Raw genomic sequence first — 72,089 nt, forward strand, 5'->3', positions numbered from 1 at the left:
CATTACATTATACACATGTCATAAAAACATATGTGGATTTAGAAACTCAATCTGAGCATGCGCAAATTCAATCAGCTACTCCACATTGCACACATACAAATTTTCACAACAGCACACCTGGACCTTGTTAATTTTGCAAACCGTTACATTATTAAAGGGAAACTGAACCCAAATTTTTTCTTTTGTAATTCAGAAAGAGCATGCAATTTTAAGCAACTTTCTAATTTACTCCTATTATCAATTTTTCTTCGTTCTCTTGCTATCATTATTTGAAAAAGAAGGCATCTAAGCTTTTTTTTGGTTTCAGTACTCTCTACAGCACTTTTTTATTGGTGGATGAATTTATCCACCAATCAGCAAGGACAACCCAGGTTGTTCACCAAAAATGGGCCTGCATCTAAACTTGGTGTGTTGGGTTAATAAACTATGCGCTGTGGGGGTAAAAGCTAGGGAGTCTCGAAGAAGTAATCTCACAAACTTCAAAGTGGGGGTAAAATCTGGATTGGATGAGACTCTTAAGCGCTTGTGCTTAATTACCCAATAAGGAAAGATAGTCTTACTATGTAGTTGGATTCAATGAGATCTATTTATTTTTAGAATTATAAATACATACAATAAAATTTAAAACAATAGAAATTGATTCTTAAAACAAATCTAACTGGTTGGCCAACCATACAGTGTGAATAAAATGATATAATATGTTTTCCAATCCCTGTTACTTAGTGTGTTATACAAACATATCTGTATATTTGAATTTTTGAATTTTGGTTTAATTGCAGATATTTTTTATGGATTTGATATAGTGGACTTGTGAAGAAGTATGGTATCCACAAAGAATATTCGCAATATTAATTCTTAATTACCATATTTTAAGCACAAGCGCTTAAGAGTCTCATCCAATCCAGATTCTGCATCTAAACTTACATTCTTGCATTTCAAATAAAGATACCAAGAGAATGAAGACAATTTGATAATAGGAGTAAATTAGAAAGTTGCTTAAAATTTCATGCTCAATCTGAATCACGAAAGAAAAATTTTGGGTACAGTGTCCCTTTAAGCATTTACATAGGGTATATAAGCACGCTCTATTGACCGTATTGCTTTATCGAGACAGGTACAGGTCTAGGCATTGGAGGTTAGAGATAGTCAGAGATAGAAAGAGATACAGAGAGAGATAGTGAGATATAGTGAGAGAGATAGGGGCCTATCTATCAAGCTCTGAAAGGAGCTTGACGGCCCGTGTTTCTGGCGAGTCTTCAGACTTTCCCTTGTCAACTCCCTGAAAGGACTGTGATGCACTGTCACATTGCCAGATGGCTCCAAAGGGGCTATGCTGGCCTTTGTTTTCCCTTGTCAATTCCCTCCAGGGACTATGATGCACTATGTCACCTAGTCAGATGGCTCCAAAGGGGATATATTGGCCTTTGTTTTCCCTTGTCAACTCCCTGAAAGGACTGTGATGCACATCTCAAGTGCATTATTAAATGTGACCAACATAGAGTACTTTTAGACACATGCTCATGGATTGACTTATGAGAGTCCACTAATTGGATATGTGAGTGCGTCATATGAGAAAATATAAATGGCCACTCCACATAGGCTTTGAAACAAGGTAATTACTGATGACTAAATAGATTAAGATGATTTCCTTGGTAATGTTAATATAATTATTTTAAGCTTGATGGTTCAATCAATTATTATTCCAAACATTTACACAGTAGACAGTACCTTTCTTATTAACTAATAACAATAGAATGCTATTTGACATTACATTTCCATAGTTTTTTTTTTTAATAGTAAATGAATTTGTTTAACATGTTTTTAATATATCTTTTACATTCAGATTAAATGTATGTCATCCCAATATTAATAGACACGTTCAGACTTGAATATTTTAGGTTATAAAAATATTAATGTTTGTCTTAGTGAAATGGACAGTCTACACATAAATCATGTTAAAAACCCTTTACTGATCATACATCATGAAATTAAATCAATGAATTTCAACATGATTATGTTTTATGTATACTTAGAAATGGCTGATAAGCTCAGAATAATGATGACAAAATGAGCTGGTCTGCATCTAGACACTCATATGAATAGCAATGACTCTCTGTACAATTATAAGATGATTATTTTGTGATTGGATATAATATGCATGTTATGTTACACAATTTGTACATATGATTTAAAAATACATATGTTGCATGAATAAAAACCTATTGTAAACAAGTCTAAATAATATCTACCAAAATGTGAAGACTAGACCACTAATATGAAAATTAAATCTATTAGTTCATCAAGGTGATTGGATAGAAAATTATGTCTTGCACAGATGTACTATTTCTTCAAATATTAGAGATCAGATTCTTATCATATTCATCTATGGAACATTTCAAAAGATCGATTGGTCCCTGTGAGGAGACCAATCTCGCCACTGTGCATTGGAGGAGCCTGGTTGCCCGCCTGCTTTCTTTAGACTATGGCCCCCTGTTGAAACGCTTGATTTTCCCCTGCAGGGAAACCAAGGCTGGGTTGTTCGGTGCTTGCCCTATTTGAACAGTAATACCCCAGATAGCTATGCCATGGAGCCCATTTGTATAATGAAAGACTATGTGAAAGAATTTGGCTCCATGGCAATTGAACTGTATGTGTGTGACCTGAGCACCATTCAGTAATAATGTGCGCTCAGATCTAGGTTAGCTGGGGATTTGTTGAATGTACCTGTTTTATGCAATAGCTGCACAGTTATATATTTTTATGTATATTATTGTCTTTTGCTACCATGTGTTCAATGGAGTTTTGCCTCTGTCATTGGAGATATGTATTACTTCCCAATTATCTCCAGGATAGAAGACTCTGTAGAACTGGTTTTGGGCAGAAAAGCCATGCTTCATTTGGTCACAAAGGGAACTGTAATTCTCTGCCTGTGATAATTACATCAACCATTGTGTAAGGTAATTGTATCAACCATTGTGTAAGGTAACTGCATCAACCATTGTGTAGGTAATTGTATCAGGCAGAGGGGATGATTTTGTGTGGGAGTGTCTGAGAGTATTGCATGTGTTTATTGGTTGTTTTACAAAACCCTGTGGGTGGTACTAATGTGTAAGAATGTGTATATAAGAACAATAAACCCACAGCTCTTGCTGATATCTGTTTGACCCTCAACATGGAGCTTTGACTCATGCTTGGGGGGAGGGAGAGGGGAAATTTACTGTATGCTGTGCCTCTGAAAGGGAAGATCTACTAACCGGCGGTTTAACCCTTTTTATCCTTGGGGGTGCCATAACAATTGGTGGCAGCGGTGGGATCGTTCCCACAGCCAGAAGGACAGCTACAGGAGACACCATTCCATGGATTAACAAGTTGGGGGCAACGCACGTCCCAGTACAGCGACCCTAAAAGCAACAGAATGGAACCAGCAGTGTTATATGAGGAGGAGGACCTGGATGGCCGGGATGCATTAAGGAAAGGCATCTGGTACCAGTCCCTGGATAATGTACAATACCAGCAGGGTAAGAGTCTCCCCAGTGTAGAGCAGCGGTTGCAGAAGCAAGTGGCCCTGCGGATGCCCTTCCTGGGAGAGCAGACCCTAGAGGAATGGGTGAAGGAACTAGAGCACCGGGTAGGGCAGGAGCTATGGCTGGAGGATGCCTACCAGGCGCTCTGGTGGTATATGGCACAGTATATACCCTGGACAGCTGAGCATGACAAAAAAGAGGGAGAGGAGTTTGATGGTCCTGGCTTGTTATGGGAGTCCTTTTCAGAGCCTGACTTTGGGAGCCCTGTGCAGACCAGACTTCAGGACATTTTCTCTGAGAGGGAGGCTAGGCATGACTGGGCTGACCCCCATGAGGTAGAGCAAGACCTGGCTCACTTAGCAGCCCTGGAGTGGGAACTGGAGCAGGACTACCGAGATCTCTTCCACTCCATTGGGAAGGCTCAGCAGGACAGCAAGGTGAAAGACCCAGATCCAGACACTTTAAGCTGAGAAGATATTATGGAGATTTACTGGGAAGGACCCCAGGTGGCCGGTGGAGATGGGACCTAGGTCTCTCCACCGGTCCTGCAGGGAATTAGGAGCCCAGACTCCATCCCCCAGTGGCAGGCTGAGTTACAGGTGGCAGAGACAGTTGGTCCTGTCCCCCAGCAGCAGAGGAATATGCAGGGAATTGGGAGCCCAGACTCCATTCCCCAGTGGCAGGCTGAGTTACAGGGGGCAGAGACAGTTGGTCCTGTCCCCCAGCAGCAGAGTGATATGCAGGGAATTGGGAGCCCAGACTCCATTCTCCAGCGGCAGGCTGAGTTACAGGGGACAGAGAAAGTTGGTTCTGCCCCCCATCAGCAGAGTGAGATGCAGGGAATTGGGAGCCCAGTCTCCATTCCCCAGTGGCTGGAAGTACGTATGGGAGAGGAGCTTGTTACCCCCTCTCTCCAGCGGCAGCTTAACGCACCAGGGGGAGACAGTAAGCCCCACAACCGTGCATATGGGACCGTGGTCTCTGCACTTACAGCCCAGGGGGTAGGGACAGTCAGTCCTGTCCCCCAGCAACAGGGCTGTTTAGCCAGAGAGTTGGTCTCCCCCTACAGCAGCATGGTGCTTTGTCCAAAGGGGAGACAGTCGGTCTCCCCCCACAGCAGCATGGTGCTTTGTCCAAAGGGGAGATGGTCGGTCTCCCCCTCCAGCAGCCAGGCTCCCACCAGGCTACTTCCGTGGTAGTGCTGGCACCAGGGCAGAGTACAGCTGGTCTCTGCCCACCTCACAACCCACCAATTCAGCATACCAGTCCCCCACACAGCCGTGGTGAGGCACCTGGACATGGACAAGTTTCTACTCTACCCAGGTGTAGTGACCATTTATTGTGGGTGGGCTGTACTGCTGATTGTGTTTTGTGGGTGGGTTGCTGGACTAACCAGGGCACTGACCGGCAGGAGGTCAGATACCCTGTTAGTCTGTTTGGAAAAGGGGAGAGATGTGACGAGACCAATCTCGCCACTGTGCATTGGAGGAGCCTGGTTGCCCGCCTGATGCCTTTAGACTATGGCCCCCTGTTGAAACGCCTGATTTTCCCCTGCAGGGAAATGAAGGCCGGGTCATTCGGTGCTTGCCCTATTTGAACAGTAATACCCCAGATAGCTATGCCATGGAGCCCATTCGTATAACGAAAGACTATGTGAAAGACTTTGGCTCCATGGCAATTGAACTGTATGTGTGTGACCTGAGTGCCATTCACTAATAATGTGCGCTCAGATCTAGGCTATCTGGGGATTTGTTGAATGTACCTGTTTTATGCAATAGCTGCACAGTTATATATTTTTATATATATTATTGTCTTTTGCTACCATGTGTTCAATGGAGTTTTGCCTCTGTCCTTGGAGATAATTGTATTACTTCCCAATTATCTCCAGGATAGAAGACTCTGTGGAACTGGTTTTGGGCAGAAAAGCAATGCTTCATTTGGTCACAAAGGGAACTGTAATTCTCTGCCTGTGATAATTACGTCAACCATTGTGTAAGGTAATTGTATCAACCATTGTGTAAGGTAACTGCATCGATCATTGTGTAAGGTAATTGTATCAACCATTGTGTAAGGTAACTGCATCAACCATTGTGTAGGTAATTGCATCAGGCAGAGGGGATGATTTTGTGTGGGAGTGTCTGAGAGTATTGTATGTGTTTATTGGTTGTTTTACAAAACCCTGTGGGTGGTACTAAAGTGTAAGAATGTGTATATAAGAACAATAAACCCACAGCTCTTGCTGATATCTGTTTGACCCTCACCATGGAGCTTTGACTCATGCTTGGGGGGAGGGAGAGGGGAAATTTACTGTATGCTGTGCCTCTGAAAGGGAAGATCTACTAAACGGCGGTTTAACCCTTTTATGCTTGGGGGTGCCGTAACAGTCCCTGTTTCAAAATCAATCCAGACAGACAATTAACATTTTGAATAACAACTGGTGACAACTATAGGATAATACATGTGGGGCATATAGATAACTTTGTGCAATGTACAGTAATGTTATTGCTGACACAACACATATTGATCATAATGCAAGACATAAGATATATTTAAAACTATGTCATCATGGCGCTTTTAGAATATGCTTATATATAAAGGTAATCCTAGAGGGAAATATGTTTTTTTAAATCACAGTATTGTTTCATCAAAACAGTGTAATGGGTAAGAAAGGTATTTGTATCTTGATATCTTGATATAAATACAATATAAATATTTGAGACTGTCCCGCTAAAGCAATTGTCTATTCCATATGTTAATGTAATGAATTGGGTAGAGCATGAAATTTCAATCAAATATATAATTTCCTACTATCATCATGAATATTGAATTCTCTTTATATCTTAATTAGAAGACTAAAAAATGTAAGCATATGAGATGTGTCTTTTTATATTCAGCACCTGTGTACCCATTTCTGATTGTAGTTTAAATGTAGCCAACAACTGTCAAGCACTACCCAGGTGCTGAATACAAAATGGCCCAACCCCTAAAATTACATTCAACTAAAGATAGCAAGATTATGAAGAATATCTTAGAATACTAATAAATTCTGATTTTTATTACAATGTTATTCTATATCAGAATCATGATTTTTCCTTTTAAATACACTTTACATGTAATTAGAGGATCCATCTTCATATAGATCAATGTGAATGTATTAGGCAATGTTATGTACAAATTTGTAAGCCAAAAGTGAAGTATAATGAGACATACCAGAATGGGACAAACCAGAGGTTGAGGGTCCAGCACCAACATCCATATCTGTAAAATATTCAATCAAGATTGGATATCATTATTAAAAATCATAACCTAGACACAAACAATCATACATTTTTAAATATTTTGACAAGCGAGATCATTGTTTTGTAAACATTTATGTATAAATATCAGGAATTGTAACATAATCCTAGGTAGTCTCACGTGTTATTTTATTAGAATTTGAAGTGTGCCTTTTATGTTAAAGGGACAGTTTATTCAGAATCCAAAGTTCATTAATTACATAGGGAATGCAAGTTCACTTGTAACATCAAATTGCGTTTGATCTCTTGTTATTCTTTGTTGAAAGATAAAAAAATGCTGATAATATGCTTTTATTAATCTTGATATGGAAATATTCTTTCAATTCATTTTGCCCTTTTCAATGGCTAGAGGACGAAAGTTAAGGTGTGCCATTCAGATAACATTGTGACCACGCCCATGGATTCACAAGGTAGAGGGCACTGATTGGCTAAAAATAAGCCGGTACAAAATAAATAATTAAGGGGTCAGTCTGCAATGGCTAATCACAGATTTAAAAAATATTTTCTAAAAAATGAAATGTTATCAATAAAACAGTATTTAGAAATAAAAGGGATCATGTATGTTTTTAAATATTATTTTTTTGTTGGTGACTGTCCCTTTGAGTCATTTTTTATATTCTTGCATTGATATCAATGGATAGACATTTATCTGTGATTATTTATTTTTCGATTCCTAGTATAGATCATTTCTTTTTGAATCTTGATACTCATGATACTGTATTTGTAACATTTATCAAAATGAATGTATACATATGAACAACATGTCTAAAGTAATGCCACTGTAACAACAAACTCATGTTTATGTCTGCGCATTTATTTTATCGATGAGCATTGTGTAATAATTAAAAGCGTAATTGCGCATCCGTGACTATGAATTTATTGGGATCTAGTAGTGTGTTGAGTATATTTTCTAACTTTTTAAAATATATTAACCATTTTGTGTATTACGATACTCAAATATAATGATTGTAAATATTTAATCATGCAAATTAATATTTCAAAGTTATGTATGAATCGATATTCAATGGATAAAATGGCGTTGGATTGAGAGTTCACGGATGCGCACATCCGTTTTACCTCTGTGAAGCATAATCGTTATTGCACAATAAAGATCATTATTCCTATATGATGTTTGACAATTCTAAATTAAAATGTATACCACCCAACTTAACTTCTGTTGTGAATTCTATATATGTTGAAAACATGACTGTATACACATTGCTTAAATATATACTAAAATATTAAAATATTATATTAAGTCTGATCTTTACCTTGTTCAGCCTCTGTCCCACTTTCTCCCAGGTCACCAATTGGAGGTACACTGGCCTCCGGGTCATGATTTTCATGGCCATCACCTGGGGGCTGGGAGGGGGGAAAGGACTTGGTGGCTGCAAATGCGCAGGGGAATCCGAGATTGAGGAGCACGCATAACATCTCTTCATGAAGTTTGAAGACAAGTTTGCGTGGGGGTGGGCCCGTATCCTTACCTGTCCGACGGGCACGAGTCCACTCCCTCATGAGGCAAACTTTATTCCACAGACGCAACCTCATATCCCCAAATCTCCTGCACATTTGGAAGTGTGTCCTCTGGATGTCTGCTACCCCATTAACTGTGATAGCGACAGATGCCCAGATGGCTCTTTTTACCGGCCCAGTCATCAACCTCCTCCGAGCCCCATAGAGCTGTGAATAAAACTCCATGACCGCGCACACCAGTGCAGCACTTTCCTCCCTAGTGAACCAGGGAGTAGACATCCTGACCAACAAACAGGCATTAGAGAACTGACAAAAATGGCAACGTGGAATGGACTTTTATATGGGGAAGTAAACATGAGATACACCATGGGACATAGTATCTGTACATCTGATTGGATAAAATAATGTAATATTGTTAGCATGTCTGTGAGGCCATATTGGCCTCTATTAATCAAGCCGTCAACCACAAATACGCTGGAATTCCGCAGTGTATTTGTGACAAGGCTGATTCGCCATAGTTATCAACCCCTACTGCTCGGCAAAAGTAGAATATAGGGACGTAAGCTTTGATCCGCTGAACTCAGTCTGACACAGATCGATTATTACGTCACGGCACAATCTGACTACTTTTGGTAGTTATCAAACTACTACCAGGTACGCTTGCCGCTATTCCGGGCCAGTGTACCTGGTTTTCTATCCGCCGCCCTGGAGGCGGCAGATCCCATAGGAATCAATGGGAGTGTGACCACAGCGAAAGTTCATGTTCGCTGCAGCCTGATATCCCATTGATTCCTATGGGAAACGTCTGCAGCTAACACCCTAACATGTACCCCGAGTCTAAACACCCCTAATCTGTCCCCCCCCTACACCGCCGCAACTAAATAAATGTATTACCCCCTAAACCGCAGCTCCTGAACCCCGCCGCCACCTACATTATACATATTAAACCCTAATCTGCCACCGCCTATACCGCCGCCACCTACATAAACTTATTAACCCCTATCCTGCGGATCCCGGACCCCGCCGCAACTAAATACATTTTTTAACCCCTAAACCTCCGCTCCCGGACCCCGCCGCCACCTATATTAAACTTATTAACCCCTAAACCTAAGTCTAACACTAACAACCCCCTAACTTTAATATTATTTTAATAAATCTAAATAAAACTTACTCGTATTAACTAAATTAAAACGAAATACTTACCTGTAAAATAAACCCTAAGATAGCTACAATATAATTAATAATTACATTGTAGCTATTTTAGGGTTTATATTTATTTATAGGCAACTTTGAATTTATTTTAACTAGGTACAATAGCTATTAAATAGTTAATAACTATTTAATAGCTACCTAGTTAAAAGAATTACAAAATTACCTGTAAAATAAATCCAAACCTAAGTTACAATTAAACCTAACACTACACTATCATTAAATAAATTAAATAAATTACCTACAATTACCTAAAATTAAATTAAATTAAAGAAAGTAAACTATAGTACAAAAAAAACAACACTAAATTACAGAAAATAAAAAAGAATTACAAGAAGTTTAAACTAATTACACTAATCTAAGCCCCCTAATAAAATAATAAAGCCCCCCAAAATAAAAAAATGCCCTACCCTATTCTAAATTACCAAGTAACCAGCTCTTTTACCAGCCCTTAAAAGGGCTTTTTGCGGGTCATTGCCAAAAGTAATCAGCTCTTTTACCTGAAAAATAAAATACAACCTCCCCCCAACATTAAAACCCACCACCCACATACCCCTACTCTAACCCACCCAATCCCCCCTTAAAAAACCTAACACTAACCCCCTGAAGATCTCCCTACCTTGAGCCGTCTTCACCTAGCCGAGCCAAATTCTTCATCCAATCTGGGCGATGTGGTCCTCCATCCGGTAGAAGTCTTCATCCAAGCGGCAAAGAAAAGGTCCTCCATCCGGGCGATGTCTTCCTCCAAGCGGCATCTTCTATCTTCTTTCTTCCGGCTCCATCTTCAGACCACCGACGCGGAACATCCACCTTCCCCGACGGACTAACAACGAATGACAGTTCCTTTAAGGGATGTCATCCAAGATGGCGTCCCTTGAATTCCGATTGGCTGATAGGATTCTATCAGCCAATCGGAATTAAGGTAGGAAAAATCTGATTGGCTGATTCAATCAGCCAATCAGATTGAAGTTCAATCCGATTGGCTGATCCAATCAGCCAATCGGATTGAGTTTGCATTCTATCGGCTGATCTATTGAGTCAATAGTTTTTTAGTTTAGTTTTTTTATTTTTTTATTTTTTGTTTTAGTTTTCTTGGGCCTAGATTTAGAGTTGGGCGGTAGCCGTGAAAACCAGCGTTAGAGGCTCCTAACGCTGGTTTTTACCGCCCTCTGGTATTTGGAGTCAGTCAGGAAAGGGTCTAACGCTCACTTTCAAGCCGCGACTTTTCCATACCGCAGATCCCCTTACGTCATTTGCGTATCCTATCTTTTCAATGGGATCTTTCTAACGCCAGTATTTAGAGTCGTGGCTGAAGTGAGCGTTAGAAATCTGACGACAAAACTCCAGCCGCAGAAAAAAGTCAGTAGTTAAGAGCTTTCTGGGCTAACGCCGGTTTATAAAGCTCTTAACTACTGTGCTCTAAAGTACACTGACACCCATAAACTACCTATGTACCCCTCAACCGAGGTCCCCCCCACATCGCCGCCACTCGATTAAATTTTTTTAATGTTATACTTATGTACCCCTAATCTGTTGCCCCTAACACCGCCGACCCCTATATTATATTTATTAACCCCTAACCTGCCCCCCACAACGTCGCCGCCAGCTACCTACAATAATTAACCCCTAATCTGCCGACCGCAAAGCGCCGCCACCTACGTTATCCTTATGTACCCCTAATCTGCTGCCCCTAACAACGCCGACCCCTATATTATATTTATTAACCCCTAATCTGCCCCCCTCAACGTCGCCTCCACTTGCCTACACTTATTAACCCCTAATCTGCTGAGCGGACCGCACCGCTACTATAATAAAGTTATTAACCCCTAATCTGCCCTCCCTAACATCGCCGACACCTAACTTCAATTATTAACCCCAAATCTGCCGACCGAATTTTGCCGCTACTGTAATAAATGGATTAACCCCTAAAGCTAAGTCTAACCCTAACACTAACACCCCCCTAAGTTAAATATAATTTAAATCTAACTAAATAAATTAACTCTTATTAAATAAATTATTCCTATTTAAAGCTAAATACTTACCTGTAAAATAAACCCTAATATAGCTACAATATAAATTATAATTATATTATAGCTATTTTAGGATTTATATTTATTTTACAGGTAACTTTGCACTTATTTTAACCAGGTACAATAGCTATTAAATAGTTAAGAACTATTTAATAGCTAAAATAGTTAAAATAATTACAAAATTACCTGTAAAATAAATCCTAAGCTAAGTTACAATTAAACCTAACACTACACTATCAATAAATTAATTAAATAAAATACCTACAATTATCTACAATTAAACCTAACACTACACTATCAATAAATTAATTAAATACAATATCTACAAATAAATACAATGAAATAAACTAACTAAAGTACAAAAAATAAAAAAGAACTAAGTTACAAAAAATAAAAAAATATTTACAAACATTAAAAAAATATTACAACAATTTTAAACTAATTACACCTACTCTAAGCCCCCTAATAAAATAACAAAGCCCAGCAAAATATAAAAATGCCCTACCCTATTCTAAATTAAAAAAGTTCAAAGCTCTTTTACCTTACCAGCCCTGAACAGGGCCCTTTGCGGGGCATGCCCCAAAGAATTCTGCTCTTTTGCCTTTAAAAAAACCACATACAATACCCCCCCCCCCAACATTACAACCCACCACCCACATACCCCTAATCTAACCCAAACCCCCCTTAAATAAACCTAACACTAAGCCCCTGAAGATCATCCTACCTTATCTTCACCATGCCAGGTTCACCGATCCGTCCTCGTAAGTCTTGATCCAAGCCTCGGAAGTGTTGATCTAAGCCCAAGCGGGGGGCTGAAGAGTGACGTCCATCCTCGGGCTGAAGTCTGGATCCAAGCTGCAGGCTGAAGAAATCCATCATCGGGCTGTAGTCGGAAGTCCATCATCGGGATGAAGTCTTCTATCAAGCAGCATCTTCAATCTTCTTTCTTCCGGAGCTGAGCCATCTTCTTCCCAGCTGACACATATCCATCCTCTTCTAACGACGCCTACTAGCCAAATGACGGTTCCTTTAATTGACGTCATCCAAGATGGATCAGCCAATCGGATTGAACTTGAATCTGATTGGCTGATTCCATCAGCCTATCAGAATTTTCCTACCTTAATTCCGATTGGCTGATAGAATCCTATCAGCCAATCGGAATTCGACGGACGCCATCTTGGATGACATCATTTAAAGGAACCATCATTCGGCTAGTAGGCGTCGTTAGAAGAGGATGGATCCGCGTCGGCTGGGAAGAAGATGGCTCCGCTCCGGAAGAAAGAAGATTGAAGATGCTGCTTGATAGAAGACTTCATCCCGATGATGGACTTCCGACTTCAGCCCGATGATGGATTTCTTCAGCCGCCGCTTGGATCCAGACTTCAGCCTGAGGATGGATGTCACTCTTCAGCCCCCCACTTGGGCTTGGATCAACACTTCCGAGGCTTGGATCAAGACTTCCGAGGACCGATCGGTGAACCTGGCATGGTGAAGATAAGGTAGGAAGATCTTCAGAGGCTTAGTGTTAGGTTTTTTTAAGGGGGGTTTGGGTTAGATTAGGGGTATGTGGGTTGTGGGTTGTAATGTTGGGGGGGGGGGTGTATTGTATGTGTTTTTTTTACAGGAAAAAGAGCTGAATTATTTGGGGCATGCCCCGCAAAGGGCCCTGTTCAGGGCTGGTAAGGTAAAAGAGCTTTGAACTTTTTTAATTTAGAATAGGGTAGGGCATTTTTTTATTTTGGGGGTCTTTGTTATTTTATTAGGGGGCTTAGAGTAGGTGTAATTAGCTTAACATTGTTGTAATATTTTTCTAATGTTTGTAAATATTTTTTTATTTTTTGTAACTTCGTTCTTTTTTATTTTTTGTACTTTAGTTAGTTTATTTCATTGTATTTATTTGTAGATATTGTATTTAATTTATTTATTGATAGTGTAGTATTAGGTTTAATTGTAGATAATTGTAGGTATTTTATTTAATTAATTTATTGATCGTGTAGTGTTAGGTTTAATTGTAACTTAGGTTAGGATTTATTTTACAGGTAATTTTGTAATTATTTTAACTATTTTAGCTATTAAATAGTTCTTAACTATTTAATAGCTATTGTACCTGGTTAAAATAAATACAAAGTTACCTGTAAAATAAATATAAATCCTAAAATAGCTATAATATAATTATAATTTATATTGTAGCTATATTAGGGTTTATTTTACAGGTAAGTATTTAGCTTTAAATAGGAATAATTTATTTAATAAGAGTTAATTTATTTCGTTAGATTTAAATTATATTTAATTTAGGGGGGTGTTAGTGTTAGGATTAGACTTAGCTTTAGGGGTTAATCCATTTATTACAGTAGCGGCGAGATTCGGTCGGCATATTAGGGGTTAATAATTGAAGTTAGGTGTCGGCGATGTTAGGGAGGGCAGATTAGGGGTTAATACTATTTATTATAGGGTTATTGAGGCGGGAGTGAGGCGGATTAGGGGTTAATAACTTTATTATAGTAGCGGTGCGGTCCGCTCGGCAGATTAGGGGTTAATAAGTGTAGGCAGGTGGAGGCGACGTTGAGGGGGGCAGATTAGGGGTTAATAAATATAATATAGGGGTCGGCGGTGTTAGGCGCAGCAGATTAGGGGTACATAGCTATAATGTAGGTGGCAGCGGTGTACGGAGTGGCAGATTAGGGGTTAATAATAATATGCAGGGGTCAGCGATAGCGGGGGCGGCAGATTAGGGGTTAATAAGTGTAAGGTTAGGGGTGTTTAGACTCGGGGTTCATGTTAGGGTGCTTTTTTGCAGGTGTTAGGTTTTTATCAGCTCAAACAGCCCCATTGTTTTCTATGGGGGAATCGTGCACGAGCACGTTTTTGAAGCTGGCCGCGTCCGTAAGCACCGCTGGTATTGAGAGTTGAAGTTGCGGTAAATATGCTATACGCTCCTTTTTTGGAGCCTAACGCAGCCATTCTGTGAACTCTAAATACCAGCGGTATTTAAAAGGTGCGGCCAGGAAAAAGCACGCGTAGCTATCGCACCCCTTTGGCTGCAAAACTCTAAATCTAGGCGTTAGTTTTTTATTTTTATTTACCTTTACCTAAAAGATTTCAGTTTTTTTTTTAATTAAGTTGTACAGTTTATAGGTCACATTAATGGTGGAAAAAGTTCTGAAATTATTTATCTTTGTCTCATTTTTTTACATCACAGAAACCTGACATTTTAACAGGGGTGTGTAGACTTTTTATATCCACTTGTATATATATTTTTTAAATGTTATTAAAGATGAATTTATTGTACAGTGTTTGCATGAGTTTAAGTGTACTTTGCATAATATTTTTGAAGTGCTTAGTGAAGGATTTTGGTTGCAATATATCAATAACTAATGGTCTTGGATAGCGTTATGGATTTGTGCGTAGATGGGGATCTTTGTTGCGTTATGGAAATTGATGCGTTATGGGCCATAACGCTACAATTTGAATCATAATGTACCCCTCGCAATCTAGCTGAAAGTGTTTAAATGTTTATTTACTGTAAATATTTCACATTGCATTTAAAGTTCCTGTAAAATATCTCTTAGATTTCGGACCTGATTTTAAAAACATGTAATGTTTAGCAGCACTTTAAGAAATTGCAGATGTTATTAATAGAAATAAATAAATAAAGGGACATTAAACACGTTGCGTTTGTGAAATAAAATGTTATTTCTGCCTAATAATAATAATATATATATATATATATATATATATATATATATATTTATATTTATCTTTGCAATATATTTTCATTATTTAATTTGCCCTATTTTTCTATAATTTAACACTTAAAATAATTAACCCTGCTATATATGTTGTTAGCTTTCCCCAGCAGCTGTGATGAGATAAAGAACTGCAAACCAATGTGAGTTTTGATATCAAAATGACCGTGGCCAGCTGTGTCTACTTCAGTAACAAAACCTGACTGGCTCCCACAAATATGGCCAGTAAAACTGGAAAAATATACAGAGGGCGACTCCTAGTGCAAATCAGTTGATACAGTTGTAAGCCCCAAATGATCCCTTTAGAGAGATACTCACATATTATGGAGCACACTATAGTGCTAATGAGGCAAGCTGGGTATATTATGGTGGCCCAGCGCACATAACACTCTGGCAAGCAGTGGATCAATGTAGCAAATAAAAGATAGGAGACTCCAGAAGTATATCAAAAATGAGTTTTATAAAAATAAATAAATGAACATAAAAACAATCAGTAAAACATGCTACGCGTTTCTCAGAGCTCACCACTCTGTTTCCTCAGAACTTGCCTGAGAAAACAGAGTGGTGAGCTCTGAGAAACGCGTAGCATGTTTTACTGATTGTTTTTATGTTCATTTATTTATTTTTATAAAACTCATTTTTGATATACTTCTGGAGTCTCCTATCTTTTATTTGCTACATTGATCCACTGCTTGCCAGAGTGTTATGTGCGCTGGGCCACCATAATATACCCAGCTTGCCTCATTAGCACTATAGTGTGCTCCATAATATGTGAGTATCTCTCTAAAGGGATCATTTGGGGCTTACAACTGTATCAACTGATTTGCACTAGGAGTCGCCCTCTGTATATTTTTCCAGTTTTCCAGATCTTTTCCATTCAAGAGGAGCAGCCCTTCTCATGGTGCACAGTCAACTGGGACACTGATAAGTTTCCAGACCATCTACCTAGGCATTATCGTTGCCTTCACTACATGTGAGTACAAAATCTGCTAATATATATTATCTACTTACAAAAATTGGCTACACTAGGAGGCGCCCTTTCTTTTTTTGTTTCAAATATGGCCAGTAGTAGGAGAAGATTGACCATTACAAAACAAATGAAGCACACATGGGGGCTGATTTATCAAAGCTTCAACTGATAATGCACTGGTGGTGCACTAGTAGATATAGGGATAAAAATGTAATGAGAGACAAAGATGTAACATAATCCATGAGTAGTAATGTATTTATTTCAAAACATGGGGACAATATTATTGCTCCAAATTTGTTGCAAAGTATTTTTCCAAATTTAAAGAAGTGAAGAAAAAGGAGAGGCGTTTGTGTGTACCAGTATAGAACAGGTTAATCAACCTAAAGTCCCCAAATCAGGGTACTCACATTTTTGTGGAGCACTAAGACAGTGCTATCAGGTGCAGGCTGGGTATTTAGCAGCAACCCAGCTTACTGAGACCCCCACTTCAAGAGCAAGAACACTGGAACAGGAAAGCTGGAACACTGGAGATCTAGAGCCCCAAGGGCTGGGAGTAGGGGATAATCCACAGCTGACAGCTCCCAATGGGAATGATTGGTAAGTGGTGAATAGTAGGTAAACAGCAAATGGTTCAAGTATATAAAAAGATTTATTTAAAATCATACACAGATAAAAAAAGGAACCATAAGGTAGGGTATGTAAATAGCCCTCCTTATATATGCAACGCGTTTCTCAGCGCTTCACAACGCTGTTTCATCAGGCATAAAATACAAACTATTCATAGCCTTTAAATACCCCTAACTTACCAATCAATCATGTGGAAAAATACTTACACCTGGGGACCGCCCCCTCAGGGGTAGGTTCCCAACAGCTTAACCCTTAGTTTAAAGTGTGTATTTCATTACCCTAAAAATTTAAATTCTAAACCTTATATATAACTATATGATCTATAATCTGGTTTAGAGCTCTGTATATAATTAATTAAAGTGTATATATGTTTATTAAAGATATTTAAAGGCCATTGGTAGTTTATTGTAGGCTAGGGTTTTTTTTATTTTCAGGGGGCTTTTTTATTTTCATAGGGCTATTAGATTAGGTGTAAAAAAATAAATATTTTTGATAATTTGATTTGTTATTTTTCGTAATTTAGTGTTTGTTTTTTTTGTAACTTAGTGTTTTTTTTTTTTGTAACTTAGTGTTTGTTTTTTTCTGTAATTTAGTACTTTTAATAAGGTTTAATTGTATATTTAAATAATTTTAGTAGGGTTAGGTTTTTATAATATGTAATTTAGTTTACTTAATTGATAGTTTAATTTAATTTTAGTATAATAGTTAGGGTAGGTTAATTAATAGTTTAAATTAGTTTATTTTAATTCTACAGGTAAGTTTTAATTTATATTAAGATAGGGATCTTGTCATTTTAATTTAAAGTTAAGGGGTTGTTAGGTTTAGGGGTTAATATCTTAATTTAGTTTTTGGCGATGTGGGGGGTTTAGGGGTTAATGGGTTTAGTTAGTGGTGGTGATGTGTGAGGCCAGAGGTTTAGGGGTTAAGTTTATTTAATGGCGGCGGTGTCGGGGAGTGGCGGAATATGGGTTAATACAGTTTATTTAGGTGTCGGCGATGTCGGGGGCGGCAGATTAGGGGTGTTTAGACTCAGGTTTATATTAGGGTGTTAGGTGTAAATGTAACTTGTTTTCTACCATAGAAATCAACGGGGTATATTTCATTGTCTTGCAGCATTGAACTACTGTGGAACTGTTTGTAAAAATCCAAACGATCTAGTCCAAATTTGAAATTATTGGAGACAAACACATATAAGGCGATTTAGCCCTGGGGAATTATATGTAAACGCTCCTTGGACTGAATTATAACAGTTATTATAAGCGCTTGACTACTATTATAATCGTTTTACTTATGCTGGTTATTAACCCATTCATTTCATTATCATCTAAGTGATTTATACAGCTGAAAGTCTGGCGGAAAGAAACCCGCATTCATTTTATAGTTTTTTATATTATAACAGAGTTTTTACAACAATACTAGAGACTGAATAGAGATTTAAATTTATAAAATTATTATAACTATCAAGATAGACACCGGTGTCTTTATATGAGTTGGTTTTAGACAGAATTTATTTGTAAACTGCATTTAGACAGAATTTATTTGTAAACTGCATTGAACATTTTATGATTAAGGATTTTTTTAGACTGTGTTAATAAACTATTAATTCAATTGTAATACACACTTGGCACAAGTTATTTTTCTTCATGAGAATCTGTTACTAATTGAGTACATAATTATAACCTCAGACTGCCGTAGGCACCACCTCCGCCCTGTTTTTTTCAGTATTGAACATAAGCTTTCGGTGCTTTCAGACTCCCATTGATTTCTATGGCATCCGCAGTACGATTCTTCGGAATAGCTGCAAGCATACCTGTTAACTATTTGATAAATGGGGAAAAGTGTCAAATAGAGCCGAATGTGTATTCGGAACATCTGCAATGACGTAAGCATCGATCTGCGTCAGATTGAGATCGCGGGATCGTATGTTACGTCACAAATTTCAACATTTGGCAGTCTTGAGGCTTTGATAACTAGGTCGGATCAATTATGATGCAGAATTCCGGTGAATTTTCGGTTGACACTTTGATATATAGGCCCCAATGGCTTAAATACCTCCCCCACTTCCATCATCCCCCAGTCATTCTGCCAAGAGAACAAGGAACAGTAGGAGAAATATCAGGGTGAAAAAGGTGCCAGAAGAATAAAAAGAAGAAATAAACGGCCGCCCCATATAAAAATGTGGGCAGGGAGCTGTGGACTCTCCCCGTCAGATGAAAAGAAAATTATCAGGTAAGCATAAATTAAGTTTTTCTTCTTAATTGGGGAGAGTCCACAGCTGCATTTATTACTTTTGGGAAAACAAAACCCAAGCTATAGAGGACACTGAATGCAAAAAAAGGACGGGTAGATGAGGCGGCCCATTCAGAGGGCACCACAGCCTGAAATTACCCAAACACCTGACAAAAACAACTGCTTAACTAGAAAACAGAAGGATAAAACCTGAAAGGACCAGGTAACTGCCCATCAGTTAAAAACAACAAGGCCCTAGTTAGAGACCATTCAGAATCAGTAGATTCCACCAAGCACAAAGCCCCTGAAGAGACAAGCCCCTTAGGCTCCAAGCCCATACTTAAACTTACCCCGACCCAAGGGAAGGGGACCTCCACATACCCCTTGAAGGGAAGAGGAAAAAGAAGAGGAACTCAACAAAGATCTAAAGACCAACAAGCTAGGGTAAAAGGAACCTTAGCCAATCTCCAAGCGCAAACAAAGGTTGCAACAGGACAAAAACGCATAGAGGATGAACTCCAACGACCGAACAAAGAGAAGGGAGAAAAAAAAAACCACCCCTATCTGAACAGAAGTCCAAGGGACCATCATGTAACATACCAACCCTGGAGACCTAGAGAGACAATGTAGACCCCATCCCTCACACAGCATGCAATCCGAACTATGAAAGAGCGACCAAGTGATAAAAACTACCCCCTGGAACAGCCTAAAAATATCATCATGTTCCAGATGAAGTCACAGGCTTCCCTATGCAAGTCTAGTAGACTCCAGTCGTTAACAATAGCCCACCAAGCTAGGAACTGCACCAGGACTCCCAAAGAGGAAAAATTCCGAATGAGTGCAGAAACCCACTCCCTCCCAGGAAAAACAAGGAAGTAGGAGAGCATCCAAAACCAGCAGAGAAAGCCCCCTGCTGAGGAAGGAAACACTGCAAAGCCTCCCAGTTAAGGAAGGATCACAATATCTAAGTAAGATACGCAGTCCAGGCTCAATCAAGCAGACAGACCTCTGACCCCCTCTCCGAGGCAACGGACTCAGCACCAAAGCGACTAGTAATATCCAAAAGGAGTTCCCCAGACCACCCAGATCCTCAGTAAGGAAAAAGGAGGGGAACTAAATTGAACGGTACTAATGGGAAGAGCATACTCCACCATTTGCTAACAAGACTGGCATGCTAACTAACTAAGCTATAACAGAACATAGAGTGAGCTTGGGTTCCAGGACCCAGACACAGATCCTTACCCTACAAGAAGGGACACTCCCAGGCAAAAAAAGAGACTACACTGAACCAACAGTGACGGAACAATACCAGAATCCAACCCTTCATGACATCCTGCATGCAAAGCAGAGGTGAACCCAACTGAATAAAGGAAGACCTCCAGGGCACTAGGTGGATACTGTGGTATGCCCCAATCTCCCTAAGGGGAGGAGAAAGCCAAATATAACTGCTCAGCGTCCACAGGCATGGAGTGTGTGGCAGCAGACAGACAGCAAAGGAAATACTGATTGTAAAGGAACCATCTGGCTGCAACAGCCGACCCAATAGAAAAACAAACAGCCATCAAGCACACCTTTAAGGTACAAATAGCTGCAACAGATTGTGACTGCAATCTCCCGCTTGCTAGGCAGCTAAACTACCCAGGCTATTTACAAGTCTTTGAAAAGAGAAAAACCAAACCCCCTGAAAGGGCAAGTAGAAGTCTCAGAACCAGAAGGACTGAACCACCGAAGACCCATCTAAGAGATGCGGTCAGATATCCAAGACAAGAACATGTCCAGAAAACCGGACATCCGGAAACCGGAGCCGGCTACAAGGTAGTAACCCCTGAGGAACCATAGGTATACCTCATACGGAGAACCTGTACCCAAGGAGAAGCAACCACAGCCACATCCAAAGGTCCTTGGACACTGGACGTACACTAAGCATCCCAGAGACAGATAGCATATCTCCTAAAGGCTCTAGGAACAACACCCCAAAGTTAGAGCTTAAAACTAGATAATCCAGCTTGAGAAAATAAAACAGTCTCCAAAAATCCCTTCAGTTTCAACCTCCCGGAAACTCCCACAGCTCAAGGAATTAATGATGGATGAGCCTCACAATTCCTGGTAAATAAAACTGAGACATCTTAAGTAAGGGCAGCTCCAGGAAAAAAACTGAGACAAATGCATTCCCCAGAGCCCCAAAAACATAGGAGCAGACAAGAAACAGTAGGAGGAAGAAGAAGGCCATAAATACCCAAACACCCCAAACAGATGACCCCCCAACCAGCCCCAAGAAGGGAAAAAAAGAAGCCTAAGACATATCGACCCCTTAAGAAAGAGTTACCATCATCAAGGCCTCAAAAAATACATCCAATAAGAATATCATAGAGGAGATAAAAATCCCCCCAAACTGGTACCCGAGGAGTCATCTAAACCTCCAGTCCCATTGGGAATGGAGAACACTAGCTCCAAGGTCAAAGGACCTCCGGAACCCCCAGAGTAATCTCTAGCATGATCCGCTTCTGGAACCCTGCCAACAATCAGGAACAGGACAATGAGGACTGAGTACAATCCCTCTGATGCCCCACCCAAAAGAAGAAACAAGAACCAGCCTGATGTCTAAGAACAAAAGGCCTCCTCTACCATGTTTTAGCCCTGCAAGGGGCAGAGCCTCAACCAAAAATCCTTGAAACTCATGGATGTTCCTCTCCACGAAAATCTTTAGTAAAGGTGAAAGCTTTTTTCGAGCTGAAGAGAAACCTGAGTATAACAAACTCCTAATCCGAGGAGCAACTTACCACTCAACCAGGACAGCCGGATATACCGGCCCCACGTGGATGATATAGACCTTAAGGAACAGAAAATACCACTAAGCACTGTCCCAGGCCATAGAAAAATCAAAACCCCAATGGGAATCGACAAAAGGAACTATAGACATAACAATGTACTAACACCTTAACATGCAACTTCCGCGGAAGTGCCCAAGCGACAACAAAATCGCTAGTATCAAATTCCAGAAAAGAAATGTTTCCTGATGAAAAAAATACAACAGACATAGCTTCTCAAAAAGAAATAAATACATCCTACCGGATCAAAGGAAAAGAGGGCAGCACCCAAAAGTGAACGGCCAAGAAGAATGGGCACACTAACAGTACCAGCCAATTAGATACCCAATTCTCCCGAAGCTCAGGACTGGAATAAGATACCCCAAAAAGAAAGTCAATTGGAGACGACAAGGAGATTAACTTCATCCCCCCACGTCTAACCCAGCTTGCCGTCTGGAACAGAACACAGAGGATCCCTCAACCCATTAGGATTGTGATCCTCCAGCACCGCCAAAACATGCCACAGTAGGACACAAAGGCACACCAGTCTATAATGAAAAGCAAGACTTAACTCTGCCGGGGCAACTGATGACCCCGAACCCGAGGGCTGGGCCACTGAAGCTTCAGAGGAAACCATTTCCCCAGATGGCTGATCTGACCCAGACGATCCCACACTTGAAGAGCCCTGGTTAACAGAACATGGACAGTATCTCATCAACACCTCCCTCTCAGGAAGATGTAAATGCACCAACGCCATAGATATGGCATTGTGGAACTGTGCCGTAACCTCTGGAGGAAACAAGCCGCCTTCCGGACAAGGGGTAACGGCATTAGGGACACCTGCCTTCATAGCTAGGGAAGGTTCTAGTGCACACACCTCATGGGATGTGGGATCCCCAGGGGCGGATGGCTCGGCGGACTCTAAGTTCCCTGTTGCGGGAGAAGAGAGCACTCTAAGGTGGCATTCGGAACATAACTGATGGGCATGGATTATCCGGGCCATCTCATACTCTTCGCAAGAAGTAGAATCTGAATCAGAGACATCTGTCTCCAAAAAATCAGAATCCTCCATAACTTGGATAGAAATTATGGATAGAAGAAAACAAATACAAAGGCACCTTACACCCCCAATGGCTGGGGCACTCACCACCTCCTGAGACCCAGACAACTAGCGAAACAGACTCTCTCCATCGCCACGCGGTCAGGAATACGGAAATAGATGCAGAACATGACCACGCCTAGTTACAAGGTACACCGTATGAGCTGCACAGCCTGCCAAAAAAAGGTTGTTATGTTCCGATATAGCCATGTGCCCAAGCGTCACTACACATTAGCAGATAGAATCACATAACAAACATGATTGTTAAATAACTCCCCTCAAGAAATATTAACCCTTGATTCCATAAAGATGTCCTACTGAGACCCTGACTTTTTCGTTTACATTACATTCACCCATCGAAGTAAAATGAAACGATCTTACCGGAATCTATGCCGTGGAACAGAAACACGGCCCTTCAAGTGTGACAGGTTAGTAGCATCGCTTCTGACATGGACTTGAGTGAAGAAAGCAGGCAGCAAAACTCGTCAACGCTGATTGCTAAGGAGCTGTTAACATGAGTCGGGATGGTTTTGCAGAAAGACTCTCCCTGCATCTCCGGAATCTAACTTTCATTTATGCTCTCACTGAGAGGCTGACAAGATTACTGAAAACTCCAGTCCCATTTTGAAGAGTACTACCCTCCATAAGAGACTATCTTTAATCTTCCGACACTTCTCTGCCAACCTCCTGTGACGAAAGGCAAAGAATGACTGGGGGATGAGGGAAGTGGGGGAGGTATTTAAGCCATTGGCTGGGGTATCTTTGCCTCCTCCTGGTGGCCAGGTTCTGAATTCCCAAAAGTAATGATTGCAGCTGTGGACTCTCCCCGTTTAAGAAGAAAATTTGCAATCATTTCTGCTCAGAATAATAATACATTTACACTATATACTGTACATATAGTGGTATAAATAAACACAGAGATATGAAAGACAACATTGTTTAGAACAAAAAAAGGATTTTAGGGACATGTAAATATGTTTGCAAAAGATTTCTGACATAACACACACATATATATATATATACAGTATATATATATATATATATATATATATATATATATATATATATATATATATATGTATGTGCAAAGATATATGTACAAATTCTAGCATTAATAATCATTTTAAAAAGCAAAAAAAACATGAGATAGGCATATCACGATTTCTAGAAATATAAATATACATTAATTTATGTAAAAATATCATATAACAGATTTGTTTTGTATAACAAATAAATATAAAAATAATTTTTTTAGATATTGTTTGTTCAGTTATAAATCTAGCAATTTCTTGGACATTAACAGATAAAAAATAAAAGATTAGCTTTAGCGAAATGTGCTTGTTCATGGACAGTAATGAAATCGTATAAATAAATTTGGAAAAAAAAGAATATCAGCGACATCGATGACTTATTTATCAACAGTCCGATGCTCATTGATCCGTACTTGACGCACGTTTTTTGACATACTTTTTAATAAATAAGGCCGTCGTATGTAGATTTGCAGCAGCGATCTCTGTCAATGTCTGGCGAGCATATTGACTCCAGCAAATGCGTCGAGATTGATTGATAAATAGGCCCCATGGTGTTCATGTATTCAGAATGTTTTCACACTCAGTCAACATGTTTGTTTATTACAGAACTACAGAAACGCCCAATAATTACAAAGTGTTGTGTGTCTCTTATCAATCACATTTGACATCATCATCGATACTGAAATCATTTACATTTGTATACCTTTGCTTTGTCCGCATGAAGATCCTTTTGAGACACTTTTTTCATATAGTTTTCTGCATTTTTAAAAGATTTTCTGGTTACATAATTTACTAATACAAAAGGGGGTAACACAAATGGCAATGAAATGCTGCTTGTCAGCATGGAGCAAATGTAAGGGCGTGACCCCTGCAGATATTACAAGGTGAATATTTGCTGTGTGGTTACAATGGTGCATTGTGGTGGCAGGTTTCTAACTCGCCTGTACTTAAGAGTCGGCAGCCATCTTAAAGTCCTCTTTCTTCCTTTGCTGCCTGCTGCTTTGCTGGGTCTCAGGATAAAACGTTCCCCACGATCAACTGTGGTTCCTCCTCGTTGCAGATCTGATATGGAGGAAAACAAGTATTGAGGAGATGGAGGAGTCTGTTCACCCTACTCCCCCTCTGTATTTTATCCCTCCTTTGCCTAGCCTTTCTCTGTCTGTACCTGTCCTTTATCACCTTTTGTGTTCATCCCTGTTCCTCTGTCCCCTCAAGTTTGCATGCTTAGTCAGGTTGTAGATTCCAGGGTTTCTGCAGGGACTTTTAGAAGCTCAGGCCTACAGAGGCCTCCTCTCTTTCTTTCTTCACCCTTTAATCATCTTTTACTTGGGATTGGAGGTTAATGCCCATGAGGCTCCCCCTCACACAGTTGTGACTTATGGTGCGGCCTTAACTTACGGCGTGGATGTAACTTTTGCCAAGGCCTTTCTGGCTGGTCTTCCTTCAGAAGTAGCTGTTCACTGTCTACACATTGGTGCGGGTGTTGTCAGCGGGGACTGTTGGTTCCCAATAGTAAGCGTCAGGTGTTGTGGCGACTGAAGGTAGCATTGGGTTTCCATCATGGCAGTGAGGTCCTCCAAGATGGCGTTGGGACCTTGTTCTTCGTGTCACTGTGTCCAACAATGCACCATGGCCAATGTCACTTCCAGTTTGCATAGTCAGACTTTGCAGCTACGTTAGTCTTCCATGGGCAGGTCGGACAACAAAGGGCGAACCTAGATCAAAGAGTAGTTATGCAAAGTGTGTCTGTTGAAGTGTATAGGGATTCTGACAGGGGGTCCACATGCAATTCTGCAGTTCATCAGGCTCAAAACTTGAGTGCTCTGGGCCATGGTCGGCTCCAGAACAAATAAAATGGGGGGGGGGCATTTTTCTTTCAGGAGGGGGCACGCATTTACAAAGCAAGTATGAGAGTCAAAATAAGAGCAGACCTACATATTAAGCAGGAAAATGCAGCTTCTGGCTGGCTTATCCCCCACTATTAACATTTGGAGAATATGTGCTAAATAACTAGGTAAAAGAAAGCAGTCTAAATCCTATGCAGTGCACTAAAACAGAGCAATTAAACTTTAGACCCCCAGTGCAATAGCTCCTTAAAAACAATTCACCCCTTAATCACCATGATTCAAAACCCTTAAACTCATTCTCAAATCTCAATCATATCCCCTAAACAGCCATGCACCCCAAACCCCCCCAATGCAATTAACCCCTTTGTTTGCAATAGCAGTGAGGATACTAGGTTTTCAGGTACTGGTAATTTTGTAGAATAGATTTAGCTATACCTGTTTCGCAATAACTAACGGATATCAGGCTACTTAATACAACCTATGTACTGTGAACCTATAAGAATATGATAGTATCATATAAATATAAGTCTATAAATGGCTACCGCTTCTATTGACGCTTCAAAAGTGCACTGTGATCTTAGGCCCGGCCTAAGCCGGTAGCCATTTATAGACTTATATTTATATGATACAATCATATTCTTATCATGGTCTATTGTTTAAAGGGCCACTGTAAGAAAATATTTTCTATGCCTGTTACTAACTAACTACCCCAAATACGCTTTTTATCAATAGCATTTCATTAACATATCTCTACCGTATATCAGAAATCTTGTCTGCAAATTTAATTGTTTTCCAAACGCACTCCGTGGGTATCCTTTGCTCTGTACCAATCCGTTTACAATACCTAGGTTTCAAAATGGCGCTTTAAACACAAAGTTATTGGTTTAAGTATTTTGAACATGCAGTGCTGAAAATAGTGGGCAGGATAACGTGACATCATCGGTGAATAAAAGATATAACTTTAAGAATGTTATGAAACTTCGTTTTGGAGAAAATATAGGTCAGTAGGTTTTAATTAATGTTTATTAACTTTAATATGTTAGTTGTTTAGCTTAAAAATTATAACAGAAAGTAATCCTTTAAGAAAATTAGTAACTCACAATAGTTAGGTAAAATTAATAGGGTTAAAGACAAATCCAAAAAGTCTCTAATTAACTTCCAAATCCAAATAAGAGGTTAAGAAGACACGGAGCTCCTGGCAGATGCGTGATGCGACCTCACAGTTCGGCAGCTAACTCCGCCCCCAGCATTCAGTATTACATAACAATTCATTATTTTATTTATTATTTTTAAAGTGTATGATTATATCAATATTTTTTGAGGGGACACAGCATTCCATTAGGGTGGGCATTGCCCCTCAATGCCCCCCCCTTGGAGCTGACCTTGCTCTGGGCACTCCCATCATGTTTTTTTACAGCCATACAGGTTACTGCTAATATGATATTGGCTGATTCTGCGGTGGGAGAGCATGCCGCAGCAAGGAGAGTGGAAGCTTTGGAGTCTAGTGCAGTTTCTTGGGCAGTTTTCCTCAGCAATGTCTGGAGCTGGTAAGATATATTTACTTCTGCATACAGCACCACACATAAGGACTCCAGTAGTGTTTCTGACTCTGAGGTTGAACGTGAATTAGGGCTGCACAGCAGCGGTCAGTGGAAAATATATCGCACTCTGAAGCATGAATAGGCAGCAGTAGGTAAAGGGGGGCCTCTTTTGGAGCCTTTGGATATGACTAGTACGTCAGGCAGGATAGGTGCTGTGCTAGCTGACACAGCAGTAACTAGCAGGATGGCAGGGCCTTCACTTCAAGAGGGGATGGAGCCGGTGTTGTCACCTTGCAAAGGAGAAATGTACCTATTTGGTGCACTCCCTCCATGCTTATTTGAAGGTGAAGGTAGCTAATACGATCAAGGATCGACCATACATGAGTATATTTGAGTTATCATTAGAGGCTTATAGTGATAAGGAGAGAAGATGGGACAGTGCCGAAGACCATGAAGTGACCAGACTCCTATAAGGAGTGGCAGCACTGCTTCGGGTATTCTTTTCCTGCTATTTGGAGAATAGGCTTGATCAAGCTCTCAAGGTTCTCAAGTACAAGGACACCAGATAATGTACATTGCTATTTTGTGGAGGGTATGTGACAGTCTTATGAAAGTGAATTCCACTGCAAGATGAGCGGGAACCCATTCTTGACTTGTGGTACAAAGGATATGGAACTTTGGTCAAGGCTGGGATCTGAGCTTCTCACCCCCTCTGCGCGAGGGCCACATGCAAGAGGGATGTAAATCCCCAGTAGGTGGCAGAAGTAGGGGACCTCAATGTTGAAAGTCCACCGATCCCCAATGCGAGATAGGTGCATACAGCTCCTTTCCTCACTTCTGCCTCTACTGCGGTGGACCGAACCCCATGCCAAGTGTCAGCACAGGCGGCATGAGAGCTCCTCTCAGCTAAAGGGGTGGCTGGAAACAATGAGTGTCAACTCCCTGATCTGTGCACGCTTAAGCCATGGTTTGCATTTTATCCTAATAGGGAAGCAGCTGATTTGCTGATTTGAGCATGGGTTTAGGTGCTTTTTTGGGTTCTGATACTCACCAACATCTTAAATCTGCTTATAAGTGGTAGTTGGCAAAGAAAACAGCATCAGGGCATATTGTGGGCCCCTTTATTGAGTGTATGGTTCTTTGGTTTGTGGTGTCTCCAAATGGAGTTGGTGCCAAAAAGGAACCAGTCAAGTTTTGCCTGATTCAGCACTTGTCCTATCCCAAGGGTCATTCTGTGAATTATGTGATTGACCCAGCAGTGAGTTCTGTTAGCTATCAGCCATTTGATAAGGCATTAGATGTGGTCATGGAAGTGGGACCAGGTGCCATGATGGAATAAGTCTTTTGCTTACTCCCTATTCATCCAACATCCATCAGCTGATGGGTTGTAGGTTTTAGGCTGGCTTTTATGTGGACAGGTGTCTATCGGTTGTTCAGATTCCTTTGCATATTTTGAAGCATTTAGGTCCATTTTGCAGTGGGCTCTAGCAACTGTGGTGGGTAATGGGTAGTGGACCATTTATTACATCTACTCTCTGACTTCATCAGGAATTGAGCCCTTAGTTCCTGGTGATGTTTAGTGCATCATATCCTGGGGGACTTTGCCTCCTTCCCCCCATAGTCTAAATCCATTACAGTCTGTATCTCTCCCTCTACAGTAATAAACATGAGCTCCCTTTTGCTGTCTCCCCTGACCATTCTGTTATTACTATTATTTATTACAATTAGATTAACAAATATTGTCAAATCCACAGGACATAAGAAAATATATCCTTTCACATTCAATGATAAGTAATACACATTATTGTGTAACTCATCCCTTATATACATATGTGACGCGGCCTACTCCAACCATGTTGTGTGCTTGATAGAAAAGAGATATTGACGATAATCAGTGTCTAAAGCAACTAGAGGAAAGCTTGTGATATGAGATGACTTACTCGACCAAAACAAACCGTTATAAATTCGGTCCCATCTATTTGAGTACCCGCAACATCAAGGTCCATCTTACTGCCGCTTTTACTAGAGCATTCATCTCACTTTTAATGTTCCGTGTGGAGCATGTGCTTGAACTCGAGTCTGACAGGGTGATGAATTCCCATGTATTTGGTGATTCTAAGGGGTCAATTTACCGGGAGTGCAGAATTATTAGGCAAATGAGTATTTTGACCACATCATCCTCTTTATGCATGTTGTCTTACTCCAAGCTGTATAGGCTCGAAAGCCTACTAAAAATTAAGCATATTAGGTGATGTGCATCTCTGTAATGAGAAGGGGTGTGGTCTAATGACATCAACACCCTATATCAGGTGTGCATAATTATTAGGCAACTTCCTTTCCTTTGTCAAAATGGGTCAAAAGAAAGACTTGACAGGCTCAGAAAAGTCAAAAATAGTGAGATATCTTGCAGAGGGATGCAGCACTTTTAAAATTGCAAAGCTTCTGAAGCGTGATCATCGAACAATCAAGCGTTTCATTCAAAATAGTCAACAGGGTCGCAAGAAGCGTGTGGAAAAACCAAGGCGCAAAATAACTGCCCATGAACTGAGAAAAGTCAAGCGTGCAGCTGCCAAGATGCCACTTGCCACCAGTTTGGCCATATTTCAGAGCTGCAACATCACTGGAGTGCCCAAAAGCACAAGGTGTGCAATACTCAGAGACATGGCCAAGGTAAGAAAGGCTGAAAGACGACCACCACTGAACAAGACACACAAGCTGAAACGTCAAGACTGGGCCAAGAAATATCTCAAGACTGATTTTTCTAAGGTTTTATGGACTGATGAAATGAGAGTGAGTCTTGATGGGCCAGATGGATGGGCCGTGGCTGGATTGGTAAAGGGCAGAGAGCTCCAGTCCGACTCAGACGCCAGCAAGGTGGAGGTAGGGTATGAGATTGTGGGGCCTTTTCGGGTTGAGGATGGAGTCAAGCTCAACTCCCAGTCCTACTGCCAGTTTCTGGAAGACACCTTCTTCAAGCAGTGGTACAGGAAGAAGTCTGCATCCTTCAAGAAAAACATGATTTTCATGCAGGACAATGCTCCATCACACGCGTCCAAGTACTCCACAGCGTGGCTGGCAAGAAAGGGTATAAAAGAAGAAAATCTAATGACATGGCCTCCTTGTTCACCTGATCTGAACCCCATTGAGATCCTGTGGTCCATCATCAAATGTGAGATTTACAAGGAGGGAAAACAGTACACCTCTCTGAACAGTGTCTGGGAGGCTGTGGTTGCTGCTGCACGCAATGTTGATGGTGAACAGATCAAAACACTGACAGAATCCATGGATGGCAGGCTTTTGAGTGTCCTTGCAAAGAAAGGTGGCTATATTGGTCACTGATTTGTTTTTGTTTTGTTTTTGAATGTCAGAAATGTATATTTGTGAATGTTGAGATGTTATATTGGTTTCACTGGTAAAAATAAATAATTTAAATGGGTATATATTTGTTTTTTGTTAAGTTGCCTAATAATTATGCACAGTAATAGTAACCTGCACACACAGATATCCCCCTAAAATAGCTAAAACTAAAAACAAACTAAAAACTACTTCCAAAAATATTCAGCTTTGATATTAATGAGTTTTTTGGGTTCATTGAGAACATGGTTGTTGTTCAATAATAAAATTAATCCTCAAAAATACAACTTGCCTAATAATTCTGCACTCCCTGTATAAAACCCCGGGCGGACATGATTCACTATAGTGAATCATGTCCGCCCAGCATCACTAAATGCTGACAGCATACGCTCTCTGCATTTAACATTGCAAAAGAATTTCACAAGAAATGCTTGTGCAATGCCGCCCCCTGAACATTTGCAGCTTAATAGCCACAATGTGACAGCAGCCCATGGCATGAGGCTGTTCCGTAGGCTAGATTACTACTGAAGGGATATGATTTGTGCAAGAGAACTTGTGAACTGCTGGTGCAATGCCGCCCCCTGCAGATTTGTGGCCAATTGGCCGCTAGCAGGGGGTGTCAAGTGCATTGGAACCCTTTCCAGTCAAGTAGATGAAGACATGTTAAAGGATATTTATGCAATAAACATATTTACTAATGTTATACTGTGTATTTACTGCAAATATTATACATTCCAATGTTCTACACATAGCAGAATATGTTTTATGTATTATGAAATAGCTATAGAAATAAATATCAATATATATATATATATATATATATATATATATATATATATATATATATATATATACAGTATATTTATATACACCTCATATAATTTATTTATTTATTAATTTATATCATATTTTACCAGGAAGGATACATTGAGATTTCTCTCATTTTCAAGTATGTCCTGGGTCTACAAAACATTGCATTGATACAATAGGGTACAATAAAATACAAAAACAATATTAATTCCTTACACGTTGCTCTTCATCTGCCACACCTCTCTGCCAATCCCTTCACTGGCTTCCTCTTGCCTCCAGGATTAAACACAAAATTCTCACTCTGACATACAAAGCCCTCAGTTGCATTGCTGCCCCCTACATCTCAGACCTTGTCTCCAGATACTCTCCCTCCCGACCCCTTCGCTCCGCTCATGATCTCCTACTCTCCTCCTCTCTTGTTACCTGCTCACATTCCCATTTACAAGATTTCTCCAGACTGGCTCCCATCTTATGGAACTCTCTGCCTCGCTCCACAAGAATCTCCCCTAGTTTTAAAAGCTTCAAGTGCTACCTGAAGACTCTGCTATTCAGGGACGCTTACAACCTACACTAACTTTCCTATCTCTACTGCTATCCCCTAAAACCCCATAGTATGTAAGCCTATGAGCCCAGCTGTTTGTAGCTCATCTTCATAAGTGCGGACTACAACAGTTCAACTCTTGGCAGGACCCTTCACCCATTTGATCCCTGTAATCGTTTTTATATACCATCTATGTTCATAGCGCCGCAGTACCTGTTAGCGCTCTACAAATAGCTGATAATAATAATAATAATAATACATAATATATGCAAAATTTAACATAGAACAGGTAGGAAATACACAATCAACCATGACAGGTGCATTCTATTTTGAGATATGTAGAGAGGGATCTCTTAAAGGATATTAGGCATGGGGAAGGTTTGAAAGTGTTCGGGAGGTCATTCCCTAACTGTGGCACTGTAGGAAAAGGAGGATCGAGCTGCTTTCTTTTTGTATTGAGGCAAGCTAAATAATGTGCTGGTTATATACATAATCAGGTATATATATATATGGGTATAAATATATATTTGTGAAAATATCCGTCAGATATATATTTAAATATATATTTAAGAATAAATGGAACCTATTCTGCAATGTGCAGAACATTGGATTTTGAAATATGCAAAATTATCTTCTTGTTTGCGCGACTTGTGGGTGTTTGTTTTTTTTTCTCCAACTTTTTCGGCTCCTTTGAAGTCTTAAGTTTTAATTCACCACTTCATAAAGGGACATTCCAGCAAAAATTAGAATCCCCATGGATGCATTTCAGTTTTTAATAGAAACATTTCTGTAATATACATGTGTTAGTAAAAACACTTCTAATAAAAGCTATAGCTGTTTCAAATGTGTATTTAAGTATGCACCGTGCACCAGCATTTTAAACACATCACATGCTCAGAGCCTAAGGTGCCTGTATCATCTGGTAATGGCTCAATGTGTTAATTACTGACATGACACAAGACCCACTGGCACTCTGAGCAGCTGCATTATTTAAAATGCTGGTGCACTGAGAATATCTAGCTATGCTTCACATGCACGTGCAGTATAATATGTTAACACTTATACAGCGATAACTTTTACTAGAAGCATTTCTACCAATACATTTATATTGCTAATATGTTTTTATTCAAAGATGTCATTCATCTATGTGCATCTAAATTTGTAACGGAATTGTCCATTTAAAATCTATTTGTTACTGCAACGTTTTAATTTCAATTCGCAATATGCAGTGTTAACACTCATAACGCGAGTACAAACTACAGCTCCACTTGTAATCTTGCCTTTTGTTTTAAATGTTTGTGATAAAGGATTATGGTTTCATACGCACTGCCTGGTGGGGAGATGTTTTTTTCTCTCAAGTGCTCAGCTAACTCCCAGTAGTGCTCTGAAACTGGCTTTAACTAGTTATATGCACGTAACACAGCATTTTCTTGTTGCTATTTCATATCCGTTTAACGTGCTTACATTCCTGCTGACATATTCCTGCAGTGGCGTTATGCTGCACTGCTTTATCAATATTTTAATTCTAGTTTCTCCCTCCTGCTCCATACAATTGTACTTAGCACAAGTCAGAAGTAATGATGCAGTAATACGTGGTATTATTTTTTATTGTGTGGGGGACCCTCGTCTGAAAGGATTATTGTTTTACAGTTTATTACTAAAGCAATCAAACAAACCTCTGTGTTTTTCCAGCTAATCAAACCTTGCTACTTTTCTGTAGACATAGCATAATCATGTCCCTGGAAATATAAATATAAACGAAAAAGCGCACATAAATAATGAGAGTTTAATATGTGCGGATAGCGTAATAAGCGTATTCGGTTTATCAAGATGAAACTTTAAATTGAATTCATTTTCCTGTTGTTAGTGCAGTATTGTCTGTTTGCAAAGGATCCTCCAAGATTTACAGTAAAAGGATTTTGATTAATTTCATTATATTATATGTCACAAAAGATGTAATTTAAAAATGTCTCTCGGGTATAAAACACGGCCAAGCTAGTAGCAAACTCTGCTGCACATTTATCAAAGACAAAGAAGTGTTGTTGGTTTTAATTGCATTTGTTTGATCAACAAGTAATAGTTCTGTTATCTCATTATTCGATCAATCATTTTAGGGTGCGCTGCACTTGTGCGTCAGGCGTTTGTGGGTTATTAAGGGGAAGATGTGTCAGACGCAGGTTCTGATTATCTCAGAGCTGGACATTATCAGCAGTCCTGGTGTGAGTCCCGGGGCAGAAATAAGCATTTAGTCAATAAACACTTAATTACCCTGTAATGCTCTGGGGGCAAGAAGCTCTGGACTGAGTCATGGAGTTCAGCAGACTGAGCCGAGGGTGTTTAGTGAGTCGGGAAGAAGCTGAGCGTGCAGTTAGTGGCTTCGGCCAGTGTGAGGCATTTATTAAAGTGAATGTAAAGTTTCAGCATGTAGTGCCCGTTTTTTAAAAATACTATTAAAAACAGGGGCACTTTCATTGTTTCCAGCCTTCCTCCAATCACGGCGTTGCTTTAGGCAATGCTTCCCCCGGGGGGGATGCCGTGATTGGAGGATGACGGAATCGTCATTGCTGACGTAGGAAGAGGCTTGCGACGGACGGGGGAAGCGACATCATCAGCGATCCGGCTTTCAAGACGAAGAGGTATTTCTACAAATACGATGCAATGTAAAGTTTCATCAATGAAAGTGCCCCTGTTTTTAATAGTATTTTTAGAAACCGGGCACTACTTGATGAAACTTTACATTCACTTTAAAGGGACATTTTAGTTGAAAAATGACATTCTAATTTGTTAGCTCATTTAATTTCAGCACTATTACCCTTAACTCCATTTATGCAGCTCCTGCAGACCCTCTTGCAGTACCGTACCAGCCTTCAAGTGCAAGTTCAGATGCAGTGGCCATATGACTACTGCAATTACTGATGCTCCAAACCTCTCCACCACCTCTGAAATTGGGCTAATCCACCCTGGGTGATTGACAGCTCCTGCACTATTGGTTGTATGAGAACAGGGGGTTGGGACGCACAAGCATTTGCTCTTGCAGTGATACATTTTGTCAGCTGATGCTGCCCTACTACCTGAGAGTTCAGGCTGGCAGGTTCCCTGACTGGGAACACTGTTAGCTTCATATTAATAAATGGGGGCCGATGGGTTTAACCCCTGCAGAGGTGAGAAAATAATCTGCAGCAGCAGTTGAACAACCCCATCAATTACCAGCTGTCTACGGCTTGGGAGCAGCAAAGCTTGTAGCACTCGAGTGGGACTCTTACTGGTGTCAAACAGTTTCATGGTGAGTAGTGCAAAATATATCCACCAGATTACAAGTGGAGCGCTCTTCAATGCTCCCACTCAAACGTTAACTGTGAATGAAGCTTTTTGCGCACATCAGGTTGTACTCATATTACAAGTTCAAAATAAAAAGTTACTGCTCTCGCGCTAACTCGACACGCGTAAAAAGACTAATTTTGAATAATGTGCGCTATAACTTATTCCCCCATAGGAGTCAATGGAGCAAAAAAGTGAAAACACCCTACTTGCTAGCATACATAGACACTAACACTACTCGGCTTTCATACAAAGACACTAACACTACTCGCTCACATACATAGACACTAACACTACTCGCTCGCATACATAGACATTAACACTACTCGGCTTGCATACAAAGACATTAACACTACTCGCTCGCATACATAAACACTAACACTACTCGGCTTGCATACAAAGACACTAACACTACTCGCTCGCATACATAGACACTAACACTACTCGCTCGCATACATAGACACTAACACTACTCGCTCGAATACATAGACACTAACACTACTCGCTCTCATACATAGACACTAATAATACTCGCTTGTATACATAGACACGAACCCTACTCGCTTGCATACATAGACACTAACACTACTCGCTCGCATACATAGACACTAACACTACTCGCTCGCATACATAGACAATAATAATACTCGCTTGTATACATAGACCCTAACCATACTCGCTTGCATACATAGACATTAACACTACTCGCTCGCATACATAGACACTAACACTACTCGGCTTGCATACAAAGACACTAACACTACTCGCTCGCATACATAGACACTAACACTACTCGTTTGCATACATAGACACTAACCCTACTCACTCGTATACATAGACACTAACATTACTCACTTGCATACATAGACACTAATAATACTCGCTTATATACATAGACACTAACCCTACTCGCTCGCAAACATAGACACTAACACTACTCGCTCGCATACATAGACACTAACACTACTCGCTCTCATACATAGACACTAATAATACTCGCTTGTATACATAGACACTAACCCTACTCGCTTGCATACATAGACACTAACACTACTCGCTTGCATACTAGAAACTAACACTACTCGCTTGCATACATAGACACTAACACTACTCGCATGCATACATAGAAACTAATACTACTCGCTCCCATACATAGACACTAATACTACTCGCTTGCATACATAGACACTAATATTACTTGTTCGCATACATAGACACTAACCCTACTCGCTTGCATACATAGACACTAACAATACTCGCTTGCATACATAGACACTAACCCTACTCGCTCGCATACATAGACACTAACACTACTCGCTCGCATACATAGACACTAACACTACTCGCTCGCATACATAGACACTAACACTACTCGCTCTCATACATAGACACTAATAATACTCGCTTGTATACATAGACACGAACCCTACTCGCTTGCATACATAGACACTAACACTACTCGCATGCATACATAGAAACTAATACTACTCGCTCCCATACATAGACACTAATACTACTCGCTTGCATACATAGACACTAATATTACTTGTTCGCATACATAGACACTAACCCTACTCGCTTGCATACATAGACACTAACAATACTCGCTTGCATACATAGACACTAACCCTACTCGCTCGCATACATAGACACTAACACTACTCGCTCGCATACATAGACACTAACACTACTCGCTCGCATACATAGACACTAACACTACTCGCTCTCATACATAGACACTAATAATACTCGCTTGTATACATAGACACGAACCCTACTCGCTTGCATACATAGACATTAACACTACTCGCTCGCATACATAGACACTAACACTACTCGGTTTGCATACAAAGACACTAACACTACTCGCTCGCATACATAGACACTAACACTACTCGTTTGCATACATAGACACTAACCCTACTCACTCGTATACATAGACACTGACATTACTCACTTGCATACATAGACACTAATAATACTCGCTTATATACATAGACACTAACCCTACTCGCTCGCAAACATAGACACTAACACTACTCGCTCGCATACATAGACACTAACACTACTCGCTCTCATACATAGACACTAATAATACTCGCTTGTATACATAGACACTAACCCTACTCGCTTGCATACATAGACACTAACACTACTCGCTTGCATACTAGAAACTAACACTACTCGCTTGCATACATAGACACTAACACTACTCGCATGCATACATAGAAACTAATACTACTCGCTCCCATACATAGACACTAATACTACTCGCTTGCATACATAGACACTAATATTACTTGTTCGCATACATAGACACTAACCCTACTCGCTTGCATACATAGACACTAACAATACTCGCTTGCATACATAGACACTAACCCTACTCGCTCGCATACATAGACACTAACACTACTCGCTCGCATACATAGACACTAACACTACTCGCTCGCATACATAGACACTAACACTACTCGCTCTCATACATAGACACTAATAATACTCGCTTGTATACATAGACACGAACCCTACTCGCTTGCATACATAGACACTAACACTACTCGCATGCATACATAGAAACTAATACTACTCGCTCCCATACATAGACACTAATACTACTCGCTTGCATACATAGACACTAATATTACTTGTTCGCATACATAGACACTAACCCTACTCGCTTGCATACATAGACACTAACAATACTCGCTTGCATACATAGACACTAACCCTACTCGCTCGCATACATAGACACTAACACTACTCGCTCGCATACATAGACACTAACACTACTCGCTCGCATACATAGACACTAACACTACTCGCTCTCATACATAGACACTAATAATACTCGCTTGTATACATAGACACGAACCCTACTCGCTTGCATACATAGACATTAACACTACTCGCTCGCATACATAGACACTAACACTACTCGGTTTGCATACAAAGACACTAACACTACTCGCTCGCATACATAGACACTAACACTACTCGTTTGCATACATAGACACTAACCCTACTCACTCGTATACATAGACACTGACATTACTCACTTGCATACATAGACACTAATAATACTCGCTTATATACATAGACACTAACCCTACTCGCTCGCAAACATAGACACTAACACTACTCGCTCGCATACATAGACACTAACACTACTCGCTCTCATACATAGACACTAATAATACTCGCTTGTATACATAGACACTAACCCTACTCGCTTGCATACATAGACACTAACACTACTCGCTTGCATACTTGAAACTAACACTACTCGCTTGCATACATAGACACTAACACTACTCGCATGCATACATAGAAACTAATACTACTCGCTCCCATACATAGACACTAATACTACTCGCTTGCATACATAGACACTAATATTACTTGTTCGCATACATAGACACTAACCCTACTCGCTTGCATACATAGACACTAACAATACTCGCTTGCATACATAGACACTAACCCTACTCGCTCGCATACATAGACACTAACCCTACTCCCTCGCATACATAGACACTAACACTACTCGCTTGCATACATAGACACTATCAGTACTCGCTTGCATACATAGAAACTAATACTACTTGGTCGCATACATAGACACTAATACTACTTGCTCGCAAACATAGACACTAACACTACTCGCTTGCATACATAGACACTATCAGTACTCGCTTGCATACATAGAAACTAATACTACTTGCTTGCATACATAGACACTAATACTACTTGCTCGCAAACATAGACACTAATACTACTCGCTTGCATACTTAGACAAAAACCCTACTCACTTGCATACATAGACACTAACAATACTCACTTGCATACATAGGCACTAACCCTAGTCACTCGCATATATAGACACTAACCCTACTCGCTCGCATACATAGACACTAACACATACATAGACACTAACCCTACTCACTCGCATACATAGACACTAACACGACTCGCTTGCATACATAGACACTAATACTACTCGCTTGCATTCATAGACACTAATCCTACTCGCCCGCATACATAGACACTAATACTACTTGCTTGCATACATAGACACTAATACTACTCGCTCGCATACATAGACACTAACCCTACTCGCTCGCATACCTAGACACTAATACTACTCACTTGCATACATAGAAAATAATACTACTCACTCGCAAACATATACACTAACCCTACTCGCTTGCATACATAAAAACTAATACTACTCGCTCGCATATAAAGACACTAATACTACTCGCTCGCATACATAGACACTAACACTACTCGCTTGCATACATAGAAACTAATACTACTCGCTCGCATATATAGACAATAATACTACTCGCTCGCATACATAGACACTAATTATACTCGCTCGCATGCATAGACACTAATACTACTCAATCGCATACATAGACACTAACACTACTCGCTCGCATACATCGACACTAATACTACTCGCTCACATACATAGACACTAATACTACTCGCTCGCATACATAGACACTAATACTACTCGCTCGCATACATAGACACTAATAATACTCACTTGCATACATCAACACTAATACTACTCGCTCGCATACATAGACACTAATACTACTCGCTCGCATACATAGACACTAACACTACTCGCTCGCATACATAGACACTAATACTACTCGCTCGCATACATAGACACTAATACTACTCGCTTGCTTACATAGACATTAACCCTACTCGCTCGTATACATAGACACTAACACTACTCGCTCGCATACATAGACACTAACCCTACTCTCTCGCATACATAGACACTAACACTACTCGCTCGCATACATAGACACTAACCCTGCTTTCTCGCATGCATAGACACTAATACTACTCGCTCGCATACATAAACACTAACACTACTCGCTCGCATACATCGACACTAATACTACTTGCTCACATACATAGACACTAATACTACTCGCTCGCATACATAGACACTAATACTACTCGTTTGCATACATAGACACTAACTCTACTCGCTCGCATACATCGACACTAATACTACTCGCTCACATACATAGACACTAACCCTACTCGATCGCATACATAGACACTAATACTACTCGCTCACATACATAGACACTAATAATACTCACTCGCATACATCAACACTAATACTACTCGCTCGCATACATAGACACTAATACTACTCGCTCGCATACATAGACACTAACACTACTCGCTCGCATACATAGACACTAATACTACTCGCTTGCATACATAGACACTAATACTACTCGCTCGCATACATAGACACTAACCCTACTCGCTCGCATACATAGACACTAACACTACTCGCTCGCATACATCGACACTAACACTATTCGCTCGCATACATAGACACTAACACTACTCGCTCGCATACATAGACACTAACACTACTCGCTCGCATACATAGACACTAACCCTACTCGCTCGCATACATAGACACTAACACTACTCGCTCGCATACATCGACACTAACACTACTCGCTTGCATACATAGACACTAATACTACTCGCTCGCATACATAGACACAAACACTACTCGCTCGCATACATATACACTAACACTACTCGCTCGCATACATAGACACTAATACTACTCGCTCGCATACATAGACACTAATACTACTCGCTCGCATACATAGACACTAACCCTACTCACTCGCATACGTAGACACTAACACTACTCGCTCGCATACATAGACACTAACCCTACTCGCTCGCATACATAGACACTAATACTACTCGCTCGCATACATAGACACTAACCCTACTCGCTCGCATACATAAACACTAACACTACTCACTCGCATACATCGACACTAACACTACTCGCTCGCATACATAGACACTAACACTACTCGCTCGCATACATAGACACTAATACTACTCGCTCGCATACATAGACACTAATACTACTCGCTCGCATACATAGACACTAGCACTACTCGCTCACATACATAGACATTAACACTACTCGCTCGCATTCATCGACACTAACACTACTCGCTCGCATGCATAGACACTAACACTACTCGCTCGCATACATAGACACTAATACTATTCGCTCGCATACATAGACACTAACACTACTCGCTCGCATACATAGACACTAATACTACTCGCTCGCATACATAGACACTAACCCTACTCGCTCGCATACATAGACACTAACACTACTCGCTCGCATACGTAGACACTAACCCTACTCGCTCGCATACATAGACACTAATACTACTCGCTTGCATACATAGACACTAACCCTACTCGCTCGCATACATAAACACTAACACTACTCGCTCGCATACATCGACACTAACACTACTCGCTCGCATACATAGACACTAACACTACTCGCTCGCATACATAGACACTAATACTACTCGCTCGCATACATAGACACTAACCCTACTCGCTCGCATACATCGACACTAACACTACTCGCTCGCATACATAGACACTAACACTACTCGCTCGCATACATCGACACTAACACTACTCGCTCGCATACATAGACACTAACACTACTCGCTCGCATACATAGACACTAATACTACTCGCTCGCATACATAGACACTAAAACTACTCGCTCGCATACATAGACACTAACCCTACTCGCTCGCATACATAGACACTAATACTACTCGCTCGCATACATAGACACTAACCCTACTCACTCGCATACATAGACACTAACACTACTCGCTCGCATACATAGACACTAACACTATTCACTCCCATACATAGACACTAACCCTACTCGCTCGCATACATATACACTAATACTACTCGCTCGCATACATAGACACTAACCCTACTCGCTTGCATACATAAACACTAACACTACTCTCTCGCATACATCGACACTAACACTACTCGCTCGCATACATAGACACTAGCACTACTCGCTTGCATACATAGACACTAATACTACTAGCTTGCATACATAGACACTAATACTACTCGCTCGCATACATAGACACTAATACTACTTGCTCGCATACATAGACACTAATACTACTCGCTCGCATACATCGAGATGTATACATAAGCATCTCTATGTTAAAGCCCTTTGCAGCCTTTTTTTTCTAACACCTGATATCTCCTATCTTTGAGCCCTTATACCATTTTTGTGCAATATTTTTTTGAATTATTTTTATTAGATTCTGTTATTATGAGTCTAACTGTATTGTATTTTTTACGTGTTTTGTGCAACTTTTTTGTTTTGCAAAATAGATAACCACAGCTCTGAGGACACAGTAAATATTCTAGTGTAAATCGCGATTGTGCTAACGGGATCGTGCTAACTTTCAACTCGTAATACCCGCGAAAGTCCTACAAGTGCAAAAACCCCTTATCGCTTGCGTGCAAACGATTGCCCTACACTCGCAATCTGGCCCCTAATTTTTCTCAACAGATAATTGTGTCCCTGTGGCTGCTTCTAACATACACATCACCTTAATGGCTGCCAGTAACACACACAGCAGTGATTTGCCTGCTGTCACATAATTGTGCATCTCAGACATATATGTAATGCATAGAGGCAACATTCAGACGGAGTGTAACATTTAAACAACTTGTTACATCATTTATTTGGTTTTCTTGTTATTGTTAGTTAAACAGCATGCCAAGGTAGGCTCAGGAGCAGCAGTGCCCTTAGAGCTAGTTGCTAATTGGCGGCTTCAAATATATGCCTTTTGTCAGTGGCTCACCAGACATGTTCAGCTAGCTCCCAGTTCGTTGCTGTTCCTTCAACAAAGGACATCAAGTGAATGAAGCAATAAGATAAATTAGACAGTAAAAGCAAATCCAAAAGCTGTGTAAAACTCTTCTATCTGACTCAGGTTGTCTGTCCTTGTACCTTCTAGCTCATTGCACAAATAAAAAGATGGTGATTTAGGGGTCTATTTATTAATGTGCGAGCGGACATGATACGATATAGCGGCACATAGATAAATGCCGACAGCATACGCTCTCTGCATTTATCATTGCACCAGCAATTCTTGTGAATTGCTGGTGCAATGCTGCCCCCTGCAGATTTGCGGTCAATCGGCTGCTAGTAGGGGGTGTCAACCAATCCAATCGTATTCGATCGGGTTGATTTCTGTCCGCCGCCTCAGAGCAGGCAGACAGGTTATGGGGAAGTGGTCTTTATCTTCTGTTTCTGGCGATCCGTATGGAGCTTAAGAAATTTGCCCCTCAGTGACAATAAAAGGTCCCTTTTTGACACAAGATCCAGGCAAGTCTACTACAAGTCTCGGAAGATCATCATGGTATTTGAGTAAGTTTTAGCTCTTCTGGATGTGTTTGTGAAGCACAATTTCTTGAGGGTTGTGGAATTGTTTTGCCTTGTGTTTTTGCACCAGGGCGTTGATTTATTGTCAGTCCCTATTATGCCATCTTTAGTGGATATTTAGAGATTATTTGCACAATATTATAATGAAGCCCCTCGCTCGCATACATAGACACTAACACTACTCGCTCGCATACATAGACACTAACACTACTCGCTCGCATACATAGACACTAATACTACTCGCTCGCATACATAGACACTAATACTACTCGCTCGCATACATAGACACTAACACTACTCGCTCGCATACATAGACACTAACACTACTCGCTCGCATACATAGACACTAATACTACTCGCTCGCATACATAGACACTAACACTACTCGCTCGCATACATAGACACTAACACTACTCGCTCGCATACATAGACACTAACCCTACTCGCTCGCATACATAGACACTAACACTACTCGCTCGCATACATAGACACTAACCATACTCGCTCGCATACATAGACACTAATACTACTCGCTCGCATACATAGACACTAACACTACTCGCTCGCATACATAGACACTAATACTACTCGCTCGCATACATAGACACTAACCCTACTCGCTCGCATACATAGACACTAACACTACTCGCTCGCATACATAGACACTAACTCTACTCGCTCGCATACATAGACACTAATACTACTCGCTCGCATACATAGACACTAACCCTACTCGCTCGCATACATAAACACTAACACTACTCGCTCGCATACATCGACACTAACACTACTCGCTCGCATACATAGACACTAACACTACTCGCTCGCATACATAGACACTAATACTACTCGCTCGCATACATAGACACTAACCCTACTCGCTCGCATACATAAACACCAACACTACTCGCTCGCATACATCGACACTAACACTACTCGCTCGCATACATAGACACTAACACTACTCGCTCGCATACATAGACACTAATACTACTCGCTCGCATACATAGACACTAATACTACTTGCTCTCATACATCGACACTAATACTACTCGCTCGCATACATAGACACTAACCCTACTCGCTCACATACAGGGACACTAACACTACTCCCTCGCATACATAGACACTAATTCTACTCGCTCGCATACATAGACACTAAAACTACTCGCTTGCATACATAGACACTAACACTACTCGCTCACATATATAGACACTAATACTACTCGCTCGCATACATAGACACTAACCCTACTCGCTCGCATACATAGACACTAACACTACTCGCTCACATACATAGACACTAATACTACTCGCTCGCATACATAGACACTAACACTACTCGCTCACATACATAGACACTAATACTACTCGCTCGCATACATAGACACTAACACTACTCGCTCGCATACATAGACACTAATACTACTCGCTCGAATACATAGACACTAATACTACTCGCTCGCATACATAGACACTAATAATACTCGCTCGCATACATAGACACTAACCCTACTCGCTCGCATACATAGACACTAACCCTTCTCGCTCACATACATAGACACTAATACTACTCGCTTGCATACATAGACACTAACACTACTCGCTCGCATACATAGGCACTAACACGACTCGCTTGCATACATAGACACTAATACTACTCGCTTGCATTCATAGACACTAATCCTACTCGCCCGCATGCATAGACACTAATACTACTTGCTCGCATACATAGACACTAACACTACTCACTCGCATACATAGATACTAATAATACTCGCTCGCATACATAGACACTAACCCTACTCGCTTGCATACATAGACACTAATACTACTTGCTTGCATTCATATAAACTAATCCTACTCGCCCGCATACATAGACACTAATACTACTTGCTCGCATACATAGACACTAATACTACTCGCTCGCATACATAGACACTAATACTACTCGCTCGCATACATAGACACTAACACTACTCGCTCGCATACATAGACACTAATACTACTTGCTCGCATACATAGACACTAATACTACTCGCTCGCATACATAGACACTAATACTACTCGCTCGCATACATAGACACTAATACTACTCGCTTGCATACATAGACACTAATACTACTCGCTCGCATACATAGACACTAGCACTACTCGCTCGCATACATAGACACTAGCACTACTCGCTCGCATACATAGACACTAATACTACTCGCTTGCATACATAGACACTAATACTACTCGTTCGCATACATAGACACTAATACTACTCGCTCACATACATAAACACTAATACTACTCGCTCGCATACATAGACACTAATACTACTCGCTCGCATACATCGACACTAATACTACTCGCTCGCATACATAGACACTAATACTACTCGCTCGCATACATAGACACTAATACTACTTGCTCGCATACATAGACACTAATACTACTCGCTCGCATACATAGACACTAATACTACTCGCTCGCATACATAGACACTAATACTACTCGCTCGCATACATAGACACTAGCACTACTCGCTCGCATACATAGACACTAATACTACTCGCTCGCAAACATAGACACTAATACTACTCGCTCGCATACATAGACACTAATACTACTCGCTCGCATACATAGACACTAGCACTACTCGCTTGCATACATAGACACTAATACTACTCGCTCGCATACATAGACACTAATACTACTCGCTCGCATACATAGACACTAATACTACTCGCTCGCATACATAGACACTAGCACTACTCGCTTGCATACATAGACACTAATACTACTCGCTCGCATACATAGACACTAATACTACTCGCTTGCATACATAGACACTAATACTACTCGCTCGCATACATAGACACTAATATTACTTGTTCGCATACATAGACACTAATACTACTCGCTCGCATACATAGACACTAATACTACTCGCTCGCATACATAGACACTAGCACTACTCGCTTGCATACATAGACACTAATACTACTCGCTCGCATACATAGACACTAATACTACTCGCTCGCATACATAGACACTAATACTACTCGCTTGCATACATAGACACTAATACTACTTGCTCGCATACATAGACACTAATACTACTCGCTCGCATACATAGACACTAATACTACTCGCTCGCATACATAGACACTAGAACTACTCGCTTGCATACATAGACACTAATACTACTCGCTCGCATACATAGACACTAATACTACTCGCTCGCATACATAGACACTAATACTACTCGCTTGCATACATAGACACTAATACTACTCGCTCGCATACATAGACACTAATACTACTCGCTCACATACATCGACACTAATACTACTCGCTCGCATACATAGACACTAATACTACTCGCTCACATACATCGACACTAATACTACTCGCTTGCATACATAGACACTAATACTACTCGCTTGCATACATAGACACTAATACTACTCGCTTGCATACATAGACACTAATACTACTCGCTCGCATACATAGACACTAATACTACTTGCTCGCATACATAGACACTAATACTACTCGCTCGCATACATAGACACTAATACTTCTCGCTCGCATACATAGACACTAATACTACTCGCTCGCATACATCGACACTAATACTACTCGCTCGCATACATAGACACTAATACTACTCGCTCGCATACATAGACACTAGCACTACTTGCTCGCATACATAGACACTAATACTACTCGCTCGCATACATAGACACTAGCACTACTTGCTCGCATACATAGACACTAATACTACTCGCTCGCATACATAGACACTAATACTACTCGCTCGCATACATATACACTAATACTACTCGCTCGCATACATAGACACTAATACTACTCGCTTGCATACATAGACACTAATACTACTCGTTCGCATACATAGACACTAATACTACTCGCTCGCATACATAGACACTAATACTACTCGCTCGCATACATCGACACTAATACTACTCGCTCGCATACATAGACACTAATACTACTCGCTCGCATACATAGACACTAATACTACTCGCTCGCATACATAGACACTAATACTACTCGCTCGCATACATCGAGATGTATACATAAGCATCTCTATGTTAAAGCCCTTTGCAGCCTTTTTTTTCTAACACCTGATATCTCCTATCTTTGAGCCCTTATACCATTTTTGTGCAATATTTTTTTGAATTATTTTTATTAGATTCTGTTATTATGAGTCTAACTGTATTGTATTTTTTACGTGTTTTGTGTAACTTTTTTGTTTTGCAAAATAGATAACCACAGCTCTTAGGACACAGTAAATATTCTAGTGTAAATCGCGATTGTGCTAACGGGATCGTGCTAACTTTCAACTCGTAATACCCGCGAAAGTCCTACAAGTGCAGAAACCCCTTATCGCTTGCGTGCAAACGATTGCCCTACACTCGCAATCTGGCCCATAATTTTTCTCAACAGATAATTGTGTCCCTGTGGCTGCTTCTAACATACACATCACCTTAATGGCTGCCAGTAACACACACTGCAGTGATTTGCCTGCTGTCACATAATTGTGCATCTCAGACATATATGTAATGCATAGAGGCAACATTCAGACGGAGTGTAACATTTAAACAACTTGTTACATCATTTATTTGGTTTTCTTGTTATTGTTAGTTAAACAGCATGCCAAGGTAGGCTCAGGAGCAGCAGTGCCCTTAGAGCTAGTTGCTAATTGGCGGCTTCAAATATATGCCTTTTGTCAGTGGCTCACCAGACATGTTCAGCTAGCTCCCAGTTCGTTGCTGTTCCTTCAACAAAGGACATCAAGTGAATGAAGCAATAAGATAAATTAGACAGTAAAAGCAAATCCAAAAGCTGTGTAAAACTCTTCTATCTGACTCAGGTTGTCTGTCCTTGTACCTTCTAGCTCATTGCACAAATAAAAAGATGGTGATTTAGGGGTCTATTTATTAATGTGCGAGCGGACATGATACGATATAGCGGCACATAGATAAATGCCGACAGCATACGCTCTCTGCATTTATCATTGCACCAGCAATTCTTGTGAATTGCTGGTGCAATGCTGCCCCCTGCAGATTTGCGGTCAATCGGCTGCTAGTAGGGGGTGTCAACCAATCCAATCGTATTCGATCGGGTTGATTTCTGTCCGCCGCCTCAGAGCAGGCAGACAGGTTATGGGGAAGTGGTCTTTATCTTCTGTTTCTGGCGATCCGTATGGAGCTGAAGAGATTTGCCCCTCAGTGACAATAAAAGGTCCCTTTTTGACACAAGATCCAGGCAAGTCTACTACAAGTCTCGGCAGATCATCATGGTATTTGAGTAAGTTTTAGCTCTTCTGGATGTGTTTGTGAAGCACAATTTCTTGTGGGTTGTGGAATTGTTTTGCCTTGTGTTTTTGCACCAGGGCGTTGATTTATTGTCAGTCCCTATTATGCCATCTTTAGTGGATATTTAGAGATTATTTGCACAATATTATAATGAAGCCCCAGGTTGGCTCCAGCGATGAGTTTGGTACGAGGATATTATTGGCTTTGCTGCAGTTGGGTCTTTATTGATGTATTATTTAACTTACAACTGAGGGACTTGTCAAGTTAGAGAACCTCTGATAATTTCATACTAACCTGCGTATTTCTAGCTTTGATTTACAATGATGTATATTTTCAGCCTCTGCAATAGGATTCATTATCCTTTTTCAATCATATACTTCTACAAAATAAATATTATTGTTTCTATCTCATTTTCAATCTCTTCCAGCCCTCAGGAAGGTTTCTAGGTTTTCCTGGTAGGCTTTTCCAGTGGTCCATGCATCAGTTTAGTGGCCCTGTGCTGAACTTTCACAAATTTATTTATGTCCTTCAGTAGCGCTATTAGTCGTGGAATACAGATGGCGTGTGCAGCGTGGTGTGCTGGGGAGAGCTCCGATCAATAGTGCTGCAGAGAGAATATAAAACACCTCTGAAGCTTCTCACAGCCTCCTGAATAGTCAATAGGTGCTGCTCATTAACCCCCTGCTTGCCACTGAGTGACACTAACAGACAGCACTGAATAACTAAGTAAAAAAAAAAAAAAATTTAATAAAGACATACGTTATCCTGTATCCATTTTATATATATATGAGTTGTAAAAAGATCTGTTATTTGACAACACCTTGGTCCGATAAAAAAAGCTAACATAAGGCTAGATTACGAGTTTTGCGAGTTTTATGAGTGAAAAAGCCTAATAACGCTGCTTTTTCACTACCGCTGCTATTACGACACTTGTCAGAATAGCTGTACTGCACACTTTTTTGTCCGTAACGCAACGTAACTACTGCACCTTTCAAAAAGTCCTATTTCAATGGGACTTCCATAGCGCCGGTATTAAGAGTTTTGCTTGGAAGGCCAAAAAGTGAGCGGTACACTCTATAATGACAAGATTCGTACGGCCATCTAAAGTCAGTAGTTATGAGTTTTGCGCTACAAAGCTGTAGCATATAACTCATAACTAAAGTGTTACATAGTATACTAACACCCATAAACTACCTATTAACCCCTAAACTGAGGCCCTCCCGGATCGCAAACACTATAATAAAAAATAACCCCTAATCTGCCACTCCGGACATTGCCGCCACTATAATAAATATATTAACCCCTAAACCGCCACACTCCCGCATCGCAAACACTAGATAAGTATTATTAACCCCTAATCTGCTGCCCCAACGTCACAGCTGCCACTATACTAAAGTTATTAACCCCTAACCCTAACCCTAAGTCTAACCCTAACACCCCTAACTTTAATATAATTTAAATAAATCTAAATAAAAATTACTATCATTAACTAAATAATTCCTATTTAAAACTAACGCCTAGATTTAGAATTCTGCGGTAGCCGTCAAAAGCAGCGTTAAGGGGTCCTAACGCTGCTTTTGGCCGCCCGCTGGTATTTAGAGTCGTGTAGGTAAGGGTCTAACGCTCACTTTCAAGCCACGACTTTTCCATACCGCAGATCCCCTTACGCCAATTGCGTATCCTATCTTTTCAATGGGATCTTCCTAACGCCGGTATTTAGAGTCTTGGCTGAAGTGAGCGGTAGACCATCTACCGACAAGACTCCAGCCGCAAAAAAAAGTCAGTAGTTAAGAGCTTTCTGGGCTAACGCCGGTTTATAAAGCTCTTCACTACTGTGCTCTAAAGTACACTAACACCCATAAACTACCTATGTACCCCTAAACCGAGGTCCCCCCTCATCGCCGCCACTATAATAAAAAAATGTAACCCCTAATCTGCCGACCACACACCGCCGCCACCTACATTATCCCTATGAACCCCTAATCTGCTGCCCCTAACATCGCCGACACCTACATAATATTTATTAACCCCTAATCTGCCCCCCCCCAATGTCGCCGCTACCTACCTACACTTATTAACCCCTAATCTGCCGACCGGACCTCGCTGCTACTCTAATAAATGTATTAACGCCTAAACCGCCGCACTCCCGCCTCGCAAACCCTATAATAAATAGTATTAACCCCTAATCTGCCCTCCCTAACATCGCCGCCACCTAACTTCAAGTATTAACCCCTAATCTGCCGACCGGACCTCGCCACTACTCTAATAAATGTATTAACCCCTAAAGCTAAGTCTAACCCTAACACCCCCCTAAATTAAATATAATTTTAATCTAACAAAATAAATTAAATATTATTAACTAAAGTATTCCTATTTAAAGCTAAATACTTACCTGTAAAATAAACTCTAATATAGCTACAATATAACAAATAATTATATTGTAGCTATTTTAGAATTTATATTTATTTTACAGGCAACTTTGTATTTATTTTAACTAGGTACAATAGCTATTAAATAGTTATTAAATATTTAATAGCTACCTATTTAAATTAATTACCAAATTACCTGTAAAATAAATCCTAACCTAAGTTAAAATTAAACCTAACACTACACTATCAATAAATAAATTAAATAAATTAACTACAAGTACCTACAATTAAATACAATTAAATAAACTAAACTAAATTACAAAAAAAACAAACACTAAATTACAAAAAATAAAAAAAGATTACAAGAATATTAGGCTAATTACACCTACTCTAAGCCCCCTAATAAAATAAAAAAAAGCCCCCCAAAATAATAAAGGTCCCTACCTTATTCTAAATTAAAAAGTAACCAGCTCTTTTACCCTAATAATAAAGGTCCCTACCCTATTCTAAATTAAAAAGTAACCAGCTCTTTTACCAGCCCTTAAAAGGGCTTTTTGTGGGGCATGCCCCAAAGTAATCAGCTCTTTTGCCTGTAAAAAAAAACACAATACCACTCCCCAACATTACAACCCACCACCCACATACCCCTACTCTAACCCAACCCCCCTTAAATAAAACTAACACTACCCACCTGAAGATCTCCCTACCTTGAGTCGTGTTCACCCAGCCAGGCACCGATGGGCCAAAAGAGGACATCCGGAGCGGCAGAAGTCTTCATCCTATCTGGGCAGAAAAGGACATCCGGATCGGCAGACATCTTCATCCAAGCGGCATCTTCTATCTTCATCCATCCGGAGCGGAGCCATCTTCTTCCAGCCGACAAGGATCCATTCTTCTTCACCGACGCCTACTCGCCGAATGAAGGTTCCTTTAAATGACGTCATCCAAGATGGCGTCCCTCAAATTCCGATTGGCTGATAGGATTCTATCAGCCAATCAGAATTAAGGTAGGAAAAATCTGATTGGCTGATTGAATCAGCCAATCTGATTCAAGCTCAATCGGATTGGCTGATCCAATCAGCCAATCAGATTGAGCTCGCATTCTATTGGCTGTTCCGATCAGCCAATAGAATGCGAGATCAATCTGATTGGCTGATTGGATCAGCCAATCCGATTGAACTTGAATCTGATTGGCTAATTCAATCAGCCAATCAGATTTTTCCTACCTTAATTCCGATTGGCTGAAAGAATTCTATCAGCCAATCAGAATTCGAGGGACACCATCTTGGATGACGTCACTTAAAGGAACCTTCATTCGTCGGGTAGTCGTCGGGGAAGAAGGATGTTCCGCGCCAGAGGTCTTGAAGATGGAGCCACTCCTCGTCGGATAGATGAAGATAGAAGATGCCGCTTGGATGAAGATGTCTGCTGGTCCGGATGTCCTCTTCTGCCCGGATAGGATGAAGACTTCTGCCGGTCTGGATGTCCTCTTCTGCCCCATCGGATGAAGACTTCGGCCCGGTTGGGTGAAGACGACTCAAGGTAGGGAGATCTTCAGGGGGGTAGTGTTAGGTTTATTTAAGGGGGGTTTGGGTTAGAGTAGGGGTATGTGGGTGGTGGGTTTTAATGTTGGGGTGGTATTGTGTTTTTTTTTACAGGCAAAAGAGCTGATTACTTTGGGGGTAATAGAGCTGTTAACTTTTTTAATTTAGATTAGGGTAGGGAATTTTTTTAATTTTGGGGGGCTTTGTTATTTTATTAGGGGGCTTAGAGTAGGCGTAATTAGCTTAAAATTCTTGTAATCTTTTTTTATTTTTTGTAATTTAGTGTTTGCTTTTTTTGTAATTTAGTTTAGTTTATTTAATTGTATGTAATTGTAGGTAATTTATTTAATTAATTTATTGATAGTGTAGTGTTAGGTTTAATTGTAACTTAGGTTAGGATTTATTTTACATGTAATTTTGTAATTATTTTAACTAGGTAGCTATTAAATAGTAAATAACTATTTAATAGCTATTGTACCTAGTTTAAATAAATACAAAGTTGCCTGTAAAATAAATATAAATCCTAAAATAGCTACAATATAATTATTATTTATATTGTAGCTATATTAGGGTTTATTTTACAGGTAAGTATTTAGCTTTAAATAGGAATACTTTAGTTAATAAGATTTAATTTATTTCGTTAGATTAAAATTATATTTAATTTAGGGGGGTGTTAGGGTTAGACTTAGCTTTAGGGGTTACTACATTTATTAGAGTAGCGGCGAGTTCCGGTCGGCAGATTAGGGGTTAATAAGTGTAGGTAAGGTAGCGGCGACGTTGGGGGGGCAGATTAGGGGTTAATAAATATAATATAGGTGTCGGCGATGTTAGGGGCATCAGATTAAGGGTTCATAGGGATAATGTAGGTTGCGGCGGTGTCCGGAGCGGAAGATTAGGGGTTAATTGTGTAATGCAGGTGTCAGCGATAGCGGGGGTGGCAGATTAGGGGTTAATAAGTGTAAGGTTAGGGGTGTTTATACTCGGGGTAGATGTTAGGGTGTTAGGTGCAGACTTAGAGAGTATTTCCCCATAGGAAACAATGGGGCTGCGTTAGGAGCTGAACGCTGCTTTTTTGCAGGTGTTAGGTTTTTTTTCAGCCCAAACTGCCCAATTGTTTCCTATGGGGGAATCGTGCACGTTTTTCCAGCTAGCCGCTACCGTAAGCAACGCTGGTATTGAGAGTTGAAGTGGCGGTAAATATGCCTTTACGCTCCCTTTTTGGAGCCTAATGCAGCCCTTCAGAGAACTCTCAATACCAGCGTTGTTTAGAAGCAGCGCTAGAAAAAAAAGACGCGTAGCTAACGCACCCCTTTGGCCGCAAAACTCTAAATCTAGGCGTAAATATTTACTTATAAAATAAACCCTAAGCTAGCTACAATATAACTAATAGTTACATTGTAGCTATCTTAGGGTTTATTTTTATTTTACATGCAAGTTTGTATTTATCTAGGCTTGAGGGGAGTGACCACTCACCTCAACAAGAATACACATATAGCACTCCTGAGTGCTCTCACGTAAATAATATCATACGATATACTTATTCACAATAAACTACTGTCCAATAATATGGCTAATTGTTAGCAAATGAGTCAAGATAGATAGAAGTGAAAAAAATGCACATTAAAATTAAAAATTTTAATGTGCATTTTTTTTCACTTCTATCTATCTTGACTCATTTGCTAACAATTAGCCATATTATTGGACAGTAGTTTATTGTGAATAAGTATATCGTATGATATTATTTACGTGAGAGCACTCAGGAGTGCTATATGTGTATTCTTGTTGAGGTGAGTGGTCACTCCCCTCAAGCCTAGCTAATGTACTTTCTATAATACACAGCACCAACCCCGGAGTTCAGGTTATTATACCTGAGTATCCCTTTGATAGGGCAGCAGTCCTCATTGATGTCCCAGTAGTGCCATTGGATCCCCTCTTTTTGTTCTCAAGTTTGTATTTATTTTAACTAGGTAGACTAGTTAGTAAATAGTTATTAACTATTTACTAGCTACCTAGTTAAAATAAATACAAACTTACTTGTAAAATAAAACCTAACCTGTCTTACACTAACACCTAACCTTACACTACAATTAAATAAATTACACAAAAAAACACTAAATTACACAAAATAAAAAAGAAATTATCAAATATTTAAACTAATTACACCTAATCTAATAGCCCTATCAAAATAAAAAAGCCCCCCCAAAATAAAAAACTCCTAGCCTAAACTAAACTACCAATAGCCCTTAAAAGGGCCTTTTGCGGGACATTGCCCCAAAGAAATCAGCTCTTTTACCTGTAAAAAAAAATACAAACAACCCCCCAACAGTAAAACCCACCACCCACACAACCAACCCCCCCAAATAAAATCCTATCTAAAAAAAACTAAGCTCCCCATTGCCCTGAAAAGGGCATTTGGATGGGCATTGCCCTTAAAAGGGCATTTAGCTCTTTTTCAGCCCAATCCCTAAGCTAAAAATAAAACCCACCCAATAAACCTTTAAAAAGCCTAACGAACCCCTGAAGATTCACTTACAGTTTTTGAAGACCGGACATCCATTCTCAACGAAGTTAGAAGAAGTCTTCATTCAGGCGGGCAGAAGTCTTCATTCAGGCGGGCAGAAGTCTTCATCCAGACTGCATCTTCTATCTTTCCAACGGACATGAGACCATTTCTATACATCACACCCATGTTCTATGCTAATTATTTTCATAGCACAATTATATACCACCTTAGAAGGCTCCGCCTCCCCCCTCCCCTATTTGGCAAACATTATAGCAATATGTCACACATTTTTTATCCTGTTGGCTTTCAGTTATATATTTCACAAATGTGACTTAATTTCATTCATGTATCCTAAAATTTATATTGTATATCCCAAGCGGTGCTTATCCGCTGTTACCTATTAGCCACTATATAGCCCAAAAGAGGCTTCTAATCTGACTACCATATGCCTTTCAGTTCTCACGCCCAAATGGTCCATAAGTGACCACCCAATTAGTCAGTCAATCTAGCAATATTATTATAAAATTGAGGTTTGAGTAGCCTATAATTCATTGTTGTATTTTTCGCTTTCTTTACAAATAACAATGTTGCTTGAACAATGTCATATTTGTCCTTGATTTTCCTAGGCATTCACTGTATGTTGTTTATATTGCAAAACCTCAATAAAAAATTATTTAAAAAAAAAAAAGCTAACAGCATTTTTGTGCCTTTGAATTTTATCTTTATGGGGTGCCCGTACGTCAGAGGGTCCTGCACACCTCTCATACAAAAGGGGAGACGTCAGCACCACCAATTCATCAAATTGTTTATTTACAGTGACATGAAGACAGAAAACAGCTGACGTATCCCCTTTGGATTTTGTTATATATATATATATATATATAGTGGACAGCACTCTCAGACCGGACCGGGTACACATCCCATGACGCCTATACAGGCTCAGCTTTGGTTGCTATCGCACTGACTTAAAGCTACACTATTACCAGAGTCACAGGCAGTTAACCCTTGGCCTGCCAAGGTGCAGGTCTATAGGGAAAATGACAAAACAGACAATACAGCACATAGAAAAAGTCCAGCCCTCACTCACAAGCTCTCAGCTAAGATTAAAAGCAAAACTGGAAAAGTCAGTTACCCCATTTGGCCAAATAGGACAAGGCCAGGTACCATGTCAAGGTCTCTTCCAAAAACCTGGGTCCCTAATACAGCCACGCACACACATAAGCACTCTTAAACAAACAAACTGGGAGCAAGTCAGGGTTCAGGGACTTATGTATCCACCCTATGCCTAAGCAAAACAAGGAAACATGGACAGCCCTCTCAGACCGGACCGGGTACACATCCCATGACTCCTAAACAGGCTCAGCTTTGGTTGCTATCGCACTCACTTAAAGCTACACTATTTCTAGAGTCACAGGTAGTTAACCCCTGGGCCTGCCAAGGTGCAGGTCCATAGGGAAAATTGCAACAACAGACAATACAGCACACAGAAAAAATCATGGGATGTGTACCCGGCCCAGTCTGAGAGTGCTGTCCACTTTTCCTTGTTTTGCTTATGCCTAGGGTGATTACATAAGTCCCTGAACCCTGAATTGTTCCCAGTTTGTTTGTTTAAGAGCTTGCATTTGTGTGCATGGCTGCATTTGTGTGGCTGTATTAGGGACCCAGGTTTCTGAAAGAGACCTTGACGCGGTACCTGGGCTTGTCCCATTTGGCCAAATGTGGTAACTGACTCTTCCAGTTTTGCTTTTAATCTCAGCTGAGAGCTTGTGAGTGAGTGCTGGACTTTTCTGTGTGTGCTGTATTATATATAAATATATATATATTTATTTATATAAAATAAGTCCTGAATAAACTGACTCATCAAGGCCCAGCTCAAACCGTTTAACCTAGGAACGTGAAATTTGGAAGGTACGTTGTTTTTATGACGTAGGCATCCACTAAGGAAGGATTTTTGGAAATTACATCCCAAAGGGGGTGAAAAAGGTGGGTCATTTTTTTATGAGGATACCTATATTCGGGGGGTGATTTATGAGGATACCTATATCCGGGGGGGGGGGTTTATTTATGAGGATACCTATATCCGGGGGGGGGGTTATTTATGAGGATACCTATATCCGGGGGGGGGGGGGGGGTTTATTTATGAGGATACCTATATCCGGGGAGGGGGGAATTTATGAGGATACCTATATCCGGGGGGGGGGGGGGTTTATGAGGATACCTATATCCGGGGGGTGATTTATGAGGATACCTATATCCGGGGGGGGGGGTGATTTATGAGGATACCTATATCCGGGGGGGGGGGTGATTTATGAGGATACCTATATCCGGGGGGGGGGGGGGGGGGATTTAAGAGGATGCCTATATCCGGGGGGTGATTTATGAGGATACCTATATCCGGGGGGGGGTTATTTATGAGGATACCTATATCCGGGGGGGGGGGGATTTATGAGGATACCTATATCCGGGGGGGGGAGGATTTATGAGGATACCTATATCCGGGGGGTGATTTATGAGGATACCTATATCCGGGGGGGGGGGGGGATTTATGAGGATACCTATATCCGGGGGGGGGGTGATTTATGAGGATACCTATATCCGGGGGGGGGGGTGATTTATGAGGATGCCTATATCCGGGGGGTGATTTATGAGGATACCTATATCCGGGGGGGGGGTGATTTATGAGGATACCTATATCCGGGGGGGGGGGGTGATTTATGAGGATACCTATATCCGGGGGGGGGGGTGATTTATGAGGATACCTATATCCGGGGGGGGGGGATTTATGAGGATACCTATATCCGGGGGGTGATTTATGAGGATACCTATATCCGGGGGGGGGGGGTGATTTATGAGGATACCTATATTTCAAAACCCGAACATGTTACAGAAGTGAAAATTGGTATTTAGATACTCCTTTAAAAAGTTTTTTAACATTTCCTGAAAATCCACTTAAATGGGTTGAAAAGGGGGGGGGATTTATATCTCAAAAACCAAAGATGTTAGAAAAGTATAAAATTAGCATTTAAAGGGACACTAAATCATTTCTTTAATGATTCAGATAGAGCAGCAATTTTAAGCAACTTTCTAATTTACTCCTATTATTATGTTTTCTTTGTTATTTTTACATCTTTATTTGAAAAGCAAGAAATCAAAGCTTAAGAGTCGGCCCATCTTTGGTTCAGCATCTGGGTAGGGCTTACTGATTGGTGGCTAAATGTAGCCATCGATAAGCAAGCTCTATCCAGGGCTGGCTCCTAAGCTTTCATTTCTGTTTTTCAAATAAAGATAGAAAAAGAACAAAGAACAAATGATAATAGGGGTAAATTAGTAAGTTGCTCAAAATTGCTGCTCTAACTGAACCATTAAAGAAATATTTTGGGCTTTGTATCCATTTAAGATCTTCATTATAAAGTTAGTTTACAAGCAAATCCCTTGCTCCTAACGTCATTAGTTCTCAAGATATGGATATCACTAAAATATAATACTCTTTCTCACATCTGAAAAGTTGAGTCATTGGGGTCTATTTATGAAGCAGACATGATACAATATTGCCTATCATGTCTGCTGCACATCGATAAATGCCAACAGCATGCGCTGTCGGCATTTATCATTGCACAAGCAGTTCTTGTGAACTGCTGGTACAATACCGCCCCCTGCAGATTCGCGGCCAATCGGCCACTAGCAGGGGGTGTCAATCAACCTGATCGTATTCAATCGGGTTGATTTCTGTCTGCCGCCTCAGAGCAGGCGAACAGGTTATGGAGCAGTGGTCTTTAGACCGCTGCTTCATAACTTCTGTTTCCGGCGAACCTGAAGGCTCGCCAGAAACACGGGGGATCAAGCTCCATAAAGACCTTGATAAATATGCCCCATAATATATCATTACAATTTAATATTAAAGTAATTGTAAACAGAATACTAATAACATATTTTTAATCTCCCAGATGGACATCTCACCCCCAACTTATCTGATTGGTGATCATGTATGAGAAACACTGAGAATTATCCAAAACTCACAAAGTTAATGTCAGCAAATCTGCAACCCGAATGGGCACATACATATGAGGGCACACACACATGAGGGCACACACACACATGACGGCACACACATATGAGGGCACACACACACATGAGAGCACAGACACATGAGGGCACACACACATGAGGGCACACACACACATGAGGGCACACACACATGAGGGCACACACACATGAGGGCACACACACATGAGAGCACACACACATGAGGGCACACACACATGAGGGCACACACACACATGAGGGCACACACACACACATGAGGGCACACACACACATGAGAGCACACACACGCATGAGAGCACACACACACATGAGGGCACACACACACATGAGGGCACACACACACATGAGGGCACACACACACATGAGGGCACACACACACATGAGAGCACACACACATGAGGGCACACACACATGAGGGCACACACACATGAGGGCACACACACATATGAGAGCACACACACATGAGGGCACACACACACACATGAGGGCACACACACACATGAGAGCACACACACATGAGGGCACACACACATGAGGGCACACACACATATGAGAGCACACACACATGAGGGCACACACACATATGAGAGCACACACACATGAGGGCACACACACATATGAGAGCACACACACATGAGGGCACACACACATATGAGAGCACACACACATGAGGACACACACACATGAGGGCACACACACATGAGGGCACACACACATGAGGGCACACACACATATGAGGGCACACACACATGAGGACACACACACATGAGGACACACACACATGAGGGCACACACACATGAGGGCACACACACATGAGGACACACACACATGAGGACACACACACATGAGGGCACACACATGAGGGCACACACACATGAGGGCACACACACATGAGGGCACACACACATATGAGGGCACACACACATGAGGGCACACACACATGAGGGCACACACACATGAGGGCACACACATGAGGGCACACACACATGAGGGCACACACACATGAGAGCACACACACATGATGGCACACACATGAGGGCACACACACATGAGGGCACACACACATGAGAGCACACACACATGAGAGCACACACACATGAGGGCACACACACATATGAAAGCACACACACATGAGGGCACACACACATATGAGAGCACACACACATGAGGGCACACACACACATGAGGGCACACACACATATGAGAGAACACACACATATGAGAGCACACACACATGAGGGCACACACACATGAGGGCACACACACATGAGGGCACACACACATGAGGGCACACACATGAGGGCACAAACACATGAGGGCACACACACATATGAGGGCACACACACATATGAGGACACACACACATGAGGACACACACACATATGAGGGCACACACACATGAGGGCACACACACATGAGGGCACACACACATGAGGGCACACACACATGAGAGCACACACACATGAGGGCACACACATGAGGGCACACACATGAGGGCACACACACACGAGGGCACACACACACACAAGGGCACACACACACGAGGGCACACACACACAAGGGCACACACACACGAGGGCACACACACATGAGGGCACACACACATGAGGGCACACACACATATGAGAGCACACACACGAGGGCACACACACATATGAGAGCACACACACATATGAGAGCACACACACATGAGGGCACACACACATGAGAGCACACACACATATGAGAGCACACACACATATGAGAGCACACACACATGAGGGCACACACACGAGGGCACACACACATGAGGGCACACATACATATGAGAGCACACACACATGAGGGCACACACACATGAGGGCACACACACATATGATAGCACACACACATATGAGAGCACACACACATGAGGGCACACACACATATGAGAGCACACACACATATGAGAGCACACACACATGAGGGCACACACACATGAGGGCACACACACATGAGGGCACACACACATGAGGGCACACACACATGAGGACACACACACATGAGGACAAACACACACATGAGGGCACACACACATGAGGGCACACACACATATGAGAGCACACACATATGAGAGCACACACACATGAGGGCACACAGACATATGAGAGCACACACACATGAGGGCACACACACATATGAGAGCACACACACACATGAGAGCACACACACACATGAGGGCACACACACATGAGGGCACACACACATGAGGGCACACACACATGAGGGCACACACACATATGAGAGCACACACACATGAGGGCACACACATATGAGAGCACACACACATGAGGGCACACACACATATGAGAGCACACACACATGAGGGCACACACACATATGAGAGCACACACACACACATGAGGGCACACACACATGAGGGCACACACATGAGGGCACACACACATGAGGGCACACACACATGAGGGCACCCACACATGAGGGCACACACACATGAGAGCACACACACATGAGAGCACACACAGGAGGGCACACACACATGAGAGCACACACATGAGGGCACACACACATATGAGGGCACACACACATATGAGGGCACACACACATATGAGGGCACACACACACATACCTCCCAACATTTTAAAATTCAAAAGAGGGACAACCCCCCCCCCCTCCCCCCCCCCCCGCCAAAAACATTGAAATGTGGTGGGCAGGGCTTAAAAAAATCATAAGACCAAAGTAATAAAAATAAAATTCTAAATAAAGTCATATATTTTAATACACTTAGGCAGCAAATCAAACACAAGCTCAAACCACTGGTATTGCTATGTGAGCACTGTATTTAATTATCCTTTGCAAAGACATTGCTAAATATTTTTATCTTCATTGCACATTTATTAATAAATTCTTTAAAACTACTCTCTGCATTCCCCATTAATATTCTAGATTCTGGCCTTTAACCCCTTAATGACCGGACCATTTTTCAGTTTTCTTACCCTTAATGACAATGGCTATTTTTACATTTCTGCAGTGTTTGTGTTTAGCTGTAATTTTCCTCTTACTCATTTACTGTACCCACACATATTATATACCGTTTTTCTCGCCATTAAATGGACTTTCTAAAGATACCATTTTTTTCATCACATCTTATAATTTAATATAAAAAATATATAAAATATGAGGAAAAAATGGAAAAAAACACACTTTTTCTAACTTTGACCTCCAAAATCTGTTACACATCTACAACCACCAAAAAACACCCATGCTAAATAGTTTCTAAATTTTGTCCTGAGTTTAGAAATACCCAATGGTTACATGTTGTTTGCTTTTTTTTGCAAGTTATAGGGCAATAAATACAAGTAGCACTTTGCTATTTCCAAACCACTTTTTTTCAAAATTAGCGCTAGTTACATTGGAACACTGATATCTGTCCGGAATCCCTGAATATCCCTTGACATGTATATATTTTTTTTTAGAAGACAACCCAAAGTATTGATTTATGCCCATTTTGGTATATTTCATGCCACCATTTCACTGCCAAATGCGAGCAAATAAAAAAAAATGTTCACTTTTTCACAAATTTTTTCACAAACTTTAGGTTTCTCACTGAAATTATTTACAAACAGTTTGTGCAATTATGGCACAAATGGTTGTAAATGCTTCTCTGGGATCCCCTTTGTTCAGAAATAGCAGACATATATGGCTTTGGCGTTGCTTTTTGGTAATTAGAAGGCCGCTAAATGCAGCTGCGCACCACACGTGTATTATGCCCAGCAGTGAAGGGGTTAATTAGGGATCTTGTAGGGACCTTGAAGGGTTAATTTTAGCTTTAGTGTAGTGTAGTAGACAACCCAAAGTATTGATCTAGGCCCATTTTGGTATATTTCATGCCACCATTTCACCGCCAAATGCGAGCAAATAAAAAAAAGTGACATTTTTCACAATTTTAGGTTTCTCACTTAAATTATTTACAAACAGCTTGTGCAATTATGGCACAAATGGTTGTAAATGCTTCTCTGGGATCTCCTTTGTTCATAAATAGCAGACATATATGGCTTTGGCGTTGCTTTTTGGCAATTAGGAGGCCGCTAAATGCTGCTGCGCACCACACTTGTATTAAGCCCAGCAGTGAAGGGGTTAATTAGATAACTTGTAGAGAGCTTGCAGGGTTAATTTTAGCTTTAGTGTAGAGATTAGCCTCCCACCTGACACATCCCACCCCCCTGATCCCTCCCAGACAGCTCTCTTCCCTCCCCCACCCCACAATTGTCCCCGCCATCTTAAGTACTGGCAGAAAGTCTGCCAGTACTAAAATAAAAGGTGTTTTTTTTTTTTTTTTGTTTTTTTTTAATTATTCAGCTGTGATGGACCCCTGCCTTAGCCCCCAACCTCCCTGATCCCCCCCAAACACCTCTCTAACCCTCCCCACCTACCTAATTGCCACCATCTTGGGTACTGGCAGCTGTCTGCCAGTACCCAGTTTTCCCCAAAAAATAAAGTGTTTTGTTACATGTTTTATTTTTATTTTTTCTGTAGTGTAGCTGCCCCAACCCCCCCCCCCCCCCCCCAGATCCAGATCCTGATATTGATCATTTATTTGAAAAATTCTGCCCCCCTCCCTCTTACCAAAATTCATTGGTGGCAGTGCCAGTGATTGCTGCGCGCGCGCGCACACACACACACGCACGCGCGCGCGTGCACGCAGCCCTCGCACGCTCCCGGCATCCGGCGTGCACAATGCACTTGAAGGAACCGGATGCCGGGTAGCGATGGGCCGCCCACCCTCCTCCCTGTAAGCTCCCACCCACCAACGAACGGCCGCATCGCTACCGGTGCAGAGAGGGCCACAGAGTGGCTCTCTCTACATCGGATGCTTTCTAAAGGGTATTGCAGGATGCCTCAATATCGAGGCATCACTGCAATACCCTGAGAGCTGCTGGAAGCGATTGCGATCGCTTCCAGCACTCTCTAAGACAACTGACGTACCAGGTACGTCCATTGTCACTAACTGCAAGTTTTTGCAGGACGTACCTGGTACGTCAGTTGTCATTAAGGGGTTAAAGTCAGCAAAAATGCACAGTAGCACACTACATAGTATACACTTATACATGCAGATACACACACTACATAGCATACACTTATACATGCAGATACACACACACACACACTACATAGCGTACACTTATACATACAGATACACACACACTACATAGCATACACTTATACATGCAGACACACACACACACTACATAGCGTACACTTATACATGCAGATACACACACACTACACAGCATACACTTATACATGCAGATACACACACTACATAGCATACACTTATACATACAGAAACACACACTACATAGCATACACTTATACATGCAGATACACACACACACACTACATAGCATACACTTATACATGCAGATACACACACACACACACTACATAGCATACACTTATACGTGCAGATACACACACACTACATAGCATACACTTACACATGCAGATACACACACACACACTACATAGCATACACTTATACATGCAGATACACACACACACACTACATAGCATACACTTATACATGCAGATACACACACACACTACATAGCATACACTTATACATGCAGATATACACACACACTACATAGCATACACTTATACATGCAGATACACACACACTACATAGCATACACTTATACATGCAGAAACATACACACTACATAGCATACACTTATACATGCAGAAACATACACACTACATAGCATACACTTATACATGCAGAAACATACACACTACATAGCATACACTTACACATGCAGATACACACACACTACATAGCATACACTTATACATGCAGCATACACTTATACATGCAGATACACACTTATACATGCAGATACACATACACACACTACATAGCATACACTTATACATGCAGATACACACACACTACATAGCATACACTTACACATGCAGATACACACACACTACATAGCTTACACTTATACATGCAGATACACACTTATACATGCAGATACACATACACACACTACATAGCTTACATTTATACATGCAGACACACACTACATAGCATAAACTTATACATACAGATATACACACACAGTTATGGATACAGATAGACACACACACTACATCATATATGGGTATCTGTAATTCATTGTATGGGGTCCTGGGGTTGGCAAGCACATTAGCTGGCAGTCTGCGGCTGCCACTGTTCGTTACACTGTTCGTTACCCTGGTATTAGCACTGCTCATTGTATAAAACTGAAGGCATGCTAGTATTATCACCAGGGGTTAGATATCATCATTACCAGAGGTAGGTTAGAGAGGTCACCATTACCCGTGGTCAGAGTGTATACAGCCTTCTTACTCCTGCTTAACCCACACACCATTCCTTTTCCACAGGGAATATAACAGGTATCTAACCCTGTGAGAGCAAAGCCAGCTGCTTCTGAGTATGGGCCCAATAGAATTAAAAAAAAAAAAAAAAAAAATTTAAATGCCTGGGGAAAATCGGGACAGATGGCTAGCAACTCGGAACAGAGGGACAGACCCCTAAAATCGGGACTGTCCCGCGAAAATCGGGACAAATGGGGGGTATGCACACATGAGGACACACACACATGTGAGGACACACACACATGAGGGCACACACACATGAGGGCACACACACATGAGGGAACACACACATGAGGGCACACACACATGAGGGCACACACACATGAGGGCACACACATGAGGGCACACATATGAGGGCACATACACATGAAGGCACACACATGAAGGCACACACATAAAGGCACACACATGAGGGCACACACACATGAGGGCACACACACATGAGGGCACACACACATGAGGGCACACACACATGAGGGTACACACGCATGAGGGCACACACACATGAGGGCACACACACATGAGAGCACACACACATGAGGGCACACACACATGAGGGCACACACACATGAGGGCACACACACGAGGGCACACACACGAGGGCACACACAAATGAGGGCACACACAAATGATGGCACACAAATGATGGCACACACATGAGGGCACACACACATGAGGGCACACACACATGAGGGCACATACACATGAGGGCACACACAAATGATGGCACACAAATGATGGCACACAAATGATGGCACACAAATGATGGCACAAACATGAGGGCACACACACATGAGGGCACACACACATGAGGGCACACACACATGAGGGTACACACACATGAGGGCACACACACATGAGAGCACACACACATGAGAGCACACACACATGAGGGCACACACACATGAGGGCACACACACATGAGGGCACACACACATGAGGGCAGACACACATATGAGGGCACACACACATGAGGGCAGACACACATGAGGGTACACACACATGAAAGCACACACACATGAGGGCACATACATATGAGGGCACACACACATGAGGGCACACACATGAGGGCACACACACATGAGGGCACACACACATGAGGGTACACACACATGAGGGTACACACACATGAGGGCACACACACATGAGGGCACACACACATGAGAGCACACACACATGAGGGCATATACATATAAGGGCGCACACACATGAGGGCACACACACATGAGGGCAGACACACACATGAGGGCAGACACACACATGAGGGCAGACACACACATGAGGGCAGACACACACATGAGGGCACACACACATGAGGGCAGAAACACATGAGGGTACACACACATGAAAGCACACACACATGAGGGCACATACATATGAGGGCACACACACATGAGGGCACACACACATGAGGGCACACACACATGAGTACACACACATGAGGGCACACACACATGAGGGCACACACACATGAGGGCACACACACATGAGGGCACACACGAGGGTACACATATGAGGGTACACACACATGAGGGCACACACACATGTGGGCACACACACATGAGGGCACACACACATGAGGGCACACACACATGAGGGCACACACACATGAGGGCACACACATGAGGGCACACACACATGAGGGCACACACACATGAGAGCACACACATGAGGGCACACACATGAGGGCACACACACATGAGAGCACACACATGAGGGCACACACACATGAGGGCACATACATGAGGGCACACACACATGAGGGTACACATATGAGGGCACACACACATGAGGGCACACACATATGAGGGTACACATACATGAGGGCACACACATGAGGGTACACATATGAGGGCACACACACATGAGGGCACACACATGAGGGTACACACATGAGGGTACACATATGAGGGCACACACACATGAGGGCACACACACATGAGGGCACACACACATGAGGGCACACACATGAGGGTACACATATGAGGGCACACACATGAGGGTACACACATGAGGGTACACATATGAGGGCACACACACATGAGGGCACACACATGAGGGCACACATATGAGGGCACACACATGAGGGCACACACATGAGGGCACACACATGAGGGCACAGACATGAGGGTACACATATGAGGGCACACACATGAGGGCACACATATGTGGGCACAAACACATGAGGGCACACACATGAGGGTACACATATGAGGGCACATACACATGAGGGCACACACATGAGGGTACACATATGAGGGCACACAAACATGAGGGCACACACATGAGGGTACACACATGTGGACACACACATGAGGGTACACATATGAGGGCACACACACATGAGGGCCCACACATATGAGGGCACACACACATGAGGGCACACACACATGAGGGCACACATATGAGGGCACACATATGAGGGCACACATATGAGGGCACACACACACATGAGGGCACACACACATGAGGGCACACACATGAGGGTACACATATGAGGGCACACACTCATGAGGGCACACACACATGAGGGCACACACACATGAGAGCACACACACATGAGGGCATATACATATGAGGGCACACACACATGAGGGCAGACACACACATGAGGGCAGACACACACATGAGGGCAGACACACACATGAGGGCAGACACACACATGAGGGCACACACACATGAGGGCACAAACACATGAGGGTACACACACATGAAAGCACACACACATGAGGGCACATACATATGAGGGCACACACACATGAGGGCACACACACATGAGGGCACACACATGAGGGCACACACACATGAGGGCACACACACATGAGGGCACACACACATGAGGGCACACACGAGGGTACACATATGAGGGTACACACACATGAGGGCACACACACATGAGGGCAAATACATGAGGGCACACACACATATGAGGGCACATACATAAGGGCACACACACATGAGGGCACACACACATGAGGGCACGCACACATGAGGGCACACACACATGAGGGCACACACACATGAGAGCACACACATGAGGGCACACACATGAGGGCACACACATGAGGGCACACACACATGAGAGCACACACATGAGGGCACATACATGAGGGCACACACACATGAGGGTACACATATGAGGGCACACACACATGAGGGCACACACATATGACGGTACACATACATGAGGGCACACACATGAGGGTACACATATGAGGGCACACACACATGAGGGCACACACATGAGGGTACACATATGAGGGCACACACACATGAGAGCACACACACATGAGGGCACACACATGAGGGTACACATATGAGGGCACACACATGAGGGTACACACATGAGGGTACACATATGAGGGCACACACATGAGGGCACACACACATGAGGGCACACACATGAGGGAACACACATGAGGGCACACATATGAGGGCACACACATGAGGGCACACACATGAGGGCACACACATGAGGGTACACACATGAGGGCACACACATGAGGGCACACATATGTGGGCACAAATACATGAGGCATAGTTGCCAACATTTCAAAAAAAATTCCAGGGACACTTTGCAGCAGAGCAAGCAAGCGGGTTACTGGAGTATTGACGACCTACTGTTCAACTGCTCCGCCCACTCAGTTCTGCAATCAAAACACACCCATTTGAAAGTAATAGTATAATTTAGACTTCTCCATAGTTTATTATACAGATTACAGCACCAAGCTCTTACACCTACCCAGTCTCTGGACACATTCTTGGCATATGGTTATTTTTACAACACAGCATCAAAATTAGAAAGACAAATAATATGTGAACCCATTCAATAATAATAACAATATTCCATTAGGAATGAATTATATTTAAATAATACACTATATCTATTTATCATCTATCTATCTGTATATGTTTATGTGTGTGTGTATATATACAGTATATGCAAACAACAAATGTTGTGAAAAGGAGATTTTCAGGGACATTTCCAGGGACAAAAAAAATCCAGGGACATACAACAAAATCCAGGGACTGTCCCTGGAAATTAGGGACTGTTGGCAACTATGCATGAGGGCACACACATGAGGGTACACATATGAGGGCACACACACATGAGGGTACACATATGAGGGCACACACACATGAGGGCCCACACATATGAGGGCACACACACATGAGGGCACACACACATGAGGGCACACATATGAGGGCACACATATGAGGGCACACACACATGAGGGCACACACACATGAGGGCACACACATGAGGGTACACATATGAGGGCACACACATGTGAGGATACACACATGAGGGCACATACATGAGGGCACACACATGAGGGCACACACATGAGGGCACACACACATGAGGGTACACACATGAGGGCACATACATGAGGGCACACACACATGAGGGCACACACACATGAGGGCACACACATGAGGGTACACATATGAGGGCACACACACATATGAGGGTACACATATGAGGGCACACACACATGAGGGCACACACACATGAGGGCACACACACATGAGGGCACACACATGAGGGTACACATATGAGGGCACACACATGAGGGTACACACATGAGGGTACACATATGAGGGCACACACATGAGGGCACACACACATGAGGGCACACACATGAGGGCACACACATGAGGGCACACATATGAGGGCACACACATGAGGGCACACACATGAGGGCACAGACATGAGGGTACACATATGAGGGCACACACATGAGGGCACACATATGTGGGCACAAACACATGAGGGCACACACATGAGGGTACACATATGAGGGCACACACACATGAGGGCACACACATGAGGGTACACATATGAGGGCACACAAACATGAGGGCACACACATGAGGGTACACACATGTGGACACACACACATGAGGGTACACATATGAGGGCACACACACATGAGGGCCCACACATATGAGGGCACACACACATGAGGGCACACATATGAGGGCACACATATGAGGGCACACATATGAGGGCACACACACATGAGGGCACACACACATGAGGGCACACACATGAGGGTACACATATGAGGGCACATACACATGAGGGCACACACACATGAGGGCACACACACATGAGAGCACACACACATGAGGGCATATACATATGAGGGCGCACACACATGAGGGCACACACACATGAGGGCAGACACACACATGAGGGCAGACACACACATGAGGGCAGACACACACATGAGGGCACACACACATGAGGACACAAACACATGAGGGTACACACACATGAAAGCACACACACATGAGGGCACACACACATGAGGGCACACACACATGAGGGCACACACATGAGGGCACACACACATGAGGGCACACACACATGAGGGCACACACACATGAGGGCACACACGAGGGTACACATATGAGGGTACACACACATGAGGGCACACACACATGAGGGCAAATACATGAGGGCACACACACATGAGGGCACATACATAAGGGCACGCACACATGAGGGCACACACACATGAGGGCACACACACATGAGGGCACACACATGAGGGCACACACACATGAGGGCACACACATGAGGGCACACACATGAGGGCACACACACATGAGAGCACAGACATGAGGGCACACACATGAGGGCACACACATGAGGGCACACACACATGAGAGCACACACATGAGGGCACACACACATGAGGGCACATACATGAGGGCACACACACATGAGGGTACACATATGAGGGCAAACACACATGAGGGCACACACAAATGAGGGTACACATACATGAGGGCACACACATGAGGGTACACATATGAGGGCACACACACATGAGGGCACACACATGAGGGTACACACATGAGGGTACACATATGAGGGCACACACACATGAGGGCACACACACATGAGGGCACACACACATGAGGGCACACATATGAGGGCACACACATGAGGGCACACACATGAGGGTACACATATGAGGGCACACACATGAGGTCACACACACATGAGGGCACACACATGAGGGCACACACATGAGGGCACAGACATGAGGGTACACATATGAGGGCACACACATGAGGGCACACATATGTGGGCACAAAC

At 41.8% G+C, this 72,089-nt stretch overlaps 1 non-coding gene across 1 annotated transcript; it reads right to left on the reverse strand.

The window, feature by feature from the left end:
- Positions 1 to 21,740: 21,740 nt before the first annotated feature.
- Positions 21,741 to 21,857, reverse strand: LOC128665323 (U5 spliceosomal RNA). Its single transcript, XR_008403085.1, has one exon. It is a non-coding gene; the product is annotated as a U5 spliceosomal RNA (small nuclear RNA).
- Between the last annotated feature and the right edge of the window lie 50,232 nt (positions 21,858 to 72,089).

Source organism: Bombina bombina, chromosome 6, assembly GCF_027579735.1.
Source record: "Bombina bombina isolate aBomBom1 chromosome 6, aBomBom1.pri, whole genome shotgun sequence".
Classification (NCBI taxonomy): domain Eukaryota; kingdom Metazoa; phylum Chordata; class Amphibia; order Anura; family Bombinatoridae; genus Bombina; species Bombina bombina.